Raw genomic sequence first — 59757 nt, forward strand, 5'->3', positions numbered from 1 at the left:
CCCACTCTTGCAATTCTTATAATTGATTATGATGTGAGAATATGATTTGCTCTTTATCTTATATATAATATAAATTTAATTACGTATATTATAATTTTCTATATAAATTTCATATATTATAAAGTATTTATATATTTTTAAAAATATCATCATTTTGACATCTTTTGCATTGAATATGAGTTATAATTATAGATTTAAAATTAGTATATTCAAATATTTTTAACAGTTGATTAGCTATAAAAAGAAATAAAATTTTTATCTATTTTAAAGAATTATTTACAATAAATACTGATTTTTCTTCATTTATTTATTTGCTATTTAATTTACTTATTCAGATAAGATTATTCTTTAACTAAATTAAAAAATTATACTTCTCTATTACTTTTTTTATCAGTATTATATCTTTTTTATTATCACAAATATTATTATAAATATTTTTAATAGATAGTTTTTTTATTTCTCATCTTTATCCAGTTTGATTTTTATTTATAATATTTAATCAAGTGGAGATACTTATTTTTTTTATTTTAAATAAGAAAGTTAGCTGAGAATTTTTAAAATATGATAATTATAATAGAGTTCTTTATAAAAAAGATATTGATTTAACTCATTTCTTAGTTTAAAAATAATTTTTAAACTTTTAAATTAACTTATTACTTCTATATTGAATAGCTCTTAAATAAGATATTATTTTTTAAACAAAGTTTATTTTTTATTTTAAACTTTTTTTTCTTTTAATTTTAAGTTTTTTTTCTTATATTTTGAAACTTTTAAAGATATTGACTTGAAGAAATAGAAACAGAAGTAGTAGTTACTTGTACAAAGATAAACTTTTTAACTATACTATATGTTACTTTAATTGATTTTGAATAAGTATTTCTTGTATAGATTGACTATATTGAGATTAAAGTAATATATATTTAATTGAGTTAATTCTATTCACTTTGAATTTAATAGCCTTATAAATTTAATTTTAAATTTAAATTAAAATATTAATAATTTTTTGATTTTTCTTTTTATTTATTTGATTTTTGAAAATAAATACTATTAACTCTAGATATTAAAATATTTAATTTGATTTAATAAGTTATTTTTTTTTCTTTTTTATTATTTTTTATTCAAAGAGTTTTTAATAAATTTTTTTTTATTTCAGAAATAGAAAAGGTTTTTTTATATTTTAACTTTTTTACATAGTTTTTATATTTTTAGTTTAGCAAGTTAAAGAGAAATCTTTCTGATTTTACTATTATTTCAATAACTATACTAGAGTTTTTAAGAGAATTTAATAAATTTAAATTAAATTTTTTATATAAACTAATAAAATCATTATAAACACTTCTGAAAATATAGAATAGATAAAAATAAATAATAATTTTAATTCAAATTAAATTAGAAAAAAATATTAATTTTTTATTATTAATTATTAAAAACTGACTAATTCTATTTATAATAATAAAAATTTTCTTATACAACTATTATATAGTTTAATATTTCACAATAAATATATAATCAATATATATATATATATATTTATTTATTAAAGAAAAAATTAAATTTGAGTAGAATTTTTTTAATTTTTTAAAAAAAATTAGAAAATAACTAATATTTTAAAGAAAATCTATAAATTTTATTAAAATATCTTTTTTACTAAAGCTTAATCAGATGCAGTTAAAGCTTTAGTTGAGTTGATTAAGATTTAATTGAACTTTGTTAAACTTGTTAAAGAATTAGTTAAAATTTAACTCTATAAAATATTTTATAAATATATACTTAGTTTCAACTTATCTATATTCTCAGCTATATTTAGTTAATTTTAACTTTAAATTCATAGTTTACAGAGATTAGATACAAGGACTTTAAATTATATATTTTTTATTTTTTATATATCTTTTTTACTCTATATGAGTAAATTTTTATGAGAGTAAGATGAGAAAATACTAGATGTGACAGGAAAAAAACTAAAACTGACAAAGTTTTCAGAGAGATTGAATGTATTTTTTCTTAACAATAACTTAATAAAATCTTTTAAAAATTATTTATATTATTTTAAACTAATTAATCTTTTACTTATTTAATTTTTTTACTATTTAAATCAAATAATATAAGTTGATGATGAAAATTATTAATAAATATTTATTTTTTTAAAAAAAATATTTTTAATAGTAATTCTTTTAGTTTTTATTTCAATTTATGAAAATTAAAAGAATAATTAATTATAATAAAATATTTAAAATGAGAAAATTCTGAAATTTAAATTTTAAAAATTGATTATATTATATAAAAAGTATTTAACTGATTAAAATAAGTTATTATATTACTTATTTATATATAAATATTTCAAATTTTTAAATTTTTTTAAAAGTTTTTATGATAATTATTATTTAATTTTATATTTATATTTATATTTATTATTACTTTTTATTATTTATAATATTTATAGTATTTATACTTCTACTCTTTTATAATATAAGTAATAATACTTTATATATTTTATTTTAATATTTAATTTATTCATCTCAAATATTTTTATAGTAGTATATGATTCTTATTTATATAGTTTAAAATTTTAAATTAATATAAAAAGAAAAATTATTTAAATAAATAAGTATTAATCACAGCTAATTTTCTTTATATATAAATTATAATTTTTTTTTAATTACTTTAAATTATAATTATTATTACTTCAATAGTTTAATAATATATTAAAATATATTTATTGATTTTTAAATAAAAATTTATCAAGTTAAATATTTTAAATATTATTTTATTTATAAATTAGTATTAAATAAACTTTTAAATTATCTATATAAATAATTATAATTAAAATAATAAATTTTTATTTTTTATTTTAAATTGTAATAATATACTTATTTTTTAAAGATTTAATTGAAATAATATACTTAGTAATATATTTAAATTTAATTAGAAATTTTTTCTTATCAAAGTGATAAATATTTAAAAGTTCAAAATTGCATTTTATAATAAAATAAAAGAATTAATAATAGAGTTATTTCATTAATAATCTATAAATTTGACATAAAATGACAGTAAATACTTGATTAATTTACTTCAAATAGTCTACAAAGTAGTTAAAATTATTTTCAATTCATTACTTTTAATCAATTTTATATAAATAGATACTTTTCAGCAAATTTTTATAATATTAATAAAATTAATTCATTTAATACTCTTCAATATATTATTTAATAAACTGAATAACTAAATTTTATACCATTTGATATGTAGAAGTAAGGTCATGACCTACTAGATGATTTATATACTGATAAGTATTTTTTTTATAAGTTGATTATTTTCTTATAATATTTTAATATTACTTTAGATTAGAAAATCTGCTTGTCTTTAAGTCACTATATCAATGTAGTCAGATTGATTTTATATTTCAAAGCAGTTTGCTTATAATTTGATAATTCTTGTGATCTTTAAATCTTTGATTGCAACCTGAATTTCAGCTTCATTGATCATGATGTTAAGGTTTGAAGTTGAATAAATCAGGTGGAATTACAAAATCATTGAGTGGTGAAAATCGTTGGGTGGTTAGTCACATTAACGCCTGGTTGATAACCTTCATAACCAAAACAGTCGCCCAGATTATACTTCCTTCGTTCTAACTCGTATAAAATCTTTCTTCTGCCTTCACCTTTCATTCTTTTTCCCATTCTCCTTACGAATTCGTCTTCTTGTTCTATAAGGAAGTGCTAGAGCCGTATTCAGTAGCACGCCCGTTACAAGAAGAGAGAAGAGAAAGAGATTCTGTGCCATGTCAGGTCACATGGCGTCGTTATCCAAGATACGGCAATCCTACCATAACGTTACCAATCGTTTTCGGTTTGACATTTTTCCGCCCAAGTTTGATGAGCCTCAAACTTCAAAACTATCAAAATATCGTGGACTCGCATCCTCCGTACGGAACGGAGCCCTCCAGTTTTCATTCCACGACTCTACTACTCAGCTGATTTCTCTTTCTCCTCCTCCTTCTCCTTCTTCCTTCTTCCTCTCTCCCTCCCCCAATACCCAGCATTAAGATATGCTGCAGTAACAGGAGCATGCCGGAGTTCCCACCATCACTCGCTCGCTCGTGGTCATTGACTTTGAAGCTTCCCAAGTCAACCTTCCCTCCCCGTGTTTCTCAGGCTGACCAAGCTAAATACTTGGTCCGATGCACCGATGACCTCTATACCTGGCAACGACGCCTGCGGCCAATCGAGAATCGCTTTGTCCTGCATGACGGACCCCCATATGCGAACGGCGACCTCCATGTGGGGCATGCTCTGAATAAAATACTCAAGGATATCGTCTGCCGCGTGCAATTGGCTGCTGGGAAAAGAATCGACTATGTTTCCGGTTGGGACTGCCATGGGCTGCCAATTGAACTGAAGGCACTGGAGTTGCAAGCACAAAGGGATGCCGGAAAACTTCAATCAAGTGGGAATGAGAAGGGAAATGCAAATGAAAATCTGGGTGCCGCTGCCATTCGTAATGCCGCCAGGCAACTCGCGGAGAGGACTGTTGTGGAACAAATGAAAGGTTTTCGGCAGTGGGCTGTCATGGCAGACTGGAATAATTCGTGGAAAACGATGGACAAGAACTTTGAGTACAAACAACTGGATGTCTTTTTGAAAATGGTAGAGAAAGGGCTGATAAATCGGAGATTCAAGCCGGTGTACTGGTCCCCTTCTTCACGCACGGCTCTTGCAGAGGCAGAATTGGAATATCGAGAGGATCACAAATCTATCGCTGCCCTGGTAAAATTTCCACTCACATCGATGCCATCTAAACTACGTGATATGTTACCTGGGGATACATCCGAAGTATTTGCTGTCGTCTGGACCACCACCCCGTGGACGCTGCCCGCTAATGCTGCCATCGCTGTGAACCCTACTCTGGAATACTCAGTTGTGAAATCAGAAAACCATGGATATCTTCTCATTGGCTCACTGCGACTTGAATATCTTCAAACCTTGCTACAGGAGGTCGAAATAGCAGTAGTAGGTTCGCCACTTCTAGGCTACGAGCTAGAATCTGAGACTACATACCGTCCGCTTTTCAAAGATGAATCCGTCTCGAAACCCATTATTGTGGCAGACTTTGTGACAGCGGACACCGGTTCTGGCCTTGTTCACTGCGCCCCTGGGCATGGAATGGAGGATTATGAGGTTTGTTTAGCTCACGGGATCACAGCTTATGCCCCTGTTAACGATGAAGGCCTGTTTACGGATGAAGCGATTCCTTCCAACCCTTCCTTGCTGAGCGGCAAACCCGTCCTCGGCGAAGGAAACAAAGATGTTCTCAAATATGTGGAAAGCAAGGGACAGCTTCTTGCCAAACACATCTATGAGCACAAATATCCCTATGACTGGCGCACAAAGCTTCCTGTGATTGTGCGCGCCACGGAGCAGTGGTTTGCAGATGTTGGGGATATTCGACACGATGCTCTACGGGCATTGAAAGATGTCCAGTTCATTCCTGAAACGGGAAGATCACGGCTAGAGAGTTTTGTTAAGAATCGCTCCGAGTGGTGTATATCACGGCAACGAGCTTGGGGTGTACCGATTCCTGCATTGTATCATCGGGAAACTGGGGAGGCCATTTTGACTGAAAAGTCTGTATCTCATATCATGAAGGTTATTGATGAACGTGGAATCGACTCCTGGTGGACGGATGACGAAAATGACCCTGCTTGGATACCCAGTTCCCTTCGCGGGTCTTCTGGGGCTGGATACAAACGGGGAACAGACACAATGGACGTATGGTTTGACAGCGGATCCAGCTGGACGCAAGTGAAAACCCCTGCTTCGGCCGATGGCTATGCCGCTGATGTGTACCTTGAGGGAACAGACCAGCATAGAGGATGGTTTCAATCCAGCCTGCTGACATATATTGCTCAAAACATTGCCCTGGGAAAACCCAGCTCTCTTGTTCGTGCGCCGTTCAAAACCCTCATCACCCATGGATTTACCCTTGACAAAAATTCTCGGAAGATGAGTAAGTCGATCGGGAACGTGATTCATCCAAATCAAATCATCGACGGCACGCTTCTTCCTCCGCTAAAATTACAAAAATATCAGGGGCGGAAGGAGGAGCCGAAGGTGCCTCTATATGATGCCTTAGGACCTGACTCGCTCAGGCTATGGGTCGCGAGCAGTGATTACACCAAGGACATAATTATCGGCGAGCCGGTCCTGAAGGCCGTCAACACCAGCCTTCACAAGTATCGCATGACCTTCAGGCTGCTTCTTGGATCGCTGCAAGACTTCGATCCAAAATCTGCGATCCCTTATGAGTCATTACATGTCATTGATAAGATTGCCCTCCTCCAACTCCGGAACCTAGTAAATACGTGTCAAGATGCGTATTTAAATTTCGAATTCTACAAGGCAGTCACTGCCATCAACAAATGGGCCAATTTGGAGTTTTCCGCCTTCTACATCGAATCTCTCAAAGATCGCTTGTACGCTGATTCGGTAAACAGTTTGAGCAGGAGAGCTGCACAGACTACACTCTGCCACATATATTACCATTTCCAGGTGATTCTGGGCCCGGTGGTTCCGCTTCTCGTCGAAGAGTCCTGGGAACACACACCAGAAGCCATAAAGGCCGAATTCGCACACCCTTTGCAGCGTGTCATGACCGAACCGGCGGCAGAATGGCAAGATGACGAACTGGAAAAAAGTTTCATGTTGCTAATGGCCGTTAACACGGCTATTAACACCATGCAAGAAAATGCACGTAACAAGAAGGAAATGGGCTCATCTCTGCAGTCGTTTGTGTACATCTCTCTCCCTTGCGGCGCGGCTGAGGCTCCAGTCTTCGCACAATTCGGCGCTGAATTACAAGACCTCTTTGTTGTTTCCTCAGTCACAGTCGGATACAATAATGCACCAGTCCCACCTGAAGTCGAGGCTTCTGCGTGGAAATACAGGTCTGATTTCCAGTTCCCTGGTGATGTCAAAAGTGGAAGTGTTTGGATATATACCCCCCAAGCGAATAAGTGCGGGCGATGCTGGCGATATGCGGTACCCTTGGAGTGTAAAAAAGACAATCCGCTTTGCCACCGGTGCGTAGTTGCTGTGGGAGAACTGTTGGAGGTGAGAGATGAGAGAATGGATACGACTTCTGTCAACAACTAACTAAAGAATATATATGTATTTACCATAATAGATGTCATATTTTTGGGACGTGTTTGTACTGTAGGTGGACGGTCCTATTTGTATTATAGATTTGATAACTAGGCATATTCCCTGAGATCGTTAGTGTATCTGAAGCACTGTAGAATGCACGAAATAATAAATGTAACTAAGCTGGCCTGGTGTTTTCTGAATGGAATGTATTCCATAATCCATGATCTATCTAACAGTGATATTTTATGCTACAGCTTGGAGAAGTACAGTTGTTATCCGTAACGGCATAACCGACCTAGAGACCTATTGGACTGAGCTCCAAAACCCGTTGATGTGGCGGTTTCATACACTCGCACCTTGTATCTATAAGGAAAACCATTGCTATATGTCCAAAGAGGGACATCAATGTGGTAGATCTCTTCATTCTTTGTCAATAAATGTCTGAAAAACTCCTCCCTTCATCAAATGAATTGTTATGATATGCACACACACAGGGGTAGGCCAATTAACTACTAATTAGTTAACTAAATATTCAACAATATATGTAATCAGGTGTAAAATTTGCTCAGAACCAATTTTTTACAAGCAACATATGCAACGTCATAATGCATTTCAACTCATTAACTAATGAATAATAACTGGACTTTAAAAACACTTTTCATGACTGAAAAACTGGATTACTGCATGTTCGAGGCTCTGTACAACAATCATCAGAATGTTGACATATTCCTCTGTGGAATAGTAAGGTTATGCCTATCACAGTTGCTATCTAGTTAACGGTTTCCTGGCTGCAACTCAGCTCATTCAGCCATTAGTTAACTATTGCTAGCTGCTTCAAGGTTTTGTTTGTCATTTTTTTGAAGCTTGTCGTCCTGTTGGATCCAAAGGGTGGAGAGCAGCTCAATGATGACGAAATGCCATATCAATCCGGAAGCCTCTTCCAAGGAAATGCTCTGTACCCCAAAGCGTCATATCACTAACTAGTTAAATATTTAACTATGAGCCTGTGGTTGAATGACGAGTATGATCTTAAATCCGGCTTTCACTGAGTCGCCATCTAATGAATTTGCCTGAGCAGTTGTATATAAATTCAAACTCCTGTCTTATATAGTTATTTAAATTTCTACTATTTGTCTACCATTTGTCTCTGTAATCTTGCTCTTTTATTTTGGGGTCTATGTTCTATTGTGAAAAGTAGATAACAGCATTTTGGCAGCAATCATGATCGATTCAAATAACTTTGATGCTTTAACCCTCACATCTACTATCGGCCCTGTGCGAACTGTTATTCCTGGGAATGAGCCCATCTTTCAAGAAATAGGCGGTGCTGGACATTGAACATTATGGTATCTGATATCTGATCCAGTGAAGGAAGTTAAAATGCATCTTCTAATGGCACTTATAGGGTGGTTGCGATCTTAATTCTGCTGTCCTCTCTTATATTCTATCTTCTTGCTGCTCGAGTGCCTGTTGTAAGTTTCAAGTCCCCCCCTTCCCCAACCAACTAAATAATCCTTGTCCTTAGAAAGGATATATAATGTCACAGGTATCTGACTTCCCTCGCACAGCAAAAACGTCTTTTCCATGTCCTTGTCTCCTTGATCACAACCATATCTTTCATTACTTATTTTGCCATGAACACAGGTGGTGGGAAGTCATATAACCATATTATCTTTCATGAACCTCACAAGAATGACCCCGATACCTTCCAAGACGTATACCGTGAGGTATTCTGGGTGCGATACGTGAACTGGGGTTTAACTTTCCCGTTAATTCTCGTTATTTTGGTCCTCTTGTCTGACATGCATGGAGCGAGCCTTTTGGTGTCTGTCACCGCGCATTTCGTCATGGTGGTGGCGGGTATCATCAGCGCTTACGGAGGTCCTAGTAGCCGGAAATGGGCGTAGTATATGATTGCCTGTTTGGCATATCTGACGATTGCGTATCAAGTCGGGTTCAATGGACGCAGGGCCGTAGCTGCAAGGGATAACAGGACAAAGACGCTGTTTTCCTCTTTGTCCGTCTTTGTGTTGGTTGTATTGCTAGTATACCCCGTGTAAGTAAATACCTTATAGATGGTAAAGAAAAATTAGTTTACGAGGAGAGCTAATGTTGAAACTGGTCCAGGATCTGGGCCTTTTCCTCCAACGCCCGCCACATGAGTATTGACGCGGAGACCATTGCGTATGCTGTCTTGGATATTTTGCTGCAAGGGCTTTTCGGATACTGGCTGCTCATTTCCCACGATAGCATGTCAGCCTAGTAAGCTCACCATGGTTGTCATCTACCCGATGTGATATTTACATTGTGTGTAGTTCCCTAAACATGGATGGGTTCTGGGCTCACGGTGTTGGAGGCGAAGGGAACATTCGGATCGGTGAAGAGGAAGGAGCGTAAATAACTCACTCAGGCCAGTTCATTCAGTTGAGTCCAGCGAATCTCCAGAATGTCGACGACATCGCTAGTTTCCACGGGGAGATTTTACTGGGGACTTTCAACAAATGGTGACAAACATCTTTGAGTGGTGTCTTCAGTTTCATCTGGAGTCATCTTTTATTCAGAAGGAGTTTCTCCATCCAATCAATTTTTTTCTTTTCTTTTCTTTTCCTTTTTAGTTTTTTGTCAAGTATTCATGACCACTTGGGAAGTTGAAATGCCTGTTAAATATCACTGGCACTAAATTGTTCCTGAAGTTGACTGTATATTTTGATGAAGAGCATAAGCTAAGATTGATTTTAAGGTATGCTCTGATATATAAATTATTATATGTGAGTATTAAAAGGCATTTCATATGTTATATATGCAGATTAAGTAGCAGTGGTAATAATCATTAATGTGACTTAGAATATAATAAGTCAAATCACTCAATAAGATGCATGTTAATTCAATGCACTCATATTTTTCCATCTTCAATGTGTTCAAATGCCGGTCAATAAGACTCAAATTAAGCTTTTAATTATGTATTTAATAACTCAAAATATTAAAGATTATATTACTACTGTTAAAAATATTGAATTAATAAAAAAAATATTATATTAATATTTTAATAATATTTAAATTTCTCATAATAAATTTATCTTCAGACATAAGAAGTTTATAAATTCTGAAAAAGAATAGTTATTACTTTATATAAAAAAGTTTATTATTTATAATATTATTTTTATATTATAGATTATTTAAAAATTTTAATATAAATATTATTAAAAAGACTATGAGAGTAAAGTAAGTGATATTTTATATCTTATATAAAAATTAAATCAATTTAATTTATATTTGTTATAACTTAATTAGAGTTAAAATGATAACAAGATATTAGTTTTAATTTATATAATTAAATACTTGTGATAAAAATACTAAACTTAGAATTAGAATGAAAAATAAATAAGCAGTTAAATATATAAAAATAATTGAAAATAAGATTAGATCAATCTTTGAAGCAAAGTGATTGAGAATTGAAGTGAATCAATTTGAGTAATTAAATATGATTCAGATTGAAACAGATCAATATTAATTTATATATAAGCAACTGCGCTGTAACATTACCTTCTGATTTAAAAGTGTGTATGCTCTCAAGCAGCTATGTTAGAGGCAAGAAATAAGTAAAAAAAAATCTATTAAGTTTATCAATAGACTAATCACTTTGATCATCAGTAATTAGATTCTTAAAGATTTTCTTTCATATATTATGAAGAGAGTTATCATTAGATTCTTACTTATAAATTAATATTTATTTGATAGTTTGATAGTAATAAAGTTTAGAAAAATATGATTAAAATAGATAGTTTTTAACTTAATGATCTTTAGATTCACACTATACATAACACCATAATTAATGAAGTATGTGATAAAAATCATGTAGAAAATCAAAGATATTAAGTTAAATATAATAGAGTTATAATAATTATTCTTTTCAATATAGTGATCTTACACTATTAAGTAATTTGAACAGAGTCTGTTCTACATTATTATATAGATATATATATAATTATAGCTATAAATATAAATATAATCAAAGTTCTAAATATTTATTATAATTATAATTATTAAAAAGCTTAATTAAAAATAAATATAAATAAAATATAAGATTTATTATTTAATTTTTAGTAATTTTTAAGAAATAGATATTTAATATTATATTATAACTCAGTTTAAGTCAAAATAATAATAAGATAAAAGTTTTAATTTATATATATAATTAAATAATTATAATATAAATATTAAATTAAGAATTATAATATAAAATAATTGAATATAAAAAAATACTTATGAATTAAAATAAATTAATTTTTTAAAGTAAAGTAAATCAATTTATAAATTATTATATTATTAGTTAGTTGATACTTTAATTATATACCTTTTTATATAATTTATATCTTAGCTAAAATACTTTATAATAACTAATGAAAGTATTACTAATATCTTCATGAAATTAAGTAACTAATTAATTAATTAATTAATTATTATTTAAATATATTTATATAATCTTATAATTAATTGAATTTATAATTATATTTTATAACTATAACTTTAAAGATGTTATATTTATTAGCAATAGAAATGTTATTTTCACCTTTCTAAGAGGAATTTAGCTACTGTAAGCCTGATACTTGTTGCTGACATGGAATATAATCTACCTATCTGGGAGCCAAACGAGGTAACTTAGGGGTTATTGGCACTCTGTATATTATTATTGCTATGTCTTTCGCCTTTCTAAGTATTTTGAAATGCCAAATGCATAACATATCAACACTTCCCCAATGTTCCGATCCTCCAAAATCATCGAAAGAACCTTCTCACCCCCGTTTTATCTCTTATACAGCCCCGAAACTGAGCCCACCAATATTGAATGCAAACCAACTATCCATCACCAAGGGAAAGAAAAATGTCTACAACCTCTGCGCCCACTCCATACGAGTTCAAACGAGGTGAACTGGTACTTCTGGCTGTTTAGCATCATCACCCTTCAAATAAATAGATAAAAACCATAATACCATCTACTTACTTTTCAAAAATGGTTTGTCATTTTCACTGTCTCCATCTATACCGATATTTTCTGTGCGTCGACTTTTAGCCAGGAGACTGGCACCAAGCAATCCACCTTTGGCAGTGGTAAGGCCTGTCACAGTACCGCCTACGCGCTCAAGTGGTAACTGCGGGGCTGCTAAGGAGGTGGCAGCGAGGCTGAGGAAAACAGTGACGAGAGTATGGATGAGCTGCATGTTTGGATGTTCTTTTGTGAGAAGATAGAATGTGGAGATGAAGGCGGAGATGACGGTGAAAGAAAGTGGGATAGTTTGTTGATATCAAGGTCTAGTGTCTGGTGGACAACGCCGCATGTGCTCGGACGGATAGGCAGTAGTTATTAAAGTCTTTGATTGTGTGAATGGTTCATACTGATGGGAGAGGATTGGTAGATGGTGTGGAATGATCTTCATTTATATACAAACATAAATCCAGAATAGGGGTTAGGAGACTGCATTTTTTTCTGTGCTATGTTACTTCCTTCAGTTCCTGGGCAGGATGTTACTCAGGGGTATACAGATCAATCTTGTACGATATTGCGGCATACTACATATTTTCTGTTTTCAGTTTTCTGAACAGGAAATGCGTCCTACAGTCTCTAAACGGATGTTACTTTTCTTCTCTCTCAACTAATTATTGTTGTACTCTTACACGTCCTCCCCCCTCCATTTATCCTTGTCGGGGGGCTTCTAGTTCTGCCCCTGGAATTTGTGGACATGTGGATTGTGTACTGTACAATAAAATGAAGTCGGAAAGCAGCAGAATTGAACCGCATAATTAAAATCTACGCAAATCTGCAGCACCTACATATTCAGCGACCTCTCCTGACGGTTCACCGGTCCGCTCGCCACCGTCACTTAGAGAACAATAAAGCCCAGATGTCTGGAATAGATGTTCTGAAAAATCGTCTGCCATCATCGTCTTGCCAAATAAGTTCAAGCCCAGGGTATTTTATCCAAGGTTCTTTCGTTATCTTTGGAGTAACTAGATGTCGATGATCTGTATTGCTTCCCCCTTTGCTTCTCATCCAGCATTGAAACACCCCTAGGACCAATGTGAACGCTATCAGAGATACAAAATGGGAAAAAATTTTTGTTTCTAGTGTTGGAAATCTAGACCTTAACCATATTTACAAGGTTAACACATAGTTGAATATGCGGGGTGTGTATAACTATAGGCCAATTGGCCCTCATCGTCTAAAACATTCCCCGCATATCCAACAAAATAAGAGCCAAAAGATGTAAAGCGGGTGACAGATCAAAACAGACAGCTTAAAAAGGGTTCCAGAATCAAACATCAAGAAATGAAAAATAGCGAATGGCACCCATTCCGATCGGTGAGCATCGGCGTGGCGCGGCGGAATAAAGAGAGTGGCCAACGGAAATGCTTTATTTATCTGTTAGAATCGATGTCGACAGCTGAGATTGAGACGAAAGAACTTGTAACGACACGTAGGGGTTGCCTACTCTTCCCCAGAACCTGTCGTACACCTCGAACCTCGAACCTATGTTTCCATTTCCGCAACTTCAAGCGAACAACTACAGCACTCAATGATTCTCCCCACAAGCCACCAAGCAACCACTGTACGGAGAGCTACATTCTAAGGTTGATTTCCAACCACAGCTTTGGAATCTGCGAACTTCGACTCTTCTTGAAGGCTTGCCCACATGCCAAATTTTGGATATCTCTCCCCAGGGCTGCTAGATGCCGCGACGCTGTTACCCGCGAACCTGGCTTCTTCCTTAGGACTCGCCCACATGCCAAGTTTCGGGAGGCGCTTGTTCAATTCGACGGTATCTGTGGTACCCATGGGTGCCGCGGTGCTTGTTGCAATGACACCAACGAAGAGGATCCCAATTGTGTAAATAACCCGCATGGTATGCTTGAAGAGGATTTGTACGTGCGTAAGTACGGAAAATATAGTCATTATCGGAGTGTTGGGTGTAGCTGTTTTGAAGCACTGTTATGAGGTCTGATGGCAAGGGATTTGTCCGATTAAGTGGAGGAACAAGTGCTAAACGGGGAACATAAATATAGAATGGCTGATAGCTTTATCGCGCAAAACATCATACCAATTGACCGGTAGAATGCAAACTGTAACCTAAGGTACGTAGGTAGTCTTCCATACCTTCTTCCCGCACCTTTCTGCGTAAGAGTGGAATGTCGCCCGAATTGGCTGCTCTTGAGTATCATTGCACTACCCGTATTTATTTCAAACCAGTCCAATGCTTCTTGCATTTTCCGGGAATATAGTGCCCGGAGGTCTTCCGTTGGTCAATGAATGGTATGGTTGATAGTATACGAGAGATATAACGAGTGTCCTGGAATTTAAGGATGATAAAAGTCCATGAAAAAGAAAATTGAAGGAAGAAAAAGATGTACATGCAGTATGCACCCAATCACGCTTATGCAGTAAGCTCTTATTTGTCACAACAGCACCGGAAACGAATTGCTGTATACCCAGACTTGCATATCTGAGTAACAAGAAAGCCACCGACATTTTGCGATGCAAACGCTGACTACAGAACCACACCGTACCTATGCAGCATGTGGAGAGCATAGTACGATCGAATTACAATGGCGAGAAGAGATAAAATGACACAGAAAATGCACGAAGAAACTCGTAACAGAATCTTCTGTAACGTTGGCATCTTCTCCTGCTTTACCAACAGGGAATGTCGTAAATCATCCAGTTGACAAACGGTCGTGATACTGTGGAAGAGGAAGAACATTGTCTTAACGAGGACACCGAAAGGGATATGATGCCCCGGAAGACACATGGAGATACGCCAGGGGTATCTCTGCCAGCGCACTTACTTTGCTCAATATATTCCTCCTGATCGCTTTGGGGTCACAGCGGGAGCTCTCATCCATGGGTATGCAGCATAAATGTGCCATTGAAACACCCTCACTGCCTTACTGTATGTATAAACGAATATAATTGCTTCTATATTCCCAACCTCCCCTCCTTATCATGGAAGTTGCTGTCTTTTTCCATTACTTCCATGCCAGCAGCAGTACGAGAAGATAGTTTTGTCCGACATGTGAACAAGCGCTTCACCCCGTCAAAGCTATTTCAGTCCGGAACATCGGACGAGGTCGAAGAGGTATGGAATGAGACTCTGGCATGTATGACTACCTTTCTCCTCTTCTCTTTTCCCACTTCAGCAGCGTAACGCACGGGGGGGTAAAGGGGAAGGGAGCGGAACCGTTCATCAATGGCAAATCCAATTGTCTTGAACATCAACTAATCAATGAAAACCCCGCAACCTCGAAAAGCCACGGATGGGATCTCCAGCTTCCGAAGGAGATATCCAGTCGACTAAATGAATCGATAGAATCTTTCATTGAGCTGGGAAAATACATTTATGGCATTGGCATGTTCCATCAACTACATTGCATTGTCTGAACCGGATCCGCAAGTCCTTCTACCCGGAAGAGTTCTTCCCGGACGAGACGAAGAGTGATATCGACTTTCACAAAAGTGAGTTATGTCGTTCTTTTTGTATCCTACGAAGCACTTTGGCCAGTTTTCGTTTGGGTGACGATCATTGCGCAATGCCCCGCAAAAAAGAGGGGGGGAAAAATAGGGAAGAAAATAAGATTGATGCAAAAAGTAACAAACCTGATAGATCACTGTCTCCACCTTCTCCACCAGTCGATACTCTGCGCCGGAGATGGGTCGATGGCCTACTGGTGGAATCACAGCTACACGTACATAGACGAGAACGGCGCCCTTCTAGAGGGCGGGGATACCAGAAGAGAGGTTCTCCAGCGGTATCGCTTTGAACTCGACTTCAAATACAAAGTCGGCATTGATAATTCAATTCTTTGACATCAAGAAAAGATAGAATTAATGCTAAAGCCATGGTTGAACACAAAAAATCTTAGATGCATAATAAACATCAACGTCACAAAGTACTTGAGAAGGGGAAAAGGAGATATCCAGCAGATGTATCTGTATCACCTTTGGGGTCATCTGAACTTGCATGGAATCTAAAGTGCAAATATAAGAGTTTCTTCCCATCATGGAACATATGCATACAAATCTGTGTGGAGTTATGACATTCTAGTGCTAGAATGCTACAAAGGTTTTTATTATTTATTTATTTATTTATTTGAAATAAAAAGGAGAAAAACATCTAATTTTCCTCGAACTCACAACGGCGGACTTATTGCTCATTTGACAAACTCTTCTAGCGCGTTGCCAATGCTCAAGAGGCACCAACAGTTACCCACAAAGGCTGCGGGAGGATGCCCACTGGTTTGATCTTTGTGGCATGATGCCCCGTGGACGTGGACATGTTCCTATGAGGCATCGTTGAAGAGTGAGAGCCCTGACGCTGCTTCAGAGGCGGTGGACGATGGTCAATGCCAACGTATACTTCCCGACGAGCAGGATTGCCGAATATAACAGACCAGGTGCGGAGACCATAGTATGAAGCGAGAGCGTGGACGAGCCAACGGCTAGATATTATTAGTTGATATAACTAAAATTTATCTCAAAAATTAGAGAACAGACGAACCCAAATCTGGCAGCCCGATCCTCTTCAAGGCTTTCGAAGACCATCATCTCGGAATCCTTCTGTTTGGCCCGGGCTATTTCCGGATTACTGGATTTTTCCGACCGCTCCGTGCAGCTACGCCTATTATGCATCTGCGCCTTTCTACCCACGAATACGACTTCACCATCATCCGAATCGGAATTCGCTTCCGCCTTCTGGTTCTGGTTCTGGTTCTGGTTCTCCTTCCCTACGTCCTGTTGAAGCTTCCGTCTTTCTTCATGGGATAGTTGTGGAAGTGTAACTTCCGACACCTCGTCTTGCGCCACAGTCTGATTTTCGTGATACTTTCCGACAAATCGTCGAATCTCTTCCTCTAGATCGCGCAACAATCCTCGGGCCGCCCGAGCATGTTTTAATCTTAGCCGCAACTCCTTGGTAATTTGGGACTGGAAATCCGAATTAGGCCCCTGCTTATCCTTGCGGGTTCCACCGCTAATTTTGGAGTGCTCCTTGGCCGCAAAGTGAGAGTCCCACAGCGGAGCTAGGTAATATGGAACCGTCCGGCGCGGGTAGGTAGGCTGGACCTGCCAATCGATTGCAGATGGCGGTTGAGCCCAAGGATTATTGAGAAGGCGGTCTGGCAAAAGGAAATAAATATATAAACACGAGTTCGTCAGCTCCACAACTGAACGGATCGGCTATTGACTTGCATAGACCATCATAGACACGGTATGCAAGGGATATAAATGGCAGTGTGCGTCAGAGTGGTTTCTTCCACACAGCCGGCGGCTAAGGTCGCAGTTACGCGCAGCAGTTGGATGGACCCGGGGTTCCTTTTTGGGTTTGTATGATTATAGGTGTCTCTACATACCATTTTCCCAGCGCTGTCTACGACGGCTGCCTTCCTTGCCTTTCAGGAGTGCATCCCGTCTTTTCAGACTGTCACGGCAGAGAGGTTCCCTACGATGATATGTGGCAGAGGCAACGGGGGCGTTATCCTCGCCATTGGTAGCTGTCTTCCCGCGAATCGGCAAGCTGTTGTGCGCATGGTGCTCGTCATCGAGAGGAATGGTAAGAGACGCGGAGGTTCCAAGCAATCTGGAGGTGGAAGATGCTCCATCATCATTGGGGAATGCACTGACACCGTGAATAGATTGGGATGTCTGCTGGGACCAGACGGATATGTCCCACACCTGCTGTTGCGTCAGGGTCCCTTCAACATGGAGGATCGGATGGATAACCATGGTGAGTGATTTAAGAATGCAGTGCAGTATTGATACTGTAGATATAAGCAAGTGAACCACTGGGGAAGTTATTTTATGAGGAATCTCCTCAATGCAGAAGTGTCTGACTATCTTGACAAAGCAATGCTGTGACACAATTAACTTATTAGAGAAGCAAGAAGATTTGTATCCGGTAGTTAATGTTGGAGGATTCCCCTGCTACCCGAGGTCACGTGCACCTATATATATTTATGTTAGACGTCTAAAGTTATTGGTAGCCTATCTCAGGGATGCTATATACTACTGTGCGGTGCGCTAGTCCATAATAGGAAGTCTAGGCTCCAACACCTCCCCCTCAGACTAGCTACTGTACAGACTAGCTACTATCCTGCTCAAATCAATCATATTCATCTTCTCTGTCAATCTATCTTGTCTTCCACTTGCTGTATTCATCAAATCCTTTTCTTATTTCACTCATAATCTGACTAACTTTTCAAAAATTTTTCAATATTTAAAGAAATTATTACAAAGAATATTTAAGTTGACTGACTTGCAAATAGATTTTTTATATTTCTATCTTTGCTTTTATTTCTATCTTTATTTTTCAATATCTCAATATGCTTCTTATTATGTTTCTGTCATTCAGTGCTTGTAAGATTTGAGTTTTTAAATCAGTAGTATTTGATAATATACTTTATATTCTCACAGTAGTAGCATTAACATTCATCAAATCATTCAATGATAACATTTACAGCAAACGAGTTGAAATGAGTTATAGTGATAGTGACATGAGTAGTCAACTGATTCATCAATTCATCAAGATTTAGATTCTGAATAGAGCTCTGCTTAATGATATAGAAATTATTCAGTTTTATTCTAATAAATTTATGTTGTTAGTCTTTTCATTTTAATATTAATAGATTATGATAGATATTCTCAGCTTAATTTTCATCTAAAGATACAAGTTTTGCCTTTATATTTTGAAAAGTTATAAAATAGATATGAAAATCATTGTTTTAAGCTATAAATATTTTAATTTCTTAGTGATTTGAAAATATTCTTTTGTATGATATATAGTATAATATTGAATAAAATTCTTTCATATAGTTACTGCAAAAAAGAAATCTTCATTCAGTAATCTCGGAGAGTCATGTACAGTTATATTCAAATATTAAAAAATTCTTGTATAAAAAAGTTTATTTTTTTTTATTTTAAAGCTCAATTTTTAAAGAAATTATAGTAGAAGATACTGTTTGTTATTTATTGAGAATATATTTTTCTTGAATCAAATAAGCATCTATGAAAATAAAGCTCTTTTATTTCAAATAGTTGACTTCAGTGAGAATAACTATATGCTTTCTTTTCAACTTAATCTTTATATTTTTGTGAAATTTATCAACTTTATTTTTAATAGAATTCATAGTAGTATTTGATAAAAAATCTGAGTTTTTCTCTACTTTTTGTATGAGCATTTCTATCTGTTTATTCTATTTTTTTATATATTTTATCATCATTTATATTATATTTATATTATTTTTATTTATATTAATTTTATATTTTTGATCAGTTTTTTCTTTAGACTTAGAGATAAATATATTATATTCCTCTTTATTTATATTATTAGAGAGTGAATGCGAGCTGCATAAGAAGGAAGCTCTCTGTGTTGCTAACTGCTATATAACAAAATACTAAAATTAGTGAGGAAAAAGAGATGTCAGGGTCTGCTCAGATTATAAACAGCCTATATAGTCATGTGACTAGATTACAGCCAATCCGCTAAGTCCCATAAAGGGTGTAGTCATTAATAGGGACAAATCTAGCCCCAGTGCTGAGTTTACCATCCTTTTTTAATATAGAAGTAGACATGCTCTTATGTTAAAAGATCATCATCATCTTTATTTTTCAGATAACTGCTTGTCTCTCATATTCTTACTCATTTATTTAGATGTTTCAGTGATCTGACTTTAGTGACATTGACCTCATGAAAATCTTATATTGTGTAAAATGATTTTTTAAAGTTGCAGATAAAATATTATAAAGAATTCTCATCAAATTTGTCTCAGTATATTTGATACTACAGCTTGTCTCAGCTTATTCAACTAGTCAGTATATAATCTATCTCTCATTCATTCTCTATATATATTTATATTAAGTCTAATGATCTAACAGTTTGATTAAGTAGATAGTCTCTGAGATTCTTATATAGCTTATCTAAGAAGAAGATTGAATGAATCTTCATTATTGCAGAAAGATTCAATTTGTAGACATTGTTTATTTTCTTCAGAATTATGAAAAGATCAGTATTTTGCTCTGCTAGTTTACAGCTTGATCAATTTATTTTGTATGATCTCAATATTAGATAAATAAAATCTTCTACTATAAAGTCAGACTCTCAGTGATATTTATCAGTCTATTTCTTCATCTATTTCTGTGTTATTTTTATATCTTTACTTATTTGATTTCAGATCTCTTTCATTCAGTAAATGAAGCTTTTTGCTACTTCTTAATTTTTTTTCTTATTTGTATTTAATTTTTTTATCAGTGATTGTCAATTAAATAACATCTGAGATTTATAATTATTAACTGTGAGAAAGAAGAAGATTTTTATGAAAGTATTTGAAATAGCTGCAGAGATATAATCTATAATAAGCAGTCACTTATTTCAGCTATCTTGATAGTAACTGACATAGAGATGAAGACAGATGACAATATATTAATTCATCACTTCTATCTATTTATCTATTTGTGTATGATGCACTGTTGAGATTTTCAGTTTTATGCTCAGAGTCTATGTAAACATATTTCAAAAGCTTGATAAGAACTAAAGGTTTCAGTCAGAGATAATTGAGTCAGATACTTTATTATATGAATAGTAGAATTGAATGAATAGTTAAATTAGTTTCTGAGCTATAACTCACTGAATGATTGAAATAAAAGTTATCTTTTTGCTTAACTGATATACTATAATCAAAATGATATTATAATCTGTTTTGCTTTTTGATATATTTATAAAGTTCATAGTGATATGCTGTCATATCTATTTTGATATTGATTAAAAATTTTTTTAGCAAATCAGAAATCTTATCTTTTGAGATTTTACTGATCTGGCACATATGACAGTTCTGAATATAGTGCAGAGCATCTGTTCATCAGATGACTCATCAATAGTATGATTGTATTAAAGTTAGAGTCTTTCATTCTTTAGAATATGTTGTTGAAGCTTGATTATAAATTTTATATAGTAGCTTAGCTATCAGAGTTTTTATTTTCTGAATATATATTACTAGTCTTCTGTTGTATTGTAGCACCTTATCTTTTATTGTATAGAGATTATTTTTATTATCTGTCTGCCGCTGCAGAAGTTCAATTGAGATGATTATTTTATTTAAAGATATTATGTGCTTAGCAATATTCTTTTTCTCTGAGAAGTTGATACTAGCAATATCTGTAGAAGAAGTGATCTGAGAGTCAAAAATCTCTGATTCTAGAAGAATCTGCATATGACTGTTCTGTTGTCTTCTAATCTACTCAGATCTGCTCAATGTGTCTACTAGCAGGTTGACCTTGCCTGATCAATACTTGATCTCAAAATAGAAATGAAAAAGAAACTCTACTCAGCAGACTTGATATACATTTAGCTTTTTGATAATCATGAAGTATTTCAGTATATGATAATTAGTGAGAATTTTAAATCATTTCTTTTACTGTTGTCTCTCAAGCTCTGTATGTCATTCTTGTAAAACTCAGACCACTGTTAGCATTTTCTTATCATAAACTTCATAATTAATCTTTTTATTATTCATTGACTTTGAATAGAAGACTACTGAATGTCAAAGATCATTTTTAAATCTTTAACTTAGTATTCCAGTCACTACTCTGTTAGAGACATCAGTCTTAATATAAGTCTCTCAATTATAGTTATAGTAATGCAGTGTTGAAGTCTTCATCAACTGTCTCTTCAGTTTTTCAAAGACTGATTTGCATTCTGATATTTATACAAATAAAGTAGTCTTCTTCATTAACTGATATAGTAATTTTGTAATTTAGCTGTAGTTCTTTATAAATTGTCAGTAGAAATTATTATATTTTAGAAATGATTGAACTTCTTTAACTATGATGAGAATATATCATCTTATAATAACAGTTGTCTTCTCTGATTCTGTTTCAATTCCTTCTGTACTGATGATAAACTCTAAGTATTTTGTCCTCTGAACTGTAAACTTGTATTTCTGAATACTGACTTGCAAATGAGCTATCTTTAGTCAGTCTAGAACTGAATTTATCTACTGTTTATGCTACTTCAGATTCTTGTTATAGATTAAAACATTGTTTATAAATACTGTCATAAACTTGTTCAGATAGTTAAAGAAAATACTATTAATAAATCATTGAAAATAGACAGAGATATTTATAAGATCAAAGAAAATCATTTGATAATTATAGATTCTATAGTAAGTTCTAAAGATGATCAAATTCTCAGACTCAGAGTTTATTTAAATACAATAAAATCTCTGCTGAATGATCAACTTTATAAAGTATTTTGCTTTATTAAGTCAGTCTATCAGTTCATCTATTAGAGGTAAGAAATACTGATTTCATTTAATTATAGCATTCAGCTTATAAGAGTCAACACAAAATTATAAATTTTTTCTACTATAAACAATCGGAATTAAAAAGATGTAGAAGACTGAACTTGAGATAATGAATTTTTTTTGCTAGATTGACTTTAAGATATATCTTCACTGCCTTTAGTTCCTTTAGATTTATCTTGTATAGAGGTGCATGTTCAATGCTTTAAATAAGATCAACATTAGACTAAAGCTTTATTTTAAAACCAGTATTCTTTTATAGAAAGGATAGTTCATTTGATACTTTCTTTGAGAAGTAGTTCTCTTAGTCTTTCAATCATTCTGATAAGTTGCTGATCAGCTTCTCATTAGACTTATTCTCAGCTTTTACTAAACTTTACTTTTTCTAAAGCTATCTATTAATTTCTTATAAGCTGGTTATGAAGACTGTTAAGTTTTTGTTCTTCATATAATTATGAAAGAAAGCAGTCTTAATGAAGTTCATATTCATCACTTGTGATACTGTCTTCTTTCAGGCTAGTCTCTATCTCATCTTAGATATCATGACTAAGCTGATTCCTTTCAATCTATAGAGCTGAGTCTGATGCTCCTGTCTGATCTTCTTGTTCAATTTGATCTCTTCTTATTCTTCATTTATCTGATGCTCAGACTTAGAGTCTGAGTACTTTAATATTGACTGAGATAATATCTTCAATGCTAATTTTATCATCTATTTAAAGATAGACTATTTATTTGATCAAATTAAATATTGATTTTTTATATTAAATCATATATTTTATATTGTCAATCACTTGTCTCAGAATGACAAAGTGCTAGCTCAGATCTATTATTAGGAGAGAAACATTCTAAAATCTCTGATTATTCATAAAAAGATTTAAAATCAATGTATAGTTTATCATTTTATCATAGATATCATTGTATCTCTTTATATGACATTTGAATAAAAGTTTTTGAAACTTTCTATTGAAGAATCTCATCAGTTCTATAACATATTAAATGTCAATAAAATTCACATTATTCACTTCAGTATTAGCAAGAGAATTTATAAAAGTAATAATTTCATTATAAACTAACTTGATCAATATATTAAAGTTTTTTTCTTAATTATGTTCTTTATTTCAAATCTTTCATAGACTATTGAATTATTTGAAATGAAGTTTTCTCTCAGACTTACTTTTTTCTCAAATCTGCTGAAAGTCTAAGAGCATCATTCTCTGTGAGCTCAGTTATTATTTGTTAAAATCTCTGTTTTATAAGACAGTTTCTCATAATATGATATTTTTTCTTGCAGTAGTAGCACTTAATATCTAAACAGATACTCATAATTTCTTTTATGATAAAGAATTTTATAGCAGAGATGTCAGAAAGAGTTTGACTATTAAGAGCTCATGAGACATTTGGCTTGAAAGTATTAAATTCATTTTCTCATAAGCTTTTTGACTTCTGACTGATATTGATTATCTAATAAATGTGAACTTCCTGAGTACAGATCTTCTGAAACTCAGTGTGTGTATTGATGATCATATTGACTACTGCTATCATTTTCTGAAAGTCAAAAAACAGCTTATCATTAATGTCTATTTTATAGTCCTCTTTGATAATCTTGACCTCACTCATCGGATATAAGAATTTTATAACAGATTTATGATAATTATTTTCATTATGTATAATCAGCTTGTAATACTCACTCTTAATATTTTGCAGCTTATTAGCATTCTCATATATTAACTTAAGATGCTCAAATATCTCCTCTGTAGTTTAATATTACTCATAGTGATTCTCTTTTATACAGAGTGTAATATGACATACTGTGTCTTCATCTGTTCAGTTCTCAATATATATAACCTTTATGTGTTCTGTAGAGTAGTAATTAGCATTCTCTCAGAGATTGTTCCTTATATGAAAGAGTTGGTGCTCAAACTTTGACTTCTTATCATCAGTGAGATGTTTTGAATCATTAATCATGATAGATATTCTTGTGTTCTCTGAGAAAGTAGTATCTTGACTTGTTGCTTGATTGCTAACTGTCATTTGAATCAAAATGTGACTAAACTCATCACATTCTATGATAAGCTTATTAATTTGATTCTACTTGATAGCTCTCTAAGCTATAGCATCATTCTGTTTCATCTACAGGCATGTGACTGTGTCTCTCAGTATTTTCTCATCATCAAAAATACTGTTGAAGATTGCTGCTAACTCATTGTAGACATGATTCTTGTCTAAATGAATTATATCTCTGAATTTCTCAACTAAAATATATAATTAATCAGTTGATCTTGTTAGAATGTATTGCCAGTTCTTTTGACCTCTTTCAAGAGATTGAGAGCCTGCAGTGATTCTCTGATATCAGATTGAGCTGTTGTCTTTGGCAGTTGATTAAATATATTATCAGATTTTCAACTAGAAGATTCTAATTTAACTGAAATATTTAAGTTTTTCACTGAAATCTAAGTAGAAAGATAAGAGGAAATCTTAATATTATGTTAGAAAGTGAATGTAAGCTGCATAAGAAGAAAGCTCTCTGCATTGCTAACTGCTATATAATGAAATACTAAAATTGATGAGAAAAAAGAGATGTCAGGATCTGCTTAGATTATAAACAGCTCATGTGATCATGTGACTGAATTACAGCCAATCCGCAAGGTCCCATAAGAGGCGTGACCACGTGATAGGGATAAACCTAGCCCCGGCGCTGAGTCTAACATATATTATTACTTGCAAAAATATTCAATGATTCTACAGTTTATGTTCTTGAAGATATCTATTATTTCTTCTTGATTTAATCTTTTTCTTATGATTAAAGCTTTTAAAATATTCAATTTTCATCAGATTCTTGCTAAACTTTAGTGATGTAGTTCATGCAATATTTTTTATATCTCAGATAAAAAAAAATAAAAAAATAATATATAAAATATTCTTTTTTAAAAAAAAAATAAATAAATAAAATAAGCTATTTAAATCATAATCTGTTGAATATTTAAAGTAATTATATTGATAGTCTATATCAGAAATGGTATATACTATTGTGCAGTGTACTAGTTCATAATAAAAAGTGTAGAAATACTAAAATGAATGTACTGAGTGTCAAAAGAAAGCGTGAAAAGCTCTATAACAAAGATTATAAGAGAGTAGATATATAGACACTGTGAGTGCTATGAAGAGAAAAGAATAGCAATAAATAAAATATATATATAGAATTGAATAGTAGCTAATCACTGAATCTCTTAAAGAAACTTTGAGAATTCAAAATATTTATATATATAAATGAGTAGCAATAGATTTTATCTCTAATCTTTCATATAAAGAGAAATTAGCAATAAGGTGATCTGAATCTTCATGAAGTATTGATTCTATTCTTCAGAAAGTGCTGATGCTAAAGAACTGATTATTGAGAAGTGCTGATCTGTACTGATTCTAAATACTGAATTTTGAGATAATGTTGATTCTTTAGGAGATACTAATTTTAAAGTGCTTTGATAAGCAGTATGAAGACAAGTGCTTTAGTAAGTGTAGAGGGTTAAGCTTTAAGAACTAGAGGCTAGTCCTACTATATAACAAGAATAAATTGCTTAGGAAAGGGAAGAAAAGAATGAGATGAGAACATGAGCTTAAGCAAGCTCACATAGCATGATCATGTGCGCACATGTGGCATGATCATGTATATATGTGCAAATGATGACTAGGCTGAGTCAGCCAGCCAGAGTGAATCTAAAGGTTCAGCTTCTTATAATTCCTCTCTTCTCCCTCTTTGTTGCAGGTCTTTATGATTATTTAAAGCTCTTTTTACATCTAATTTTGCCTGCTGAGAGGCCTCTCAAGTGTTCAAAGCCTTCACTTCTTATAGAAAACTTACATCATTTCATGTAGGCTCAGCTCAATCTACTTATTTAACAAGATATTGCTTTTTCCTCTGATAAGTTCATTCATCTCAAATTTCCTCAATCTCAAACTCAGGTCCTTCTGAGATCTATATAGTAAGTCACTGCCAGTCAGTTTGCCTCTGACTAGGCAAGAGATCTGTTGCCACTACATGTAGAAGCTTTACATTAAAGACATTATGAATATCAGATGAGACATTCAGTCAGTAAGCATGAAATTCTATCATTTCTAGCATAGTATATTGATTATAATTTGTGTTTAGCTTCTTGCACAGATGATTAGTTTTTATGTTCTCTAAGCTCAACCAGACCTTATCTCCAGATTAAAAGCTTGAAGCTGAGTCTCTTCATCTATTCATGTAGTTCTCTTGAGATTGCTGAGCATCTGTCAATTTTTACTTGAGCTCACTTCAACACTTCATAGATCTTCCTCATATAATCATCTGCAAACTCAATGAGATTATGTGATATTTCAACAGAGAGTGTATCAGCTATATCAATGAAGAAGATATGAAAAAGATGTGTTAAAAAGAATAAGCTCATATCTATTGAGGCAGTATCTCTATTATTGATGATCAGCTCTGTCAGAGAGAGTCATTCACATCAGTCATTCTGTTGAAAGCTAACATACTTGCATAGATAGATTTTCAGAGTCTGATTCATTCACTCTGTATCTCTATCAGTCTCTGAGTTATAGACTGTGAAGAGTCATCTTTTAATGTCTAATTTCTCACACATCTGAGTTCAAAATATGCTTGTGAAAGCTGACCCTCAATCTGACACTACTGCTTTAGAAATGTTATATTGAGAGATGATGTCATGAAGAAATACTCTAGTCACTGTCTTTATATCAGTTTTCTTAACTGCTTTTAATATAATTCTTTTGGTCAGTCTGTATGTTATAACTATAATATTTGTATATCCTTTAGAGCTTGATAAGTCTATAATAAAGTTCATAGAAAGCTCTTGCCATATGTGTTCAGAAATGAGGAGAGGCTTAATCAGTCTCTGACATTGATCTCTTCATGCAATGTTTAATCTGTAAAGATAGCAGTTCCTGATCATTCTCACATCAGCAGCATAATCTGATCAGTAGAACTCATGTCTTAAAACTTCTGCCATTTGCTCTCACCCAGAATGGTCAGTACGAAGTGAGTCATGAGCCTCATGCACTAATCTAGTTTAAAGAGGTTCAGAGTCTGGTACCCACTTATGATCTCAAAAGAGAAGCTCCTTATTCTCATTTAAAGAGCACTCAGAGACAGAGGCCTTAATACTGAGTTCAGAAGAAAATCTGAATCTTTTCTCTTAAAGAGTCTACTCCAGACACTGCAGAATCTTATTATTTTTGTGAACCTCATTTCACTGAGCTTGAAAAGACATCTCAGGTTCTACACTGGCAGCAGCTACTCTTGATTCCATTTCAGATGCCAGTACATTAAACTTAAGTAGTTGAGCTTGTTTCTGCTTGATTCTCTCATCATCAGCACTCTGTGACATGTTCTGCTCTCTTTGTGATAGAGCATCTGATCTAGTGTTCAACTTCTCTGACTGATAATCAATTCTGAAGTTGAATTAATAGAGAATATCTATTCAACATAGCTATCTTTCATTTAGTTTGTGTGTAGTCATGAAGTATTCTAGATTCTTATGATTTGTGAGAATCTTGAATTCCTTTACACTTCATAGCTCAGTGTCTCATTTCTTTAAACACTCAATTATCATTAATAACTTCTTATTATGAATCTTGTAGTTGCATTCTGCAGGTGAATGCTTGTGAGAGAAGAAGACACATGAGTGTAGAATGCTCTGATTATCATATTGTAGCAGCACTCTTTCTGAGATGTAATCTGAGAAGTTCATTTCCAATATAGTTTCATGATCAGGGTCAAATTAAAGCAGAATTGGAGCAGAGATAAACATTGATATTAGATACTTACAACCTTCCTCAGCCTTGCTCATTCACAAGAAGGGAAAATTTTTGCATGTAATAATTGTCAGTGAGATTGCAATCTTTGAGAAATCTCTGATGAATTATCTATAGAAATTGACAAAGTCTAAAAATCTTTATACACTATTAAGAGTAGTAGATGTCATTCATTTCAAAATAGCTTTAATCTTCTTCAGATTCATTTGTATACCCTTGCTCACTTCAATGATAAATTCAAAATATTTTGTGCTGTTTATCTTGAACTCACTCTTTCTAATATCTGCCTGCAGGCCTGCTTTCTGTAGATGCATAAGCATCTTTTGTACATGCTTGCAATACTCCTGTAAGCTTCTTGAGGAAAATATCAAGATGTCATCTAAATAGACTGAGCAGAAGTTATCCAGATATCCATGTAATACTCAGTTGATATATTTTTGAAATATGCTCAGAGCATTGGTCAAATCAAAGAGTGTGATCAGCAACTCAAATAGTCTGTATCTGATTCTAAAGACTGTCATTCACTCATAATCTTCTGTGATTTAAATCTTATGAAAAGCTGCAATAATGTCCAGCTTAGTGAATTATTTAGCCTGTTCAATTCACTATAGAGTCTTACTGATTAATGATAGAGAATATCAATTCTTTTAGATGATTTTGTTAAGAGCTTGATAGTTTACACAGAATCTTAGTTCACTCTCAGACTTCTTTGCAAATAGTACGGAGGTGGCTGCAGAAGAGTTGCTCACTCTAATAAAATTCTTATCTATATAATCTGTAAGAGTCTTTCACAAAGTCAGTAGTTTCTCTTGAGATATATTATATAATAAGTTTCAAAGAGGTTGTTCTATACTATCATCAGTCTTTTTAATCAGTTTAATTCTATGATCTCTATATGAGTCATGAAGTGGGGGTAGAGTGTTGACAGCTTTCTTATCAAATATGATCAAAAACTCATGATAATATTTAAGTAGCTTTTCTCTAAGTTCAATCTTTGATTTCACTTTTAGAGTCTTTTGAATGTCAGTCAAACTGACAGTGAAGATCTTGATGTTTTACTTCTCTTGAGTGCTCACAAGCTTAGAGAAGCTTATGACAGAGATGGAAATCACATCAGCTTTTGCATTTGAACTAGACTCTATCTCTATGTCACTCTCTTCAAATCTCATAATTCTTTGATAAGGGATCATGGTCACCTTTTGCTGGGCCAGCCAGGGGTCACCTAGATACATATCATGACCATATAACTCATTCACCACATAGAAAAAGGCCTGTTCAGTTATGTGACTGCCTATATCAATTTGAATGCTAGTTATTATGCTTGTGAAGAGTCTCATGAAGTCTTCAAAGTCAGTCATTTTAACAGGAAGAATTTCAATGTACAGGAGCTTATGCTTGTTAATGTAGAATTGAGAAATAAGATTATAGACATTATATTCACTGTCTATCATTGCTCTAGTTGAAAAGGCATTATCTACTAAAGCATTAACAGTGAAGGATTTGAATATCATCTTAGATTTAAATCTTCTTTATTGCTTCTTCATAAGCTTCATATTTTGCTTCTTTCAGTGTCTTTGAGTTAGAACTACTCTTTTCTCAAATCCTCACTCATATTCACATTGTCATCATCCAGTACTAGCTAGGAGATCACTTTAGCTATTATGAGGGTGACAGAGTATCTAAGAAATTTGAACAGACAGCTCTTAATCATATGACCTCTGGCTTCACATCTCAGGCACAGGTCTTGCTCTCTTCATCAATTAATCTCTGTCTGATTTATCAATTTGATGTGATGAGCACTTGAGATCACAGCACCAGGAGAGAGATTCATCAGATCATCAGTGAAAGCTTGAGACTGATTTTATCAATCAAGGACAGCATGACAAAGAGAAGAGTATGAATTAGATATTGTATGATCTGAAGAAGATCTGCTTTTGTGACATTTAGATCACTGTCTTAAAGTCTTAAGCTTAGAGAGTTGATGATTAACTAATCTAAGCTTCTTGCAGTAATTCTTGTAGAGAGATGACTCTCTTACACTCATCATGCCTTCCCTCAGCTTCATGCTTAGAGTGAATTTCAAATATCTCTTTTTAATGTGATCATCTCATTTGTGATCATCAGCTTCCAGCAGTAGATGATTAAATTCAGACAGAAAGTCAAAGAGAGCTCTTCTACTCTGTTATAGATTGTTGAGCTTTTGCATAGTCTTTTTCTATTGTGCAGAATCACTAAAGAGCATATGTGTCTGCTTCAGTAAGTTCTCTACTGTGAAGTTGATCTTGTTTTTATTATTCTCAACTCAGAGATAAACTCAAGCTACTGTTATTTCTTTCAGTCTTGAGTACACATACCAAGTACATTCCTCATTATTATCTAAAGCTTTCCCATTGATCTTAAGTTTTGATTGAAGCTTTAGCTCTCATTGAGAGTAGTGCTTCAGATTAAAATCATCATACTTCTCATAGTTCAGTAGCTTAGTCTTTGATCTTCTGACTGCAATAAGTGATTGCAGATTCAATTGACAGAGAGTTAATGTTGAGATGTTCAAAGCTTGTTATAGATTAGCTATTTTAGCTTGCTGAGCTGCTATTAAATCTCTGTTCTCACACTGAACCTGTTTCTGCTGTTGAAGAAAGATTATTCATTATTGTTCAAAGCTGTTGAGAGTGTTCTTGCTCATTGCTTTGTGTTAATTCATTTGTGTATTCATTGTACAAGTCTGTCATCAGTCTATTCATATACCAGTGCTATCACTGAACTTTGTGATGCATGATTTAAGACTTTCAATAGTCTGTTGTATGTCAGCACATTTGCTGAGCTTCATGATACAGAATTAAGACTCTTAGTAATCTATTAATGAAAGAGATGAAGTAATTCATAATGTAGAGAATTAAGCTCTAAGAACTAAAGACTAGTCCTCCTATAAAACAAGAATGAATTGCTTGAGAAAGGGAAGAAAAGAATGAGATGAGAACATGAGCTTAAGCAAGCTCATGTAGCATGATCATATGTGCACATGCAGCATAATCACATGTACACATGTAAATGATGACTAGGCTGAGTCAGTCAGTCAGAGTGAATCTAGAGGTTCAGCCTCTTATATATTTTAATTTTAATAAAGTAATAATACTTTTATTAGCTTATTATATATAAATAAATAAATAATAATAAATTATATAATAGTAATTTTAATAAATAAGTTAATTAAAATAATATTTTTTAACTATTAATAAATATAAATTTTAAATATTTTTTGATTAAATATAACTATTAATGATATTCTTTAAATATAAAAGATTTAAGTAAGAAAATACTCAGTAATATATTATTTAAATAAAATAAATTTAACAATATATAATTAATTATATGAATAAAATTTAAAAATAATAAAATTATAAATTAAATTGATATTATTATAAGTTAAGTTTATATAACTGATAAAATAAATAATAATTTATATATATAAAATTATATTTAAGTTTTTAAAAAAATAATATAATAGTATCATTTACTTAACTATTATATTATTATTTATTGAGTTATGATAATTTTAGTTTCTAAGATATAGAAATTAATATTATATAAAAACAATAATAATAATAGTTTAGTAATTATTTTATAAAAATTATTTAATAATTATTTAATAATATATATATATAAATTTTTTTAAATTTATTTTTTATAAATTATCTAAATATTTATTGAAATAAATTATTTATTTAATAATTAAATTTTTATTTATTTATATTTAAATTAAATCTATAAAAGAAAATATTATAATATAATATATATAAATTTATTAAATATATTATATATATACTTTTAATATAAAAAATAATTTATAATATAATTAATTAAATTTTTAGTAGTTAAAATATAAAAATATTCTTATTATTTAATAAAGTAAAAATAACTTATTTATTTATAATTATATTATATCAATTAATAATATTTTTTTAAAAAAAAGTAATTAATAAAAAAATAAAAAAATTAAAAAAATTATAATTATTTTTAAATTAATATTTTATAGAAAAAAATAATAATTATTAATTATAAATATTTATTAAATTATTTAAATTAAGATTAAAATAAAAATAATTTAAAAGTTTTAATTAAATTATATAAAAATATAAGATAATATAAAAAAATAATAATTTTTATATTATATATAAATTATATAAATGTAATAAAAAAATTTTTAATATTAAAAAAATTTATATTCTATTTTAATACTATTTTTTACTTCTTAAAATAAAAATAATAATTTTAATTATAATTTATATTTTGTCTAATTTTATTTTTATACTTTTTCTTTTCTTTAAATATGAGAAAAATGTAATAAAAAATAATATCTTCTATTAAAAATAAAAAATAGAAAAAAGAAAAAAAATAAAAAAATTAATGATACATAATAACACAAAGTATGATGATAATTAAGTGAAAGAAATAAAAGAAAAAAACAAAACTTTGTATTTAGTTTACATGTGAAAAATAAAAAAATGATATAAAATAATCTTTCAGTAAATATCATTCAAATACAAAGTTTAAATAATGCAAGAGAAAAGAATATGAAATTAATCTCTGGAAAAAAAAATGAAAAAAATTTAAGAGTAGAAATATAGAGATTCTATGCCAACTTTCAAAAGCTGTCCTACTCAGTATGTTTATACCCACACTGATGACAAACCTAGCAAGGTGCGGAAACAAAAATGAGAGAAATGACAGCAAAAAAATACAGAAAGGTAAAAAGAAACAACAAAAAAGGAACCCAAGATGTGTGGTCATGAGACAACTCCCTCCCAGCTCAGCTTGTGGGTTCAAAAGGTCTCATCTTCAGATCAGAAGGTGAGCCAGCAGTGGAGTTGAGGAAGATGTTTGTCCCTAAGATGACAGGGGCGAAGCAGGGAGAGTAGAAATGCCAAGTGTGTGTGATAGAAAAAAATAAAAATAAAAAAAGGGAGGGAGAGAGATGGGGGAAGAATAGAAATCCTTAGTAATTGTACACGGATAGATAGAGGGTATAGAGAGGAATTAATACAGATATGTGATACCGGATGAATGCTGATACAAGGAAGAAAAAGGGTGCCAATATGTTAAGATGTTGGTATACATGACAAAACGGCAAAATGCACCTAAGAAAATATCTCAGAACTGATATTGAAGTAGTTGTAAAGGGCCATGCGATCAGGCTGTAGGTGGAGTGAAGTCATTTTCGGTGCGTCAATTCGGATCAGGATATCATCGCGTATCAGCACGTAGATGTGAAGGAGAAGGCTAGCGATGAATAGTGAGCGCAGTCGTTTACTCAGCCTGATCGTCATTCCACGCGTTATGTGGAAGGGTTATTGGTGTGGAGAATGTTTGTTTGCCAATTGCGCCTCACTTCCCCCCTTGTAGACTTTTTTGGAGAGAGTGAGAATTGCCCACCGAGTTACCAGGACTCAAAGGAGCAGTTTATCCCCCGCCATCCTCACTTTCGTCGAGGTGAAAAGAGCGTCAATCTACTTTGTCTGTCGCCTACAGCTGGAGTAGTGGCTGTCTATTTCCATCGCGCAGCCTCCCAATCGGAACGCCTCATCTCGTTGTAAGTGCGGCTTCCGTGGTTGTGAACCACTACATTGCCCGACCGCTTGGAGGATTGCACTGTTTGGGGTGCTACTGTTGTGAATAAGGCCTTTCGTTAGCGAGCTGTGAAGTGGACGCGGGGTATTGAGACTCTCGGAGAGAGAAGTTGAAGAGAGATTGTCGTCAACTTTGGAATTGGAAGAAAGCTTACCTTGTGGGACGTAGGATACATTGTGGATTTTGACACTTTTGCCGTCCTGACTTAGCGTCGTGCTGGAGGTATATGAATCGATGACTTTGTGTGGCATGATAGTGGCAGTGGGAGGTAGGGATATGAGGTAGTGGGGTAAATGGAAAAGAACAAAAGCGATGGTGAGTTGGAATGACTTGACGCGAAGAGAATATCACAGTGACCAGTAGAGGCAGTAACGTCTTGGAGAGAGATATTGCTTTGGAAAATTTGAAAGAGCAGACGAGGAGCTTTTATATGGTAAGATATCTTCAAGAAAGTAGTCTGGTGGATGACCAATAGTGGGAGCCTGATACTGGTGAAGCGGAGATATAAAAAAAAGATGATTTTGAAGTTATTAAGGGGCTTGGTTATCTAATCGGCAGGTCTGAAGACTAGGGAAGAAGAAAGATGGTTCGGGTGGGAAGCTGTTTTATATTAATGTTTGATGATGATTGTCAATGCTGCGGGGACGATAACCTTGATGATTGTTTGGTACTGCGCATCCAAAAGAAGCCATGCGGAAGGCAAATATTTCGCCAGAGTCATAAAGCGGTAATTATCCCAAGATCAAGCAGCAAGCACAGCGACAAAGCCAGAGATTTTGGCAAGGCACCGAACAAACAGCACCTGAAAGAGATTTTTCTGCGGCGTGCGAGTCCAAAAATAATATAAAAACAATACAATAAAAGTAAAAGTAAAAACAAACAAAGCACCCTATTCAGGCCGAACTTACTGGCTTGAAGGGACGCATGCTAGGCTGCGGAATGACGATTTTCCCAAGCACTGAAATAAGTTCAACAGCGGAAGAGCGATATTTGTTGAGGATATTGTTAAATGAAGGGCTGAAAAGTCAAAGAGTGCTCCATCAATCCATCCATTTATAATATTTTGGTTGTTAAACATACTAGAGAGGCCGCCTAGATAGCATCGATTCCAGTGTTCCAGATAATTATTTTGATTCACCCCAAAATCCGCCTTCGAGCCTCTCACAGGATCTAGTGTGCATCATGCAAGGAACAGTCCTGGATTTAGGCTTACTGGAGTCTATTGAATTTGTTTGTTTGACGCCCAGAACTAGTAACTTCAGGCGATGAATTTGTCTGACCCTTCTGTCACGTCACCTATTTTCCACCATATAGAGTAGTAATCGAACTAAGACTACCACTTTATCAGGTTATAAGACCTGTTTTGCGCTCCAACAGTCAATTCAAGAATTATCTTGTCAAAATCAGTGACTGCTTGCTTCATTTGATCTATAGATCATCTTATTTATCTTTACACTCTGTATTTAATGAAGTTCTTAACTCATTTCTGAATCTTTAATAATATATGAAGGAAATAAAATTATATAGAATATTTTAACTTATAAATCATTTTTTAAAAAAAATATATATTTTAGTAAGATAATTTTTTAAAATTATAGAGATTCTTCTATAAGCTTTTACTATATTAACTTGCTCTCAATTTCTTGAATTTAGTAATAATAAAATAAATTTAATAAAATTTTATTCTATAATATAATTATATTTTTAAAAGTAAATTAACTTCATTATTTTTATTATAACTAATTTTTTATCTTTTAAATATTTTTTAAATTCTTTAAATTTTAACTGATGAGAATATATTTAAAATTTTAATTTTAATAATTATTTTTTTATAACTTTTGCAATTGTTAAATTTTATTAATTTAATCTATTTTTCAATACTCATATAGAATATATATTTAATGATGATAATTATAATTACTATTTTCTTAGTAGAATGTAGTTAAAATAATAATAATAATAAAAGAAATAAAAAACTATAGAATTAATAATTCAACTAAAATTTATTTAAATAGTGATTTATACTATTATTAAAAGTATATTTACTAATATAATTTCACACTAAGAAAGTCATCATATTGAATGAATCATTAATTTAAAATATTTTTTAATTTAACTATTTATTTATTTTAATATATAATTATACTATTAATTTATAATAAAAAAAACTTTAAATTCTTCAAAGTAAGAGAAAAAATTTAAACTTGTAAATAAATATTATTAAAAAGCAAGAAATATTCTCAATTTGCAAAGCTGTAAGATTATTTAATATGTTATATTTAACTCTTATCTATCAACTTTATAATCAATTTGCATATGTGATTTTATATATAAAATCATATATATTATCTTCTGCTAAATAGAATAGACTAGTTTAATGAGTGTTGAATTTAGCTAAATGAGAATTTCTCTTTTAGTCAGTATTTATTAAGAATATAATTAATTATTTTCTTATTTTATAATATATTATTATTATTCCTCTCTAAGTCAGCAAGAACTGAATTTCAAAATTGATTAAATATTATACAGAGCTTTAAAGCTGCTATTTCAGACACTATAATCATGATCAGGCTAAATGTAAAAATATAAAGATTATTCAGAGCTGATTTAAGATTTTAAAAAATATAATTACTGAGTATGAAATTCTTTTAGAACATATATATAATTTTGATAAGACTGATTTTACAATAAAACTCTTTGCAACTACTAAAATCATTACTAATAGTGAGTGCTATGATTAAACTAAGCTGCTATAGTCTGAAAATTAAAAATAAACTATTGCAGCATAGCTGCTTGTATATGAATTAAGATTAATTTACTTTACTACACTCTCAAGATTGATTTATTTTAATCTCAATTATATTTAGTTGCTTATATTGATCTGATCTGATTCTCAATTATCTATATATATTCAGCTGCTTATTTATTCTTCATTTTAATTTTCAGTTTAGTATTCTCATCATATCTGCCTAGTTAGATAGATAAATTAAAGCTATTATCTTGTTATCATTCTGACTCTAATTGAGTCATGATATAATATTAAACTTCTCTTTATTAAAAAGCCCTGGAGATTGAATAGCAGGTTTATATTTATATATTTATATCTATATGAGCTTCTCAGTAGTTGTAACTATACTGAATGCTCAAATTCAAATCTATGTCTATATCTATATCTATTTTTATATCTATATCTATATCTATATCTATATTTATATCTGTATCTGTATGAGCTCCTTAGTAGTTGTGATTGTGCTGAATGCTCATAACCTTTATTAATTTTTATCATTTTTATCTATATTTTAGAAGCTTCTTTTGATGTTCTTCATAAGAAATTTAGAAATGCTATCAAAGAGCTTTATCAAAATCAATAGCTCTCAATCTCACTATTAATTTTAATCTGTCTGAAGTCTTCTCTGCCATATTTTAATCAAATTCTTAACAGTCTATATTATTAAGTTGAATGTATTCTCAGAAGGCTAGATTTTTTAAAAATATCTTAATTCTACTAAGATCTCTGTATCAATTCACAACTATTTAGCTTAGCAATTAAATTTTTCTCAGATTTACAAGGAATTCTTACGCGTTGTTTAGCAATTAGCTTCTAGTTCTTCATATTTATTCACATCATAAGCTTACTTTAATTATTTTCATCGCTCTGATCATCATGAATATGATAACTTTATGAATTTTAATTAGATTCAAATTAATGCTTTTGATCTTCTAGATGATTTTTTATTATATACTCTGTCAATTTCACTCTCTCAATGAGATAAATTCTGTTAAAACGGCTATTATATATACTGTGAATCTCATAATCATTGAGTTAAAAACTATTATTTTTATTCATATTCTTTTAAACATTATCACTATTAAACTATTAAAAGAATCTGAGTTTCTAAACAAGAATTTGATAATAACTGTAATGTTAGTTGTATATAAAAGAAAATCTATAAGAATTTAATGAATAATAATCAAGGCAATGAGCCTACTGATAAGCTTGATGAATTTTTATTTTGCTCTTTTCTTGCTTTTAATGTAGCTGATTAAAAGCAAACACTCTTTTAAACCAGGGGATAATGTTATAGTATAGCTACTTGTATATAAATTAAAATTGATTCACTTTATTATACTCTCAGAATTGATTCATTTTGATTTTAATTATATTCAGTTACTTATGTTGATCTGATTTAATTCTCAATTATCTTTATATATTTGACTAATTATTCATTCTTTATTCTAATTCTCAGTTTAGTATTCTTATTATAGCTGTCTAATTAAATAAATGAATTGAAGTTATTATCTTATTATTATTCTAACTTTACTTAAGCTATGATATAAATTATTATGATTATATCAGTTATCGTATCAGAATAAACTCTATTATGATATATTATTCTTAAAGATTGAAATCTGTTAAAGAGATATTTTGAAAAGCATTCTGTAGATTAAAGACTTGATATCAGTTTTAATGACTGAACTTCAAATGAAATATATTTTATATAATTTACACAAATGTTTATTTTATAAGCAAAGTCATATTAAATTAACTTTCATATTTTTTTATTCTGAATATATGTAACAGTTACTTTATTCTAGAAATTAATTAAATTTATAAAAATAATAGAATTATTATACTTAGTATATTATTTTATTTATCACATTTTTTACAATCACTAGATATGAGTGCTTTTACATGTGAAAATTGATGTTATTATCTGAAAGAAAGTCAATATTCAATCTGTGTCTATTCTGATCATGTCAATTTTTAGTATTTTATAACAACTAAAACACTGAATCAATGTCAGTCTAGATGAGCAGAAGTACTATCAGCATATGACTTCATTCTGCATCACTACTCAGATAAATAAAATCCAGCTGATGAATTCAGTTACTGTGCAGATTATATTGACTCTTTTCATGATGAAATCATGCTTTCTATCTTGCAACAGAAGCTTTATCATAGTGTCAAATAGAATTAAAAATTTAACTCTTATAAAAAACTTACAATTCTTGTTAACTACATATAGGTCTATAATTAATAGCATACACTTTGTATGAATTCTCTTAATCTCAACACTCTGAGCTCTGAACCTCTCTCAAATCTCACTCTAAGTGCAGATTCTCTGTTATCACTACATCAAATACTCACTTACAAGCTCATATTACACTTATTAAAATTACTCAATATGCTGATCAAAAAACTTATAAAAGAGAAAACTCTAATTTTAAAAAGATATTTTAAAAATTAAGATATTTATAGACTGCTAATTAATACTGCTACAGTCTTTAAATCATCATTTACAGATATATCAGAATCTCTTACCTCTTTTCTTATTAAAGCATAGAACTCAGACTTCTTTACAATAGTAAAGAAGCAAGAAATAAGAGATAAAGATACAATCTTGAGTAGTGACATATTCTGAATCATCTCAAAATACAGTCTACTTCAGACAAACAATAGAGTCTATGTTTTGCTACAACAAGTACTAATCAAAGAGATAATTTATATCAATTATAATGATCTATAAGAGGGTCATTTTGATATAAAACAGTTCATTGAGTGTGTTTAAAGTAGTACTATTAGCATGATCTTATCTAGAATATCACTAAACATGATCATACTTGTGATACTTGCCAGAGGGTGAAAGTGCATTGTCATAAACAGTATGACAAACTTGACTTAATTTTAATATCAATCAATTTATAGCAACTCATCACTATGAACTTCATCACTGGCCTCTTAGCCATCCCCTGGCTAGACAAGACCTATGATGCAATTTTTGTCTTAGTTGATATCTTAATCAAATATATTCTGTACATTTTATATATAAAAGATATTACTACAGAAGGCCTTGTAAACATTATCTATACTCATACTTATAGCATCTTTGATGTCTCTGAGAATTATATTTTAGATAGAGGAGCTCTTTTCACAAATTAATATTGATCAACTCTCTGCTATCTATTTGAGGTCAAATAAATACTATTTACAGTCTTTTATTCACAGACAGAAGGTCAAACTGAATATCTGAATCAAGTACTAAAGTATTATCTTTGATGCTTCATGAATTTTCATCAGAATGACTGAAATAGATAACTGTCTTTAGCATAGTTTATCTATAATAATTCATAATATAGCTCAATTAATGAAGTTTCAGCTCATGCACTTCTTAGCTACAGATCTATCCTCTGAATTAATATTAGTAATCTACTCTATTCAAGCTCAATTGAAGCAATCAACTAGGCCAAAGAAATATAAACAATATAAGAAAAGATTCAAAAACAGCTGAAGAAGATCAATACTATGCAAAAGATATACTATGACTTCAAATATAGTGTAAAGTGCTTCCATGTGGGGGACTGAGTGCTTCTCAATATAAAGAATTTTCACATGCTCTACTTTACTAAAAAATTGAATTATAAATTTATTAACTCTTTTCAAATCATTGAATTTTGAAATACATAGACATATAAACTCTCTCTTTTATACTCAATGTACAATATTCATTCTGTCTTTTATATCTCACTACTTCAATCTTATAAAATGAGGAATGACACTACTTCACCTTCAGCATCAGAGCTAGTGAATAATGAAGAAGAATTTTTAGTTGAGAAGATATTAAAAAAAGAGAAATATTAGAATAAAGAATGATACTGTATACACTGAAAGAGCTATAAACCTTCAGATGATACATGAGAACCTCTTAAAAATATTCAAAAAACTGAGATATTTGATATTTTTAAATAACAAAAATCACAGTGACAAGTGTACTAGACTCACTCTGAAAAGTATGCTAAGCTCTAATCCTCTCTCATGCATATACTTTTTCTACTACTTTTTCTCAAATGAGTTTTTTTTTTTTTTTTTTTTATATATAATTTTAATAAGGTAAGCAAAGTATCAAAAATTATCAAGTCTTTAGAAAAAATTCATTTCACTATTGTCTGAACAAGTCAAGAACTAATATATATATCTCTAGTTCTTTCTGACTTAATTTCTATTTACAATTATCACAGTCATCATATATTACTCAGAAATAGTAATTCTTTTCTCTTTAAGCTTAATACTCTCTTTCTCAGTTAACTCAGAGTTCTCCATCTCATATACAACTTCTTTCTTTATATTCTCTCATTTTTTATCATCAGAGAACACTATCAGTGCACCTGCAGTCTCAATCGGACACTAAGCATGACAGGCAATATCAATCAAGGCAGCAGTATAAGCTTTTGCTGAATAAACAGCACAAGAAAAAGCTATTAATACTGCTATTAGACACAGCAGCTTGACTCAATAATATGAGATCTTCACTGACTTTACTCACTCTGCAAAGAACAGAAAGCTTTGAAAAGCAAGCAGCTAACTTAACTCAGAAGAAGAAGCAAGTTAGACAAACAATTATCAGTTATCACAATGAGCAAAGAAGCTAAAGACACACTATACTCACTCAGATATATGACTTATGCACAACACAGCAAGAACTACAGTGTTTTTTATGATGAGAATAATCATACATCACAGACAAACTACTCAGCTTAAGCAAGCATCACTCACAGAGGATATCTTTAAGACAAAGTCAGTCATATGATCAAACAATCATGAGCTATGACTCAGTAGATCTGTCAAACTGTCATCATATATATGGTGGCATCAAATGCACTAAAAAATAGAAGAGTTTATTCAAAAAGTGCAGAGATTAATTTTATTATATTGACAGAGGCAGAAAAGAAATAAGAAAAGCTTCAAGATCAGAGATAGTAGCAACTACAAGGAATTTATAATGATTCTAATTGTGAGGTTGTTAAGAAAGAAAAGTTCAAAGAGCAAAAGATATCTTCTCTCTTCATTCTTATAGCAATAAATGCTTCTATGACATTTATCTTATGTAATCAGTCTCTCAACATCACTGAATAAGCACAATAAGTGTTATTGCTTATATCAACAAATACTTCACACTTACACTTCTATATCAACTATCTTTCAGAGCTACTGAGGTCAGCATCTATGAAAAAAGAAACAACTGTGATGTCAAAACTCTCTATACTAACTTCTTGTCCTCACATTACTTATCATACTGCTTATCAAAGCACTTTAAAATTATATCCTCTAGGTTTTCATACTCACTTACTAAAGCACTTATCTTTATACTGCTTATCAAAACACTTTAGAATCAACAACTTCTAGAGAATCAGTATCATCTCAAAATTTAGTATTTAGAATGAATATAAATCAGCACTTCTTAAAAATCAGTTCTTTAGCATCAGCACTTTCTGAAGAATAGAATCAGTATTTTATGAAGATTTAGATCATTGCATTGTTAATTCTTCATTTCATGAAAGATTAAAAATAAAACTTATTGCTACTCATTCATGTATATAAACACTTTGAATCCTCAAAGTTCCTTTGAGAGATTCAGTGATTAGCTACTGTTCAATTTTATATATACATTTCATTTAATGCTATCCTCTTCTCTCTATAGCGCTCACAGTGCCTATACACTTACCCTCTTATACCCTTAGTTATAAAGCTTTTCACGCTTCCTTTTAACACTTAATTCATCTATCTTAGTGTCTTCACATCTTGCATTTAACTGATGAAGCTCAAATTCAGAAGAAAGATTATAAAATAAACTTTCTTTATAAACTTTTTTTTGATTTTCAATGCATAATTACAGCAGTCTGTGTGAATTGCAGTACTTTTCATAAAGTTTAAAAGATCTGCACCTGGACTACTTATTATTTTAAAAGTATGTCTAATTAAAACAACTAATGATCATTCAACTGTGAAGGAACTTCAGCAATATAAGTTAACTGTAAAGATACTTCTGTAAGACAAATCAAGTATGAATTAACTTTATTCACATTAATACAAACAACTGAGAATAGACTGAAAAATAAGAATTAAAAAAAAAAAATAAAAAATATAAAATACTTCAACTGCTGAAGCAAAAATCATATAGAATAGAATTACTCACATAAATAAAAGATTGAATTAAAGAAAGTAAATACTGAGACTGCTGTTATCAAGTTGAGAAAAGATTAAGTCTGAGAGAAATCTCTTTTTTAAGAAAGATGATTGAACTAAAGACTTTGAATATGAACAAGTTGATAAATAAAATTTTTTTATTATATGTATCAAGATAGCTTTCAATAAATATATTATTTCTATAAAATTACTAGTAAATTTTAAAGTAAATTACTATATTTTTATTTACTTAGATTTTGCATAAATATATATCAAAGTATTAAAAGCAAGCTCTGAAGATCTAAAGAAAAGATATTAAATTATGAGCTTTAATAATCAGAGAAAAACTCTAATCATAAAAGATATCTTTTTCCATTTATGAATAGATGAAAAATAATTTCTAAATATATTAATGCTGATGATAGACCTGAGAAATATTAATATAATTTTAAAATGAGTTTAATTAATAAAGCAAAAGATATTACTAGATATAAAAAATTAATATTTAGTTTAATCAAGTATATAGATATCTGCAGATGAGATATCAAAATAATACAGTATAATAATTTCAAGAAAAATTCTAAAAAAATTAGAAGTAAAGTCAAAGTATTAATAAAATATAGACTATTGCAATAAACTTATAAATGAAAAATTCAAATATGAAGTTGTTAAAAGAAGTAAGATTAAAGAATTATATAACTTATAAAAAGAGTCAATCTCTAGTTTTGAAAGAACAATACTTATCAGAAATATCATCTTTCATTGCTATGAAAAAAATAAGATGATAAAAATCTTTATTTCAAGTTTATATAATATAGATTAAATTATTAAAGAAAAAAAAAGTTATTATTTATGTAAAACTAAAGAATAAAAAGATAATTAATAAATAACTATTAAAGAACTATAAGAAATTCTGTGATATTTTTTCAAAAACTATTTCTGATCAATTATTATTCTTTCAAAAGAAAATAAATTATAAAATTGAGCTTGAGAAGGAAGTTAATTTAAATAAAGTTATCAGTCACACATTACTCTATTGAATGAGCTTAAAGAAGTTTGAGATAGTCAAATAGTATTTTAAAACTAATTTAAAAAAGATTTTTATTTTATTAATTACTTTTCACTTTATATTATTAATTCTTATAGCTTATATAGCTGACAAGCTAATATTCTGCATGAATTATCATCAGCTTAATGCAATCTCAAAGAAGAACTAATATCTGATTTTACTAGTTGATAAGTTTATGTTAGACCTATTTGCCTTTTTATATAATCTGCACTGTATATAACTTTTGCGTAGCTAGTGATTACTTTATAATCAATTAAGCAATCTATACTTCACAGGTTATAAGACTCATTTTACGCAGATAACTGCCAATTTAGAAAATTCTTGCTAAATATAGTGTATATTAATCACTGCTTACTTCATTTAATATAATATTATCTTATTTTATATCAATTAATTGATATGATATACTTTTATATATATATATATATATTTTTATATTCAATTTGTTTGCTTAGCAGGTGAAAAAATCTGCAACTCACTAATTTTTCAGTGACTGATTGCACAAGAATGTGCCAATCCACTCAATCAAGCTTATAGACAAGAATTTCACTGAATAAAATTACTCTGTTATAAAGAAGATTAATACAATATGATAGAATATATAATGACTCATTTATGATTGTGATTGAGTCAATTCAGTCAATCTGATTAATCTGAAAATGATCAAGAGAGTCTGAGCTCACTGACCTCTTCAAAAGCATTCAAAAGTTTCAATTTTGAATCTCTCAAAATGTTTGATCAGCAAGCTGGGCTAAATATAGCTCCTACCACAGTAAAGCTAGTTTATCTATATCATATTGAATATGTTGATCTGACTTCTTCAGAAAATGAAGTGGAAATACCTGCAGTGACTTCTAACTCATCACCAGCAACTGACTTTGAAGAATTGCAACTGAGGTAATTGAATCTTAAATGTCAAAAGATTGATTTAGAACTTCAAAAAAAGAGGTATAAAGAATTGCAGCTTCAACTTCAATTGAAGGAGCTCCCCACTCAAAATGACAGAGTCATAATATCTGCAAATCTGCTGATAGATTGACTATTAGCATGAGATCTGAACTTGAGATTCTGAATACAATATAATCTCTATAATCTGGATAGTCGCGTCAGCAAGGCAATCAGCTAGTTCAAACAAGATACTAAATAGGCCATCAAGCTGAACCCTCTGGTCAGATCTTTGAATTACCTCTCCTGACATGTGAATATGAAGGTCAAGCTAATTGACATTCAATGCTGAGTTATATTGAAGGATAAGCAAGTCAAAAGCTCTGATAAAGACCCTAAATGAGCTTTTTTTTGAGAGGTCAAAAATTACTAGCTTTACATATTTATTTCAAACGTGTTGGCAGCTAGCATTAGGCCCTGTTTTAATAAGTATGATGAGGGCAAAATCACTTATTCTCTTTAATATGTGATTGAGAAAAAGTTTTTTATTTCAAGAACACAGCTCTGCAGAGAAGCAGTCCTGGTGTTTACATCAATGAGTAGTGTCTAAGTTATCAACATAAATATATTTTTCAATAAATTTAATGACATTATTATGAAATTAAAAATATTTGATATTTTACTGTCAAAAGATGTGATATTCCATGTGTTCTATTCTGTACTTCTCAATATATGATGAAACTACATGTAAAAGAAAATTGAGAAGGTATAAGAGTTCAAATTGAAGTCTGTCATATTGGACATTCATTTGATCATAGAGGAAATACACTATTAATTAAATTCTCTTAAAGAAATTAAGAAGGCTGCCCAGGCAGCTAATTCTTCAGCCAATGTAACTCAGGTCAAAAACACAGCTGCAGGTTTCAATAATAGCAGCAATGTCTAAAATAATTCAGTGTGTAAAGGCTCTCCCAGGGGATGCAAAGGCTATTGAATGAGTAAATATTCAAATTTCAACCTCTCAATCTGCTCAGAATGTAAGCATCATTATGATAAGCTCTGTTGAGTAGTCAATTCAGATAATAGCATCTTCAAAGAATAAAGAATCATCAACATAGTAAAAATAGAGAAATATAATAATAAAAAGAGTAGTGAGGGTATAAAGACCTCATCAACTGCAAATGACAGCTCTGAGATGTTTCAAATGATAAATCTAGTACAGATTATTAGGCTGTCTGCATACTCTGCTGAATCAATTGCCAACTCACTCATCATATGAGATAGCAGAGCTGGATGTTATATTGTATATGATCAATCACAATTTTTCTAAATAATAAAGGTTAGTGGCTCTATGATTCAAGTGGTCAACAAGGCTACTTTGAAGGTTCAAGGGATCAAGATCACTTCTATCCCAGTTAGGGAAAGATTAATTAAATTTGATCACATCTATTTGATATCAGGCTTATTCATCAATCTCATATTCACTGGTCTATTAAAGTGTCAGAGCTATATTCATCATGATCTGCAGGTGAATACTGAAAATTACTTTGAGATAATAGCATCTACAAAAAATAATATCTTTTATATAAATTTGAATTCTAATAATATATATGTTTTATTTGATATCTTCTTTATGTTTAAGGATATTATAAATAATCTGAAGTTTGAACCACTAGCATACTTGACAGTCTCAAAGCCCAGAGTGATTTCAATAAATTATGATCTAAACACTGTATCACTGAGTCTTTTCAACTATAATAATATGAAGCAGCTAATTAATCTAAAGAATCTGAATATCAATATCTTTATTTTATCCTCATCAATCTGACCACCCGCCATTATACTGAAACAGCTACCGATTGATGAGTAGCATCAGTGATTGAGTCATATTGATGATAAGAATTTAATTAAAATGTTGAAAGAGCCTCATTTTGAAATCATTATCATTAGTTCAAAGAAGCTTTCATTCTGTACTATGTGTGTTAAAGCCAAGTATAAATGTGCAAGTTATAAAAACCCTTTGCTACACCATGTCACTTACAAAGATCTTAACATCTGAGTAAACCTATTTGAGAGTGGAGAAATACTTGATAATGAAGAAGATATACCATTTTATGAAGATAAGAAACTCACAATGATGATCACTGATAATGTCATATAAACATGATGAATCTTTCTATTGAAGCACTGCAATGAGACTCTAAAATATATACAGACCTTCAATCAATTTATGAAGAATCTACTCAATCATGATATTGTGATTATTTACTCTGACTGCAGTAAGTTGAATTATAATACTACAGTCATCTATATGATGATTGAGAGTATTAAATAGAAATCAATTCTGCTTTACACTTTGCAGCAAGATGATATGTTTAAATATTCTATTGACCTGATTATCAAAAAAATTTAAATATTATTAATAGATTTCTCCTCCCTCTCTCAGATATATAGTAAGGCAGTAATTATAGTGATCAAAATGCTTAATCTTATATCAACATCAGTCAAGCTCTATAACAATATAGAGAATCCAGATCTGAAGCTGATTATCTTATATAAAGCTTAACTTAAAGCTCTGCTCTCTACATGCAGAATTCACTGATGAAAGTACAAGACTTATTTAAAAATAATACTCAAGTTAAATATAAAAATAGTCTCATAATTATAGAAGTTTATATTTATAAGTTATGATAGCTTTACTAATTATAAATTGGTTGATCCTTCTAATGATCATCTTTATATATTAAAAGATATGATATTTTAAGAAGATCTTTATTTGGTAAATTCTCTGGCTCTGCTTGAGCAAAGTGTTAAAAACCTGTCTTCTACTACCTATGTGACTGTGATTGTGATTCTCATCATCTAATGTGATTTATCAACAGATAATTTTATGATAAATAAGAAGTTTCTATCTGCTCCTTCAGTATTTCTATACTTTACAAATAATTGATAAATAGACTATGAGATTACTATGTGAATTCTGACATTTTTGATATAAAATACTATTGCCTTCTCAGAGTTCACTTTAAAGACAAAGAATTTTTCAATGCTTACTGAGAATATTACTTTAGTGAGAGAGGTCTTAGTGAGAGATTTCACTGACAATTTAACTGATATTTTTGCAGACTCTGAGATCACTGACTTGTCAGTTCTGAAGAACCTCACCTAGGCTTGAGCATCTGCAGATTAAAAATATTACTTCCATGCTTGTATTAAAAAGATTAATTACCTCAAGCAGATTGGTGTATAGCAGCTAGTTGAAAAGACTTTAGATATGATCATTCTATATGATTAATAAGTATTCAACAAAAAAATTAATAATATAAGTAGAATTAATTGATATAAGACTTGCTGAATAGTTTGCAGTAATTATCAAGAAAAAAGTATCAACTATTTAAAGATATTCACATCAGTTATATTAGTCTCTACCTCTCAAGTGCTTATAATAATCTCAGTATTTCAAGAATGATATATTCTACAGATTGACATAGTTATAGCATTCTTAAATCAGCTTCCCACTAATAAATATATATATATACACTAACTTGCCAAGTTCTATGAGGGATGCAGTGATCTGATATATGAATTGATGTAGAGACTATATGATCTGAAGCAAGCAGCACTATTATGATATGAGAAGCTGTGAAAAATGCTATTGAAAACAGACTTCTGCATCAGTCCTCATGACATCAATTTTTTCATAAATAATATCTACAAGATCTATATAATTATCTATATAGATGATGTTCACCTATACAATCTGAATATATCAGATATTAAATGAAAAAAAGTCTAAATTATTGCTAATTATGAGATCAAGAATGTGAGTGATTTGAACTGATATTTAAATATAAAAATTGATCAGGATGCTGAATCATTATCACTGTCCTAGCTACTGTTTATAAAGAACTTGCTTGAAAAATTCTTAATAAATAACTGCTACTCAATATCCTCTCTATAGAGGAGAATATTGATTTCATGAGTGATAATAAAGAACTAATTACTTATATAGTGGAATTTATATTACATTTCTATCAATCAGAGGTTGACTCTCTACAATATCTTGCTGTTATCACACACTCTGATATAAGCTTCACCATTGACTTTCTAGAGAGATTCAGCTCCTGCTTTACCTTGAAAAATAGAATAGTATTCAAGTAAATTCTTAGATATTTACAAGGTATACCTGACATAGATGTATTCTACTGAAAAGATGTGGATATAGAATCTATAGTGTTCACTGATGCTGATTGAACAGGCTATAATCTGAGTTCCTGCTCCATCACTAGATATATTATTTATATAGCAAAGGGTCTTATTGCTTAGTAAAGCAGCAAGCAGACAGGTATTTCAAAATCATCTACTGAGAATGAATATATCACATTCTCAAAGACCATTTATGAGCTTATCTACCTTTTGAAATTGCTGAAGGATGCTGGCTTCATACTATCTCAACTCAATAATCTCAATGATAATGATAGTCTAATCAAATCACCAGTCAATAAGCTGGCATATACAATTCAGACAGATAATAAATTAATAATTGAACTGACTAAAAGTGAGGCTATTCCACACTGATCTAAGTATATAAAGATCTGCTTCCATACTCTTCAGAATCTCATCTGCAAGAATGAGATCTTGATTGATTATATTCTATTTGTCAAGAATGCAGCAGACAGGCTGATCAAGCCGCTTGAAATGACTAGATACACTCTATGGCAGCAGATATTAGAAGATGTGATAAGTAAGCAGAAATGATTATATGGAGAAAATGACTGATTTTTCAACAATATAGGTTTTCCAGTCAAATTATGTATTAATACCTAGTTACAAGCTATTTTTTATATGTAATCTCGCGTATAATTATATCAGTGAGTGGAGGTGTCAAGCCTATCTGCCTTATTATATAATTTGTATTGTATATAACTTCTATATAGCTAGTGATTGCTTCATAATCAATCAAGCAATCTATCTTTCATAGTTTATAAGTAGCTAAATAAAGCAAAATTGTTTATCAAATTAAATATTTATCAGAGATTTTATCAAATACATATATATTTTAAAACTACAAATCTAACTATCTTTAGAATATATTATGAAATCTACAAGTATAAGATTATATTTTTTGATCTAAACAAAAACTTAATAATTTTTTAGTACTTTATTAATACTATCTTCTTTGACTACTTTAATCAGTTCATAACTACTTTTATAAATAACTTGTTTATTTACAGTAAAATCTTAAAAGAATATAAGAAACATATCAAAAAGATATTGACTAGATTATGAGAGATTGAACTACAGCTAAATGTCTCAAAATATAAGTTTTATGTTTAATAGACAAAGTATTTAAGATTTATTATCATAGATCAAAAGATCAAAATTAACTCTGAAAAGATTATAGTGATATTATAATAAGTAGTGCCTAGTACAATTAAAAAAATTCAATTATTTTTAAAATTCTACAACTTTTATTGATATTTTATCAAGAAATACAATTAGATTGCAAAGTTACTATTTAAGTTCATTTAAAAGAACTAATCTTTTAAATAAAATAAAACCTATTAATTTATCTTTGATTAGATAAAAAAACTCTATTTAAAGTTTTAATACTTTATTATTATAACTCAAATTGAAAGGTCTATATAAAAATAAATGCTTTAAATAATACTATAGCTAGTGTTTTATTTCAGCTATGTGAGAATGAGCAGTGATATTTAGTTACTTTCTACTCAGCTTCTATGAGTGAGATAGAAAGAAACTATAAGCTTATAACAATAAAATACTAGTAATTATAAGAGCATTGTCAGAATGATAAGCTGAGCTAAAAGATTTTCAAAGAATAAAGAAATTTAAAATCTTAATTAATCATCAAACTTTTAAGTATTTTATGATAATTAAAAATCTCAACATCTGATAAACATACTAAGTAAAGTTCTTCTTCTAATTCTACTTTTTAATTCAGTATTAGTCTGAATGTAAAAATATACTAGCAGATGCACTGAGTTTATTAAAGATTCAGAAAAATAATAATAGTATTTAAATGTAATTGTTTTTTAAGTTAAAGAGATTAAACTTAAAAATTATCAAAAAATTTATTAAGATTAAAACTATAGATATCAGTATATATATTTTTAATAAGATCAAGATTAGTAACAGAGAGATAAAATTATTAAAATCATAATAGGAGAAAGTATAACAAAAAGAACAGCTCTGAGAGCTAATGAATAAACTTTTATATTTTAAAAAATATTTAATAATATCAATTGAGAAAGATTCTACTCTCTGAGTATATTTTCTAAAGAAGATTTATAAGCAGATATTAACAGCATATTTAAAGAAAAGAAAGTTATACTCATTAGTAAAGATAAAATATTACTGAAATGATTAAATTAAGAATATTAATCAATATATAAGCAACTGTCTGATATGCTGATAAATAAAGATCTTTTATAATAAGATCTCAGAGCTGTTAAAGCTACTATTAATTTCTAGCAGAGTCTAATAGTATATATTAATGAACTTTATAAATAACTCAATGATGAAAAAAAATTATAATATAATATTGATAATTATCTATTAATTAAGCAAAAAGTCTGTATTTATCTTTATCATAAGAAAAATAAATATCAATGAGCTAGCAAGACTATTATTGAAATACTATTATGAGTATTATAAAGTATCAAATTCAATTATATTAGATTATAAATTATAATTTATTTTTAACTTCTGAGATGAGTTTATCAGATGATTAGAAGTTAAATTAAAGCTTTTGTGAGATATCTAAAATGATTATATTTAATAACTATTTTAGAAATACTATATATTACTATACAGTGTATTAGTTTATAATAAAATGTTTATACTTTAACACTTTCTCTTATACTAGCTACTGTTCTGCTCAAATTAATTATATTCATCTTCTCTGTCAATCTATCTTATTTTTCATTTACTGTATTTGATAAATTCTTTTCTTTTTTTACTTATAATTTAACTAGTTTTTCAAAAGTTCTTCAATATTCAGAGAAATTATTGCAAAAAATACTTGAGTTAATTAACTTATAAATAGATTTTTTATATTTCTATTATTTAGTACTTATGAGATTTGAGTTCTTAAATTAATAATTTTTAATAATATACTCTATATTCTCACAGTAGTAGTATTGATGTTTATCAAATCATTCAATGATAATATTTATAGTAGATAGATTAGGATGAGTTATAGTAGTAGTGATATGAGTAGTCAACTGATTCATCAATTCATCAAAATTTAAATTCTAAATATAACTCTGCTTAATAGTATAAAAATTATTCAACTTTATTCTAATAAGTTTTTATTGTCAGTCTCTCAGTTCTAATATATATAGATCATAATAAATACTTTTAACTTAATTTTTATCTAGAGATATAAGTTGTGTCTTTAGATTTTGAAAAGTTGTAAGATAGATGTGAAAATTATTACTTTTAAGCTATAACTCTTTTAACTTTTTAATAATTGAAGATATTTTTCTGCATGAGATATAGTATAGTGTTTAATAAGATTCTTTTATATAGTTGCTATAAGATAAAAATCTTCATCTAGTGATCTTAGAAAATTATATATAATCATATTTAAAGATTAAAAGATTCTTATATAAAGAAGTTTATATTTTTTATTTTAAAACTCAATTTCTAGAGAAACTATAATAAAAGATACTATTTATTATTTGTTGAGAATATTTTTTATTTGAATCAAATAAGTATCTGCAAGAATAGAGCTTTTTTATTTTATATAGTTAACTTTAATAAGAATGACTGCATGCTTTTCTTCTAACTTGATATTTGTATTTTTATAAAATTTATTAACTTTATTCTTGATAGAATTTTTAATAGTATTTGATAAAGAATCTAAGTTTTCTTCTAGTCTTTATATGAGTATTTCTATCTATCTGTTCTGTCTTTTTATATATTTTATTATTAATTGCATTATATTCATATTATTTTTATTTATATTTATTTTATTTCTTTGATTAATTTCTTCTCTAGACTTAGAGGTAGATATATCATATTCATCTCTATTCATATTAGTGCTTGCAAAGATATATATTGATTCTACAGTTTATATTCTTAAAAATATCTATTTAATTCTTCTTAATTCAATCTGTTTCTCATGATCAAAGCTTTTAAAACTGTCACTTTTTATCAAATTCTTACTGCAATTTAGTGATGCAGTCTACATGACACATTTTATACCTCAGATAAAAGAAGAAGAAAAAATAGAATATAGAAATAGTATATATAAGACTCTTTAAAAAGAAAAATAAACTATTTAGACTATAATCTATGAGACATTTAAAGTAGTTATATTTGATAGTTATGTTAAAAATATTATATACTACTATATAATACGCTAGATCATAATAGAAAGTCTAAGCTCTAATAGCTTTCATTAGCTAATTATATGTAAATAGATAATTAGACTGAGATTATTAATTAATATCTAGTAACTAAGCTTCATTCATATGTAAACTACTATCAGAATAACTGAAATAATTAATTGTTAATAATAAACTATATAATTGAAGCTCTAAAAAATAAATCAACTGAAATAATACTCTTTTTAACTGCTTATAGATATAAATATTAAACATTTCTTTGATTAAAAATCACTGCTAAAAATACTATCTAGAGAGAAAAAACTTAAATAAGAAGATACTTAGTAGTATATCATTTAAATAAAGAAATTTTGAAAGCTAGCACCTGATAATATGAAAAAAAATATAGAAAATTATAGAATCACAGATCAATAATTATTATTATGAGTTAAACTTTGAAGTAGAAGATAAAATCTTTCTATTACTCAAGAACTATAAAATTCAATACCTTAGTAAAAAGATTATAAAGTAAAATAAAAATTTATTTAAGATTATTGAGAAGATTAATAATAATTATAAACTAAATTTATCAAATAGTATAAAAATTTATTTAATATTCTCTTCTGACAAGCTATAAAAAATCATAAATAATTTTCTATCATAATAATTAAATGAAATATCAGAATCAATTAACATACTGAGTGAAAATGAGTAAGAGATTGAGAATATTCTAGTAAGTTATATCTATTATAAAAAGCTTTAATATTAGATAAAATGATTATAATTTGATGATAATTCAATATGATATTCAGCTATAAATCTAAAAAAATTTCTGTATCTAATTCATAAATTTTATGCTATATATTCAATAAAAGCAGAACCTCTATATTGATTAAGTAAATGATTAAAAGTTTGAAAAAAGAATGATAATCTAGCAGATGCAGTGAATGATAATCTACTGACATAAGAGAATATCTAAACTCAAGAAAAAGATAATGTGATAATATAGAACAGATAAGCTTCATTTAGCCTTTTTGATAGTGTAAGATCACAGATCAAAATAATCAATAATTATAATTGTTTAGATATTGACATAGTAATCAACCTTATAATTATTATATATATAAATAATATATAAATATAAAAATTATCTAATAAATAGTGCTAAAAAAAGAACTATACAAATAAAGTTTTTATTGAATTTATTTATTAGAAATTATCTTAATATTTTATTTATATAGCTTATTTAGCTGATAATTAAGTAACTATTTTATCTGTATGTAGATTAAAGTCTTGACATCAAACATAGTACAAAATGCTTTCATATGAAAAATTAAGAGCTTCTTAATGTAAAGAACTTTCATATAGTCTATATTACTTAAAAATTATATTATAAATTTATTGACTCTTTTTAAATTATTAAATTTTAAAATATATAGATATATAAACTTTTTTTTTATATTTAATATATAATATTTGCTCTGTCTTTTATATTTCACTGCTTAAACTTTATAAAATAAGAGATAATAATATTTCATCTCCAGTATCAGAGTTAGTGAATAATAAAAAAAAATTTTAAGTTAAAAAAATATTAAAAAAAAATATCAAAGTAAAAATAATACTATATATAATAAAAGAATTATAAATCTTTTGATAATATATAAAAATCTTTTAAAAATATTTAGAAGATTAAATTATTTAATATTTTTAAATAATAAAAATTACAGTAATAAGTGTATTAGACTCACTCTCAAAAATATATTAAGCACTAATTCTTTTTCATATATATACTCTTTTTACTATTTTTTTTTCAAATAAGTTTTTTAAATATATGATTTTTATAAAATAAATAAGATATTAAAAATTATCAAATTATCAAAAAAAATTTATTTTACTATCATCTGAATAAGTCAAAGTGTTCAGATGTAAATCTCTAGTTCTCTCTAATTTAATTTTTATTTACAATTATCATAATTATTATATAATACTCAGGTATAACAATTCTTTTCTCTTCAAATTCAATACTTTTCTTTTTAGTTAATTTTTTCTTAGTTAACTCAAAGGTCTTTATTTTATATATAATTTCTTTCTCTATATTTTTTCACTTTTCATTCTTAGTATAATAAGTATTATCAATTAAGATAGTAGTATAAGTTTTCACTAAATAAGCAACATAAGAAAAAACTGTTAATATTGCTATTAGATGTAGTAGCTTAATTTAATAATATGAGATTATTACTAATCTCACTTATTCTATAAGAATAAAAAGTCTTAAAGAGCAAGTAGCTAACTAAAGTTAAAAGAAAAAACAGACTAAATAAGTAACAATCAGTCATCACACTAATAGTATATAACCTCTATCATAGTAGCTAAAGATATACTATACTTACTTAAATACATAAATTATATATAAGATAGTAAGAATTATAGTGCTTATTATAATAGAAATAATCATATATCATAGATAAATTACTCAGCTTGAGCAAGCATTACTTACAGAGAATATTTATAAAATAAAATCAGTTACATAATCAATAATTATAAGTTATAACACAGTATATATATCAACTATCAACTGTTATCATATACATGATGATGTTAAATACACTAAAAGCAAAAAAGCTTATTTAAAAAGTACAAAGATAGATTTTATCATATTGACTAAGATAAAAAAAACATTATAATTAAAAATAGCAGTAACTACAATAAATATATAATAAGTATAAAGTTATAAATAAAGAAAAATTTAGAGAGTAAAAAATATCTTCTTTTTTTATTATTATAGTAATAGATGCTCTTATGATAATTATCTCATGTAATTAATTTTTCAATATCACTGAATAAGTATCATAAGTATTATTCTTGTAAGGGATTATGCTCTAAGAACTAGAGGCTAGTCCTTTTATATAATAAGAATAAATTGCTTGAGAAAAGGAAAAAATGAATGAGATGAGAATATGAGCTTAAGCAAGCTCACATAGCATGATCACATACACATGTGCAAATGATGACTAGGCTGAGTCAGCCAGTCAGAGAAAATCTAATGGTTCAGCCTCTTATAATACCTCCCTTCTTCCTCTTTGTTGCAGGCGTTTACAACTATTTAAAGTTCTCTTTACATCTAATTTTGCCTGCTGAGAGGCCTCTCAAGTGTTCAAAATATTCACTTTTTGGTAGAAGACTCACATCATTCTATGTAGACTTAGCTTAATCTATTCATTTAACAAGGTATTGCTTTTTTCTCTGGTAGATTCATTCACCTCAAATTTCCTCAATCTCAAACTCAGATTCTTCTAAAGTCTCTATAGTGAGTGGCTGCCAGTCAGTTTGCCTCTGACTAGGCAGAGAATCTATCATCACAGCATGTAGAAGCTTTATATTAAAGACATTGTGAATGTCAGATGAGACATTCAGTCAATAAGCATGAAATTCTATCTTTTTTAGCACAGTATATTGATTGTATTTCACATTCAGCTTTTTGCACAGGTGATTAGTTATCATGTTCTCTAAGCTCAACCAGATCTTATCTCCAGGCTGAAAGCTTGAAGCTAAGTCTTTTTATCTATTCATGTAGTACTCTTGAGATTGTTGAGCATCTGTCATTTTTACTTGAGCTCACTTCAACACTTTACAGGCCTTCCTCATATAATCATCTGCAAACTCAATGAGATTATGTGATGTTTTAACAGAGAGTGCATCAGCTATATCAATGAAGAAGATATGGAAAAGATGTGTTAAAAAGAATGAGCTCATATCTGTTGAGGCAGCATCTCTATTATTGATGATCAGTTCTGTCAGAGAGAGTCATTCACGCTAGTCATCTTGTTGAAAGCAAATATACTTGTGTAGATAGATTTCCAGAGTCTGATTCATTCACTTTGTAGCTCTGTTTGTCTCTGAGTGATAGACTGTAAAGAGTCATCTCTTAATGTCTAATTTCTCACACACCTGAGTTCAAAACATGCTTGTAAAGACTGACTCTGAATCTAACACTACTGCCTTATAAATGCCATGTTGAGGAATGATATTGTGAAGGAACACTCTAGTCACTGTCTCTGCATCAGTTTTCTTAACTGCTTTTAATATAACTTTCTTGATCAGTCTGTTCATTATAATTATGATGTTCATGTATTTTTTAAATCTTGATAAGTTTACAATAAAGTTCATGAAAAGCTTCTGTCACATGCATTCAAGAATATGGATAGGCTTAAGTAGTCTCTGATGTCAATCTCTTCATGCAGTGTTTGATCTGCAAAGATGACAGTTTCTGATCATTCTTCTTACATCAGCAGCATAGCCTGACCAGTAGAACTCATATTTTAGAACTTCTGCTGTTTGCTCTCACCCAGGATGACCAGTAAGAGATGAGTTATGAGCCTCATGCACTAACTTAGTTTGAAGAGGTTCAAAGTCTGGCACTCACTTATGACCTTGAAAGAGAAGCTTCCTGTTTTCATTTAAAGAGTACTCAGAGATGAAGATCTTAATGCTGAGTTCAGAAGAAAATCTGAATCTTTTCTTACAAAGAGTCTGCTTCAGATACTGCAGAATCTTGTCATTTTTGTGAGCCTCATTTCACTGAGCTTGAAGAAACATCTCAGGTTTCACACTGGCAGTGGTCACTCTTGATTCCATTTCAGATGCCAGTACATTAAACTTAAGTAGTTGAGCTTGTCTCTACTTGATTCTCTCATCATCAGCACTCTGTGACATGTTCTGCTCTCTTCATGATAGAATGTCTGGTCCAGTGTTCAACTTCTCTGACTGATAATTAATTCTGAAGTTGAATCAATAGAGAATATCCATTCAATGTAGCTATCTTTCATTTAGTCTGTATGTAGTCATGAAGTATTCTAGATTCTTATGATCTATGAGAATCTTGAATTTCTTTACACTTTGTAGCTCAGCATTTCATTTCTTTAAACATTTAATTATTGCTAATAACCCCTTATTATAAATCTCATAGTTGTATTCCACAGGTGAATGCTTATGAGAGAAGAAGGTACATGGGTGTAGAATGCTCTGCTCATCATATTGTAGCAGCACTTCTCCTGAAATATAATCTGAGAAGTTTGTTTTCAATATAGTCTCACAATGAGGGTTAAATTGAAGCAGAATCAGAGCAGAGATAAATATTGATTTTAGATATTTAAAAGCTTCCTCAGCCTTGCTCATTTACAAAAAAGAAATATTCTTACATGTAAGAATTGTCAGTGAGATTGCAATCTTTGAGAAATCTCTAATAAATCATCTATAGAAATTGATAAAGTCTAAAAATCTTTATATATTCTTAAGAGTAGTAGGTGTTGCCTATTTCAAAACAGCTTTAATCTTCTCTGAATTCATTCATATATCCTTGTCTGCTTCAATGATGAATTCAAGATATTTTGTGCTGTTCATCTTGAACTCACTTTTTCTGATATCTGCCTGCAGGCCTGCTTCCTGTAGATGTATAAGCACCTTTTGTACATGCTCATGATGCTCTCATAAGCTTATTGAGAAAAATATCAAGATGTCATCTAAATAAGCTGAGTAGAAGTTATTCAGATAACTATGTAATGCCCAGTTGATATATTTTTGAAATATGCTCAGAGCATTGATCAAACTAAAGGGTGTAACCAGCCACTCAAATAGCTCATATCTGATTCTAAAGGCTGTTATCCACTCATCATCTTCTGTGATTCAAATCTTATGAAAACCTGCAATAATATCCAGCTTAGTGAATTATTTAGCCTATTCAATTCATTGTAGAATCTCACTGATCAATGATAGAGAATATCAATCCTTTCAGATAATTTTGTTAAGAGCTCAATAGTTCACACAGAATCTTAGTTCACCTCCAAGCTTCTTTGCAAATAGTACAAGAGCAGCTGTGAGAGAGTTGCTCACTCTAATAAAATCCTTATCTAGATAATCTGTAAGAGTCTTTCATAAAGTCAGTAGTTTCTTTTGAGACATATTATATAGTGAGCTACAAGGGGGTTGTTCTGCACTATCATCAGCCTTTTTAATCAGTTCAATCTCATGATTTCTATCTGAGCTACAAAGTGAAGGTAGAGTGTCAGCAGCTTCCTTATTAAATATGTCTAAAAACTCATGATAATATTCAGGCAGCTTTTCTCTAAGGTCAATCTTTAGTTTTACTTCTAGAGCCTTTTGAATGTCAGTCAAACTGACAGTGAAGATCTCAATGTTTCACTTCTCTCAAGTGCTCACAAGTCTAGAGAAGCTTATGACAGAGATGAGAATCACATCAGCTTTTGCATTTGAACTAGGCTCTACCTCTATGCCACTCTCTTCAAATCTCATAATTCTTTGATGAGGGATCACGGTTACCTTTTGCTGGGTCAGCCAGGGGTCATCTAGATACATATCATGACCATGTAACCCATTCACCACATAGAGAAAGGCCTGTTCAGTTACATGACCATCTATATCAATTTGAATGCTAGTCATCATGCTCATAGAGAGTCCCATGAAGTCTTCAAAGCTAGTCATTTTAACAGAGGAAATTTTAATGCACAGAAGCTTATGCTTATTAACATAGAATTGAGAAATAAGATCATAGACATTATA

The 59757-nt window shown here is 30.3% G+C and overlaps 6 protein-coding genes across 6 annotated transcripts; 2 read left to right on the forward strand and 4 right to left on the reverse strand.

Annotated features, from left to right (window-relative positions):
- Window positions 1-4064: 4064 nt before the first annotated feature.
- Window positions 4065-9536, forward strand: PAAG_12584 (isoleucine-tRNA ligase; the record flags this gene model as incomplete). The annotated part of the gene is made up of 6 exons (XM_015848058.1): window positions 4065-7075; window positions 8545-8611; window positions 8708-9026; window positions 9090-9195; window positions 9267-9401; window positions 9455-9536. The coding sequence occupies 6 exons, from the start codon at window positions 4065-4067 to the stop codon at window positions 9534-9536; spliced, it is 3720 nt and encodes a 1239-aa protein (XP_015702320.1).
- A 2519-nt stretch (window positions 9537-12055) lies between these two features.
- Window positions 12056-12358, reverse strand: PAAG_12585 (hypothetical protein; the record flags this gene model as incomplete). The annotated part of the gene is made up of 2 exons (XM_015848059.1): window positions 12056-12075; window positions 12142-12358. The coding sequence occupies 2 exons, from the start codon at window positions 12356-12358 to the stop codon at window positions 12056-12058; spliced, it is 237 nt and encodes a 78-aa protein (XP_015702321.1).
- Window positions 12359-13761: 1403 nt separating this feature from the next.
- PAAG_12586 (hypothetical protein) lies at window positions 13762-14399 on the reverse strand (the record flags this gene model as incomplete). The annotated part of the gene is made up of 2 exons (XM_015848060.1): window positions 13762-14108; window positions 14234-14399. The coding sequence occupies 2 exons, from the start codon at window positions 14397-14399 to the stop codon at window positions 13762-13764; spliced, it is 513 nt and encodes a 170-aa protein (XP_015702322.1).
- A 767-nt stretch (window positions 14400-15166) lies between these two features.
- PAAG_12587 (hypothetical protein) lies at window positions 15167-15996 on the forward strand (the record flags this gene model as incomplete). The annotated part of the gene is made up of 3 exons (XM_015848061.1): window positions 15167-15268; window positions 15585-15645; window positions 15794-15996. The coding sequence occupies 3 exons, from the start codon at window positions 15167-15169 to the stop codon at window positions 15994-15996; spliced, it is 366 nt and encodes a 121-aa protein (XP_015702323.1).
- Window positions 15997-16375: 379 nt separating this feature from the next.
- PAAG_08558 (hypothetical protein) lies at window positions 16376-17910 on the reverse strand (the record flags this gene model as incomplete). The annotated part of the gene is made up of 3 exons (XM_002789464.2): window positions 16376-16628; window positions 16688-17303; window positions 17538-17910. The coding sequence occupies 3 exons, from the start codon at window positions 17908-17910 to the stop codon at window positions 16376-16378; spliced, it is 1242 nt and encodes a 413-aa protein (XP_002789510.1).
- Window positions 17911-33828: 15918 nt separating this feature from the next.
- On the reverse strand, window positions 33829-34162 carry PAAG_08559 (hypothetical protein; the record flags this gene model as incomplete). The annotated part of the gene is made up of 2 exons (XM_015846549.1): window positions 33829-33947; window positions 34066-34162. 2 exons carry the CDS (start codon window positions 34160-34162, stop codon window positions 33829-33831), a joined length of 216 nt encoding a protein of 71 aa, XP_015701213.1.
- Window positions 34163-59757: the final 25595 nt, after the last annotated feature.

The sequence above is a fragment of the Paracoccidioides lutzii genome (assembly GCF_000150705.2).
Source record: "Paracoccidioides lutzii Pb01 unplaced genomic scaffold supercont2.38, whole genome shotgun sequence".
NCBI lineage: Eukaryota > Fungi > Ascomycota > Eurotiomycetes > Onygenales > Ajellomycetaceae > Paracoccidioides > Paracoccidioides lutzii.